Source organism: Arachis hypogaea, chromosome 8 (assembly GCF_003086295.3).
Source record: "Arachis hypogaea cultivar Tifrunner chromosome 8, arahy.Tifrunner.gnm2.J5K5, whole genome shotgun sequence".
In the NCBI taxonomy this organism is placed as follows: domain Eukaryota; kingdom Viridiplantae; phylum Streptophyta; class Magnoliopsida; order Fabales; family Fabaceae; genus Arachis; species Arachis hypogaea.
In genome coordinates, this window is record NC_092043.1 from 34815916 (window position 1) to 34886210 (window position 70295).

The window sequence follows — 70295 nt, forward strand, 5'->3', positions numbered from 1 at the left end:
TTTTAACTATGAAAATATGTTAATAAAAATTTTGTCAAAAATAGTATTTTTAACATATAAGCGATTGTGAAAAAAATTTAAATCTTATTTTGATAAATATTGGCTGTCAAAAATAATTTGTTATAAAATTTTGAGAACATATTTTCTGTGATACTTATTAATTGTCAAAAATACTATTTATTTTGACATTTATTGACTATAAAATATTCTCAACAAAAAATTTTAACAAAGAATGAGATGTGATCTTGAAACTAAAGAATAAATTGAGATTTTGAAGATAAAGAATGAGTAGTATAATCCTAAATTGAGAGCAATGTGATGTCAAAATTAACAGAGCCCAAAGAAGAAAAAAATAATAGAGTAAATTGAAAACAAATGAGTGTCAAAATTGAGGAGTAATTTTCTACGGTCAAATTTTTCGTCAAAAAAATATAGAAAATTTGACATTTGTGATATTTGTCAAAAATATATATTAATTTTGACATTTAATTATGGTGTTAAAAAATAAAATGTCAAAATAACTCTATTTTCTTGTAGTGATCATGGGTATAAAATATATTAAGTTAATAGCTACCATTAATGATTATAATAAATATATAATTATATTAATTATCAGTCATTTTAAATGTTAATTTAGTATTAATTAATTTTTTTATATTTTAAAACAGATCAAACCTATCATTATTACTATTAAATAAATTTATAATTATAATTGTTAATATTTTACGCAATCATAATACGCACCATAATTATTATTCTTACTATATTATTAGTATAAATGCATTAATATTTAAAAGAAATTAAAATTATTATTATATATTAATTAAATTATTCACAAATCATGCATAATCAAAATTATTCATTTTATTATACATTTCTAAAGTGACAATTAATTTAATTTGTCTTATTTTTTTATTAAACACAATCAATTAACGTACAAGTCCATACGTTTAATAATAATTTATAAAGATTATTGGGATTCAATCATAACTTTTTTTACAGAGTGAAAGATTTTTTAATATTAATAAAAAAAAATGTATAATAATACAAATATATAGATGTTGTGTTTAATCAATTGGTATTTTTTTATTGTTAATAATAGTATTTTTTTATTTTTTTTATAATTGAATAAAAATTTTAATATAAATAATATTTAAATTATATTTGATATAAAATTAAAGATACAATTTATGAATATACAATGATCAATATTGCAGATATAAATTAAAATTTTGAATATTTACAAAAAAAAATATGTACACGCATTTCTCATAAAAATTAAGATATTAATTTATTGTATACTATGCCTTTTTCTTTAATTAATTCAATTATTTTGTGAATTTATTTGTTTTATATTTTTATTTAGTGTTTGCATAAATTAAAAAAATATAAGCTTAAATATATCAAATAATAATAATTTTTTATTAAATAAACTTTAGATATAATTAAAAAATCAATATTTTTCATGCATTGTACACGGATACATACATTAGTTAATAATTAATCATTAAAGTAATTTTAAGAAGATAAATACTAGAAGACCAGCAATAGTTATTATTTTTGGTTATTAATTAGCCATTAACGTTTAAAAAAGTGGCCTAAAAATATGTTGTTGAATTAATAACCTAAAAAAATTAGATTGATAATTAAAAATAATAATAAAAAAATATTAAATTTAACTAAGTTGGGTTAGTCTAATAGTTAACTTACTAATCTATTTTAGCAAGTGTCGAGAATTTGAATTCCATTTTTTAACTAATTGGCAAGCAAACAAACCCTTAAATAGAGTTTCGATCTGCGACGAATTGATTCTTTTCTTATTTTAAGAATTTGGTTCTTGGACACGTTCCAAACATTAAATTAAAAATCGATTTATAATTACATTTTATACCGTATAACTAGATATCCTTTAAATATTATCTTTTATTTAGTCGTCAAAAAAAGAGAGAATAAAAATAAATAACTTTCCTGATTTTTTGAACTGATATATAAAAATAGATTTTTAAATTAATTAAATAATAATAAATCTTTAAAAAAGCTGAATAAATGTTAAAAATTAAAGGAGAAGTAGCATTTCTCCATTTTATAAACTAGATTGAACTAATTTAAATGTTCTTTTTTTTTTTTAGTGGTGAGGGCACCGTATAATAAAATAACAAAAAAGGTACGGACCTGAAACGAAAGAAAAAGAAAAGAACACATTGGGCTTTGATTGCAGATCATTTAGTGGCCCAAAAGAAACCGTCCAATAGGAGTGATAGTAGTTGGTTATGACAGTTTGAGAGGAATGGAAGTTGGTTAATGTGATGAATGATGCGTCTGAGAATCCTCCAAGGGATGCAGGTCTCAGCCCCACACTATTGTCACTGTTTCCTTCTCTCTCATTTCCAACGCACTTCCTTTTCTTCGTGCAAGGTTACACCTTGGACTGGTCTCCAAGCATGGAGGGAAAGCCCTCTCAATCACCACCGTGCCTGGGGCCCACGCGGCCCGATACCCGACCCCGACCCCGACCCCGACCCTCTCTTCCACACCGCATTTCGGGAAGCGACTACCTTGGCTGAGCTTGGTTCCATTGTTCTCTCAACCACCGATCCTGTGGCCAAGTCTCAACTCTCTCACTTGGCTTACTCCACGTGGCGCCTCCACAACCTCCCCCTTGGCCGTTCCCAACCACCACCTAAACCCGCCAGACCCCGAAATCCTAAATTGGTTCGCTTCCCATCTTTCTCTCTATATTGCATGCTACCTGTTTGTTTTAATTCCCCTGTTAGCTTTCTCGGTGCAAATTTACTTTCATTATTAGGCCATGTTAAGTGTTAGCTGCTTTCATTATTGTTCAACAGTATAGCGAATTACTACAAGCATTTGTGCTCCTTTGTGACGATGTGTGGATTATGAAGTTCTTCTTCCTTTGATTTAAGGTTTCCCCTAAGGAAATTCCTGCTCCCAAGGATTCAGGCTTGCCTCTGAATGCTTACATGCTTCATAATCTTGCCCATGTGGAGCTCAATGCTATTGATTTGGCTTGGGATACTGTAGTTCGGTTTTCTCCCTATAGTGATATTCTAGGGGAGGGGTTCTTTGCTGACTTTGCTCATGTTGCTGATGATGAGAGTCGTCATTTCGCATGGTGTTCACAGAGGCTTGCCGAGCTGGGTTTTAAGTAAGGGCTTGTGGTTGTTTGTTGTTACTTCATTTTGTTGTCTAGGACTCTATTCTCATTGATTATGCTGATTTTCTGCTCTCATTTTTTACATTTAAACTAGATATGGAGATATGCCAGCTCACAATTTGCTTTGGAGAGAATGTGAGAAATCATCTGACAATGTCGCTGCACGTTTGGCAGTGATCCCACTAGTCCAGGTACCTTTTTTGCCACCTCAATCTTCCTCTAACGTGAAATATTTCTGGCTTTTTGTTGGTACTATTTGATGAAAAACTACTTAATAAATTTCATAATGCAGCCTTTTTCACAAATCTATCCTCTTTGTTAATGTGTATCATGCCTCTATTATAAAATATGTGACGAGAAGTCTGCCACGAGCCGGTTTAAAATTAAATTCCATGGTACACTGCATTTTTTTTACTGGCCACTACTTTCATGTGCAAGTTGCTTAAACATCATTAATACAAACATTTGTTTTTGGCTCATATATTGATTCAAATTGTAGAAGCGCAAATGACTTATGAAGTTATGAGCTTCATAAATATTTGTCTTAGTCTAGAGGATTTGTGCTATTCAAACTATGATAGTAACCACAGATTACATAGACAAGATAAATCAAGATATACGTGTATTGATAGCACTCAGAAGACTGATATCAATGCAATATCAGTTTAAGAAGGAGAAAGCAGTATGAGTATGATGATTGACATGAGTTGACCATCATTCTTTTGCACTAGTGGTTTGCATTTTGCTTATTGAATTTTATAAGTAACTTTTCACTAGCGTTTCTTAGAAAGGCTTCAGGTTTCATAAGTTGCCTTGAAGTGATTTCTCTGTGTCACATAATACAGGGATAGAAGAAAAGCTATGCATTATGATTCTGATTTTATAAATCATAAATCTATGTTTATTGAATCGTAGGAGGCCAGAGGACTTGATGCCGGGCCACGCCTAGTGCAAAAACTGGTTGGCTTTGGAGATAACAGGACTTCTAAAATTGTAGCAAGAATTGCTGATGAGGAAGTTGCACATGTAGCAGTTGGTGTTTACTGGTTTGTTTCTGTCTGTGAAAAATTGGGCTGTGCCCCAGACTCCACATTTAAAGGTTGGGAAGCCTGTCTAATTTCACCGTGTGTGCTTACTTGGATAGATATTAACAACACACAAGCTTCAACATCATCTTTTTCTGTAACCATGCAGACTTGCTAAAGGAATACAATGTGGAACTAAAGGGTCCCTTCAACTATAAAGCTCGTGCGGAAGCTGGCATTCCCCGTGATTGGTAAGAACCTGCAGATTTTTGCAGTTATTTTTTTACCATTAACATGGTTGGCTTTCTGTTTTTTTTTTTTTTTGGTCAGCTGATTGGCTTTCTGTTTGAATCTTGAAACCCATGGTTTGGGCCAAAGCTGTAAAGCTGAAACCATGGTTTAGAAATATCCAATCAAAAAACCAAACATACTATTTGAGTTATGTTAGTCTAACTAGACTCTAAAAACTAGCTTTAAGAGGTGTGAATTTCCTAGTACTTATAAATACTATATCTATTGTGAATTACGATTTATGACCTATCCTTAAACAATATAACACCTCTAATACACACTGTATGCTTTCAATGTTCATGGCTTAAGAGGGCATAGAATATAGCTTAAATTCTCCTGTCTAGGTATGATGCATCTACAACTACAAGCGATCAGGACAAAAACGATGATGGCAAGAAAAAGCAGCTGTCAGCTGTAAGTAACATCCATCTTTGGCTATTCCTATCCTCTTGGCTTAATGTTGATGCAGCAGGACTTATTGTCACAGGTTTATGAGAGGCTGGCTTCCATCATTGCTATGGAAAGTGAGAATTCAAGTTTGAATAGGCCACCTCAATAGTAATCTTGGCACAATATAAAATGAACTATTTCTTTCTTCAGCCGCCAGGATGTGTTGGAACTAGCTACTAAGCCGCCAACAGTGTCATATAATTTATGCACTTTAACTGATGAACTTCCATGATGCAATTCTTTCATCAGCAAACATTGTTTGACTGATATTCCACGTGTCCATCCATGATCGTTGAGAATTGAGAAAGCATACGCAAATGGGGGAACAGGATTATGATTTCACTTTGTTTATGTTCCGTTACACCAGTTAGATTATGATGTAAATAACAATTTTATAAAGGTCTTGGTTGTTGGAGCAACATCTTAGTGGAGAATGAAGTCAATGACTAACACTAAGTCCGTATTATTTGTTTTCTGAGTGCCGTGTGCATCCAAAGGTCCTTATTCTTTTGTTACAGCTTTGGTTAATTTTAGATGTGAGGAGGCAAAGACTATATAAACTCCCATAATCTTAAAAAAACACAATTTAATAATGGACTTTAGGAAAAGGGTTTATACTTATATGCTTGTATAATTGGCAGGTAATAGAACAAGCCCTGGGTGGCTATTCTAATTGCAAAAAGATTTGTACACACAAATTATTGAGAAAAGGACCAAAAGAGAATCTCTTAAAAGCCAATATGAGCTGCACAAGATTCTTGTAGCTATCAAGTGAAACGTGTCAAATACGCGACAAAAAGAAAAAACAATTATGAATGAATTGTTAACAATTTATCAAAAAATAAATATAAAATGTACGCTATAAAATTCAGGGACCCGAATAGGTTTCCAGAGACAGGGAAATATTGTACTCGAGGGTAACAGATTTCCGGAAAATTTATCACTTTCCTTTCCTGGCAAATTTGCTGTACTAGCCACATCATTTGACTCCAATTTGCTTTTACTTGAAGCCAGAAATAAACGTGTCTCTCTTTTCTTCCCAAGCAAAACATAAATTGTCTAGCTACACCTACACCTACACCTACTTATTTTCTCAGACATAAGAGAAAAGAAAAGAACATCATAGTAGAGAACAAATAAAAAAAAATGTGCAACAGCGATGGCGAGTGCAGGCCCTTGGGGTTTCTATTGGGTCTCCCCTTTGCCTTTCTCTGCCTCCTCATCTCAATCGTTGGTCTTGTTATTTGGATCGTTGGGTAAGATATTCCTCTTTCTGTCTCTGTAAAATTCTTCACTTTCATCAATTTCAATTATCATACAATTTTTGTTTTTCTTAAAATAGAAAATTGATGACATGGGTTTGTGTGATTTCTTTACATGGGAAATGGGTTTGGATCTAATTGCATGATTATGCTATAAAAAACGAAACTTCAATTGATGCTGAATAGCTGATATGTATTTGTATATATGTACATGTGTGTGGTGCAGATTGTTGTTGACATGCATATGTCCGTGCTGCTTGTGTGTGACGATTATAGTGGAGCTTGCTTTGGAATTGATCAAGGCTCCACTGCATGTTATGGAGTGGTTCACCTCTCAGATTCCCTGTTAAGTGAACAAAGTTTTAGATTTGTTTTTTGATTCTGTGTTGGTTTCACTTTCCCCCTTTATCTTCTTTTCTGTATTTTGGGTATGAGAGTTTGAAACTCCATGTTACTACTGATTTATTGTTAATCTGCGTGGTATCTTGTTCCTGTAAATTGACCAGTTCGTTCTTGGTAGATTTTTTTTCTGCATATTTATATTAATGAATTGAGATTATTGTTTTGGAAGAACTTGATCACTATTGCCTAGATATTTACTGTACTATATTAGGAATTTGAATTAGATTTGTAATTTGGAACTGAAACCAAAGTTGTGAAAGTTGAAGAACCTCTAATGGATTTGATTGTGTCAACAATTATAAAAGATAAAGATGACTGGAAAGATTGCCATTTTTTCTACATCATGAGTCCATTGTCAACAACTCAACTATGTTGTGCCGAGTGGTGCCATCACAGAACTTTGTCTCATGACTAAGAACTTTACACAAAAGAGTCTCGTTGTTGTTTTGGCACTTTTATTTTAGTACATGGCACTTTGTCTTTTACCTTTTCTCTTTTAACAAATGATAAATAAACAAAAGGATAAGCTGGAACCATTGACCTTTCCATAATTTAAATGTAAATAGATCCTTCCTGCTTCCTTCCCTGCCAGTAAGGCAACTAGATTAGTTAAAATTGGCTTGGGAAAATTTGTATGAGGTTGGTTTATTTTTTTTTTTGGGTAAACTACCAAAAGTATCCGTAAAGTTTACGAAGACTAATAAAAGTACCCATGAACTAAGAAAATTAAGGTTTAATTACTCTGTTAGTCTCTGTAGTTTCACCAAATTTTTAATTAGGTCACTATACTTTTTTCCCTTTCAATTAGATTCCTACACTATTTTTAATTTTGTAATTATGTCCTTTTCATGTTAAAAATATTAAAATTAACATAATATTTTTACCAAAATATATGCGGTCAAAAATTTAATTAAGTTCTTAATTATAAATACATTCAATTTGCGAATAAATATTCAGTTAACTCTAATATTTTTTACACTAAGAAGGACTTAATTACAAAATTAAAGCAATGTAGGGATCTAATTGAAAGGAAAAAAAGTATAGGGATCTAATTAAAAATTTGGTAAAACTATAGGGACCAACAGAATAATTAAACCGAAAATTAATGTTGTACCTATGGAAGATGGGTTTCATATGACAAAAGTATCCAAATCCTAATTTTTTTTTATTTTTTAATAAAATTTTCAAACTATCTCCACCCTCAACCTCAACTCACTTTTCCAACCTTTCATAACCCAATCTGCATCTTTAAAACCCTTGTCATGGAGTCCAAAACTACTCCTACAATAGACCAGGCCGAAATCAATAGTGATGGTGGAGGACCTCGACTAGTTCCTAGCAGAGAAATCTAATATAATGAGTTCTTTCCCATTTCTTTTACCACCTTCACACAAAAAAAGCTTCCCAAATTAAGGAAAAAAAAAGGAGAAAATAACTCCCAAATTAAGGAAAAAAAGGAGAAAATAACTGAAACGATTCAAAAATGTTCCTTTATGGTTCTTTCTCTTATTCTTCGTTAATATTGGTTGATTCTGTTGTTAATCTTAGCACTGTAATTTTCTGTTGCGTTACTATTCAGAGTTCCCACCATAAAGATTCATTTCGTCTATCTCTGAAAGCGCAACATCACCATTCAATTTGGTGTCGGCGCCACAGCTGTCGCCGGAAAGAAGCTCCGTCTCCTGCCGCACGTCTTCAGCCGCGTCCTGGAACTCTTGTTCGGTCCGACGCTGATGTTGCCATCGAGGAGGTCTCCAATTGTTTTCGCTTTGTCACTGAAACCAAAGAGGTTTGAGGCGGCGGAGGCGGCGGCAGCGATGACACCAGCAACACCAAAGTGCAAGAGGGTGCCAACGAGGGAGGCTTGTGTGAGAGAGTGGGTGATGCTCTACGGCGAGCTAAAGGTCTTTGAGATGGCCGAGGAAGAGCATGGAGACAATGAAGAGGGAGTAAAAAATGAAGGCTGTGAATGTGATGGGGAAGGCCATGAGAAGGAGGAATTTGTAAGTATAATACCCACTTATATTGGCCCTAGGATCACTCACTCATATAAATGACGCTATCATGTTTTTCATCTCTCAAATTCACTAACGCTCATAATACTAAGGAGAGAATTTCTAATATTTCAAAACATATTAAATTTCATTTATGGAACACACATACAATACACAAGGCATATGTGCCTTTATATAGGCAATGCTTCCTACTAAAATAATAATTTATGAATCACAAATCAATTTTGTAATGACTACCATGCTATGAGTTGTCTTCATGAATCTTCCTTCAACTTATATTTATGTAGTTTCTATAATCTTCTAATTTAGGTTGTTTGGTCTTCAATTTCAATTTAATTTGATTTTGAATTTCTTCAATGTTGTAGAATGTTGTAATTGTACTATTCTCTTCAATGTTCTTCAAAAATCTTCAAACTTCCAATATGTTAGTTTCTAGCAATATCTAGCAAATTGATGATTATTGTATTCAACTAAAACTTTGCTTCTTCTTTGACCATTTTGACTTCAAAAACTCTTCATAAAAATTCTAGTGATGCAAGTTGATTTATAATGAATTAACATTGCCTCCCTTAAATCAAGCTTGCAGAATTATTCATTCCAAGCATCTTCTTCAATTTGTAAAATAACTCTGTCTTCAATGGCTTTGTAAAGATACTGCAACTTGTTCTTCAGTTGGACAGTACTCGATTACAACTTCTTTTTCATTCACCAACTCTCTGATTTTGTGAAATCGAATATCAATATGCTTTGATCTTCCATGGAATACTGGATTTTTGCAAAGTGTAATAGCTGACTTGTTATCGCAAAATATTGTTGTTGGAGTATTTTGTTTCTTCGTACAATTCCTCAAGAATTCTTCTTAGCCAAACTGCTTGTGTTGCACAATTTGCTGCTGCTATATATTCTGCTTCTGCTGTAGATAGTGCTACTACTGGTTGTTTCTTTGACGACCATGAAATTGCACCAGAACCAAGATGAAATACAAACCTTGAAGTACTTTTTTCTTGTTTCTATATCTCTGGCCCAATCACTATCAGTGTAGCCAACAAGGTTTGCTTCATTAGTATTTTCATAATAAATTCCATCATTTAAAGTACCTTTGATATATCGAAGAATTCTCTTTGCCGCATGCAAATAGTTGGTACAAGGCTCCTCCATAAATCTGCTAAGCAAACCAACTCCAAACACAATATCTGGTCTAGTTGCAGTCAAGTACCTTAGACTTCCAATCAAACTTTTGTAATATGTAGGATTTATTGCTCCTTCTTTATCTTCTCTCAACAATTTGAACTTCTCTTCGACTAGAGTAGAAACTGGCTTTGAATGTTCCATTTAAAATTTCTTCAAAATATCATTTGCATATTTCTTCTGAGAAATGAAAATTCTATCATCTCTTTGAACCACTTCAATGCTAAGAAAGTAAGACATCAAACTCATATCTGTCATTTCAAAGTGCTTTATCATAGCCTTTCTGAATTCTGCAATTATCTTCAAATTATTGCCAGTAAAGATTAAATCATCAACATAAAGACACACGATCAAGATATCTCCAGGTTCAACGAACTTGATATAAAGAGTATGTTCAAATGGACATCTTTTGAAACCATTCTGAGTAAAATAAGAATCAATCTTCTTGTACCACGCTCTTGGTGCTTGCTTTAACCCGTACAAAGTTTTATTCAATTTGTAAACTTTATTTTCTTTTCCAAAAACTTCATATCCTGCAGGTTGCTCAACATACACTTCTTCTTCTAAAGTGCCATTTAGAAATGCAGACTTAACATCCATTTGATGTATCTTCCACTTATTTTGAGCCGAGAGTGAAATAATCATACGAATAGTGTCTAATGTAGCAACAGGAGCAAATACTTCAGAGTAGTCGATACCTGGTTTTTTTTGTATCCTTTTGCAACTAATCTTGCTTTGAAACGATCAACTTCACCACTGGGTTTGTACTTAGTCTTGTAAACCCACTTTACTCCAATCGACTTCTTATCTGCTGGTAAATCTATCAGCTCCCATGTGTCATTCTTTTCAATGGCATGAATCTCCTCATCCATTGCTTTCTTCCAATTGTTATCTCTAGAGGCTTCTTCAAAGTTTAACGGCTCACAATATGAAAATAGAGAAAAATTTATGATTTTTTCATCGGACGAATCGTTGTCATTGCCAACTTCATAATCTGCTAATCTAGCAGGTAGTCACTTCTCTCTTTGAGGTCTTCTAGATGATTCTGGTTGCTTGGTTGCATCAGGTTGTCTTTCTTCTTCATCATCACATGTATTTGAAATTATAATCGGATGCTTTTCTGTCTTTGTGTTCTAGTCCCATATGTCTTTCTTGTCGAACGTCACGTCTCTGCTGATGATCACTTTCTTTGATACTGGATTGTACAACTTGTATGCTTTTGAGTCTGTGCTATAGCCAATAAAGATACACTTCTCGCCTTTGTCATCTAACTTCTTCTTTAATTGATCTGGTACGTGGGCATAAGCAATACACCCAAAGACTCTGAAATGATGAATGGAAGGTCGCTTTCCACTCCAAGCTTCCTCTGGTGTTTTATCACGAACACTCTCCGTTGGACATCTGTTTAAAATATGAACTGCTGTTGCAACTGCTTCTGCCCAAAACTCTTTAGGATTTGTTTTGACTTGAGCATACATCTAACCATATCCATGATGGTTCTGTTCTTTCTTTCAGCAACTCCATTTTGTTGAGGAGTGTATCTAGTTGTTAGTTGGTGTTGAATTCCGTGTTGCTTAAAGTATTCTGAACACGCAAGATATTCTGTTCCTTTGTCTGTTCTGAGAATTTTGATTTTATAGCCACTTTGTTTTTCGACAAATGCCTTGAATGTCTTAAAGGCATCACATGCTTCTGATTTCTGCTTTAGAAAGTATACCCATGTATATCTACTAAAATCATCAATAAAAGTGATAAAGTATCTGCTACCACCATTACTTGGAACTTCTACAGAACAGAGATCTGAATGCACAATTTCAAGTAATCTTCTAGCTCTCCATGACTTTCATGTAGTAAATGGATATCTGTGCTTCTTTCCCAGTTGACAAATCTCACAAACACAATTGGGAATATGAATCCGTGGTAGACCAGAAACAAGTCCTTTTCTTGATAGGTAGTTTAGGCCAGAAAAATAAAAGTGCCCAAACTGCATATGCCACAACCAGTTATCATCAAGTATCACATAACTCATGCAAGAGGGATTAACATGTTGAATTTTTAACGAAAACATTCTGTTTGAAGTCATCTTTGCTTTATCAATGAACCTTCCATTGTTGTCAAATACAGTGCAATATCCATGATAAGTTATCATCTTATATCCCTTCTCAGATAATTGCCCCATACTCAGTAAATTGTAATCAAGTTCAGGAGCATAAAAAACATCAGAAATATAACTCAGAGAACCATCTTTCAATCTAATTGGTATGTTCCCTTTTTCTTCAATAGGGATCTTTGTACTATTACCAAACTTCAATAATAGTTTAACTGAATCATCTAATGAAGAAAATAACTCATTTCTACCAGATATATGATTACTGCAAGCATTATCCAAGTACCATATATTTTCATCTTCAGCACACGAATTACTTGTAAAAAATAAAGTCTGAGTACCCGGATTGTCATTAGTATTTTGATGCTGATTTTCTGCAACGTGTGCTTGATTGTTATTCACCATTTTGAATTTGCAATCTGCTGCTTTGTGTCCATACTTTCCACAATGAAAGCAATTGAAATTGGTTCTTTCTTGATAAAAATTACCTCGTCCTCTTCCTCGGTTGACAGACCTGAAATTCGTTCCACCTCTTCCTTGATTAGGTGGTGTAAAATTATTGTAACTTCCTTGGTTGTAATTGCCACGACCTCTACCTCTGAAACTTCCTCTGCCTCTACTTTGAAAATTAAAACCACGACCTCGTCCTTCTTGTGTACGGCTTGATTCTGCAACGTTGTTAAAATTCACTCGGCTTTTCAAGGCTTCCTCGGTTGATTTTTCCGATTTCTCCAGTATTCTACTGATGTGGCTTTCCATGGTTCCTTGCAACTCTGCAATCGTCATGGTATCCATATCATGGGACTCCAGTATCGTAGTCACCACATGGTCATACTTCATCGGCATGGTGCGAAGAATTTTCTCCACTACTTTGCTATCGGGCGTATCTTCTCCATAGACTCTCATCTTATTGACAAGGTCTATAACACGAGTAAAATATTGCTCAACAGTTTCTGAGCTAGACATCTCGTACCTTTCATATTCTCTTCTCAAAGGCTGTAGCTTTGCTTTTTGAGCTTTATCTACACCTTTGTATGACAGCTTCAACGTGTTCCATGCTTCTTTTGCACTTTTGGCATTTACTATTTTGCCAAACACCGTATAATCTACTCCTTGATGAATTTGAGATAGCGCCAATTGATCTCTCCTTTGTTGGGCAGCATCTGCTCCTTCTTGCAAACCCGGTTCAATGAAGTTCCATAAGTTCTGGGCCTTCAAATGGGTAGACATCAAAGTCTTCCAATAACTATAATCAAGTTTCCCATCTAACTTGGGACCGGACCACACAATGTTAAAAGTGTTTGCCATACCAACTCTATGAATAAACAACTATGTGAGAACTCTCTCACACCTCACAAAGTCTCAAACACCAGACGCTGGATTAACCATCTCTGATACCAACTGTAAGTATAATACCCACTTATATTGGCCCTAGGATCACTCACTCATATAAATGACGCTATCATATTTTTCATCTCTCAAACTCACTAACGCTCATAATACTAAGGAGAGAATTTCTAATATTTCAAAACATATTCAATTTCATTTATGGAACACACATACAATACACAAGGCATATGTGCCTTTATATAGGCAATGCTTCCTACTAAAATAATAATTTATGAATCACAAATCAATTTTGTAATGACTACCATGCTATGAGTTGTCTTCATGAATCTTCCTTCAACTTATATTTATGTAGTTTCTGTAATCTTCTAATTTAGGTTGCTTGGTCTTCAATTTCAATTCAATTTGATTTTGAATTTCTTCAATGTTGTAGAATGTTGTAATTGTACCATTCTCTTCAATGTTCTTCAAAAATCTTCAAACTTCCAATATGTTAGTTTCTAGCAATATCTAGCAAATTGATGATTATTGTATTCAACTAAAACTTTGCTTTTTCTTTGACCATTTTGACTTCAAAAACTCTTCATGAAAATTCTAGTGATGCAAGTTGATTTATAATGAATTAACAGAATTCGAGTGGAGTGGAGAAGGAGTGATTTGAGTGCGATGAAAAAGGTCAGGGAAAGGCCAATGGAGCTATGAGGAGAAAATAAGGGATTTGTAGCGGTGGAGTTGAGGTTGAAGATGAGAGTAGTTTGAGAATTTTATAAAAAAAAATCAACAAAAAATTAGGGTTTGAATATTTTTGTCGTATAAAATCCATCTTTCATTGATACAACGTTAATTTCTTTAGTTTATGAGTATTTTTGTCGGTGTTCGTAAATTTCATAAGTACTTTTGGTATTTTTTTTGGGACCGATTAAATACTTCTTATAACTCTTGGAACATCGAAACTCCACAAACAGAATAGTAAAAAAGTTATATTTTATTTATTTTTATCATTATTATTTTCATTTATTTTTGTGTTGGGCTAGTATACTAAAAACAAATGTTTTTGTGCGGCAAAAAAATTCTGAACCATTGTCAAATCAGATTACGTTACTTTATTTTGAATTGATATTAGATTAGGATTTTTTATTTTAATAAATAAAATAATTATAATAATTACTGAAATAGATAAATTAAAAGATTATTATCAAAATAAATAATCTTCTCTTATCTTGTTTATATTGTAAATGGAATAATTTTGCATGTATCTCATTTACACTGTAAACGAGATAAGGCTGGGAGACGTTTGTACCACCGAAGTTGCTCAATATTAAACTCTTCAACTCCGACAACGTATTTACACGCCGAGTCCGTAACAGTATCGAATTCTCACACTCAAATATCACCATGTTGTCGTCATTTCTCATACGACAATTGGGGTAAACACACAACTATGTACACGCTGTTGATTACTGGCCATTGTTACCTTGTTTTTGTGAGAAAAACGGAAAAGAAAGAGATATAAAATGTGTGTGGAGAATGCCAAGAATTACACATCTTATAGCGGCCGAAAATTTGTCCCATCTTATTTTATTTACATTGTAAACGAGAGAGTTATTTATTTCAGTAATAAATTTTCAATTTATTTATTTTAGTAATTATTATAATTATTTTATTTATTAAAATAAAAAAATCCTATTAGATTATCATAAAATTATAAAAAAATAAAAAACTAAAAAATAAAAAAATAAAAATATTTTTTTAGAATTAATATTAAAAAATTAAAATATTTTTTAAAAGTAACTGAAAATTTAATTTAATTTCAAAAAGAGTAAAATAAATTTGTAATAAAATTTAAAAAGACAAAAATACTCTTTTAAAATTAGAGTTATTGAATTATTTTAAAGATTAAAGATTTATATTAAATTTAAAAAGATAAAAAGTACTCTTTTTAAAGAGTAACGTTAAAACTTAAAAGTTTACAATATCTATTTAGTATTTATAGTCTTTAAATGTTTTAAAAATTAAAAATTTGTCCTAAATATTAAAAAATAAAAATATACTATTTAAGATTAATTTTGAAATGACCAAAATATCTTTTTAAGATTATTATTGTTTAATTAAATTATAATGTTAAAATTAAAATTTGATTTTTAAAAGATGACAATACACTTTTAGATAATTTTAAAATGACAAAAATATTAGTTATTCAATTAAAGCTATTTTATTAATTTAAAAGAAGAAATTTGTATTTGGCTTTAATAGATCTAAATACATTATTTAGTATTCATTGTAAGGTTAAATTATTTTGTCAGTTTTTATAATTTCACTAAATTTATAATTAACTATAAAAGTTTTCAATTAAATTCTTACACTATTTTAAATCTATCTTGTAATTAGGTCTTTTCTGTGCCAAACTCAATAAAGTTAAATCCAATCGATCTGATTTAATTATATTAAATTTTATACCCGACAAGTATTGAGTCAAATGGGATTTTACTGATTATACTAACCTCAATTCGTTTGGTTATCAAATTTAAGGTTCCGCAAACTCGAACTGATCTGATTACCTTAATTCGTTTGGTTATCAAATTTAAGGTTCCGCGAACTCGAACTGATCTGATTACCTTTTATATATATATATATATATATATATATATATATATATATATATATATATATATATAATTTTTTTCTAATCCTAATCTTATTTCAACCATCATTTACTTTTTTTTTAGTCTTTTTTTTTGTTGTAGAATTCTTTTCTAATTCACTAATTAAGAGTGTTTACAGGTATGGATAATCCAATTACTCGTCCAAAATTAATCCAATCCGATTATACTGATTTTTGACCCAAAAGATAATCGAATCATACCACCCTAAACTTCACCTTAATTGGTTCGGATATTAGTTATGGGATAATAAAATTTGAACCAACCCAATTATCCAATTAGTTTAATATTAATTAAAATAAATAAATAAAATATTTTTAAATAATATATACACAATTTTATCTCTCAATCTTAGGGTATTTCAAATAATAATAGTTATTTAAATTTGAATTATTACTTTCTTTCATTATTATATTACATATTTATAGTATTTAGACATTTTTTAAATTTTTTTAATTTCAGTTTTAGTCGGATACTACCCAATTACCAAAAACCAATCTAATCTGAGTTTAATGGATTTGGATTGATTTAAGTCCACTTAAAAAACAGTTTAAATATAAACCAATTAAATTTAATTGGTATGATTTTTTTTTTTTGAAATCCGAACCAATATGATTTGTGAATACTCTTGTCGCTAATGATAAATGTAGAGGTTGATTGAGCAATCTACATAAAAACTTGGGTAAAATTCTTGAGATATTAATTTAAAATATTATTCTATAACTACAAGAATATGATAATTTTGTTTGTGATATATCTCCATTAAAAAGTATGTTATTTAATGTAGCTAATTTCTAAATTCTAAATATATAATCCCATAGTGATTTATGGGACTTGATTTGGAATTAGATTCAAGTTAACTTATAACACTTAAATTTATGATGAGTATGATGTAATAATGTGTAGTATTTATGAGGTAATTAAAAATTCTGTTTTTTTCTTTAATTATTTGACCCTAATTCTAGAAATTTTTATTCTATTTTTTTGAATTTCTACTTAATTCTCTATTTATTGATACAAATTCATATCAAATACTTAAATAATATTTATATTTTTTAAGGACCAAAATATCTTTTGTCAAAGTTAATGACTGATTTATATAGATGAACAACTAGTCAAACAAATAATATCATAATTAGTAATAAAATTTAATATCTAGATAATTTTACTGAATTAAACCCTAAACTTAATAGTTCTTTGGATTAATGTCAAATTAACAAACTTCATCTCAAATTTCTTGTTAATTGAAAAAAAATCAAAATTGTTAATTCCTACTAACTATTTGATATCTCATAATATGCTAAATTAGTAAAGAGCACCTTAAATCAAAATTAATATAATGAATAGACAAAATAAAAATGTTAGCAATAATATATTGACAAAAAATATAATTATTTATGTAATTAAATTTATTTATTATAATTTATCAAGTTAATCAAAATATAATTTTAGTTATTATCACTAACGTTATTATAGACATTTTGTTGGATAACTTTCTATTTTACATTTTAGATATTCATATATTAAAATTAAATTATAAAGTAAAGTTGGGAAAATCAAAATAAAGCGTGATCCATAAATTATATGTGTACAATTATACAAATATAAATTTTATGTTGATTAGGAGTGGCAAAAGGTCAGGTAATTTGCCAAAAGTCTGTAGCCTGACTTATGTTTGGCCTGACCAGACTTGACCTATTATAAAATAGGCATAAACTCAGATTCTTATAAAAGTCTTATTATGTTAATAGGTCAGGTCTAGGCTCACTAAGTAGTCTTATTGGCATGTCAGGTCTGTCTGGACTTATTAATACATAATTATATATATAAATAATTTTTTTATTATTAACAAAATTATGAGATATTTTAAATTTATTATATTTAATTATAAATAGTTTTGTATATTTTAAATATTTTAAAATTTAATTTTTTTTATAAATATTAAATATGACATATTACATATAAATATGTTTATTAATTTTTTTTAAAATAATATTTTTAGTTTTATATAAAAAAATTATCAGGTCTTTTAACAAGTTTTAAGTCGGGCAAGACTAAATAACAGGCCAGACTTAGTACTTTAAAAAAAGTTTATAACAAATTGCAGGTCAGACTCAAGTTAATTAACTACATAACAGGTCAGACCTGTTAAGAGCAAAGTTAGCCTGACCTGACTTATTTCTACCTCTAATGTTGATGCATAAATTATTAAAAGTAAATGCACCATATATATAGAGCTTAATTTGTATGTGCTGCAGAGAAGATAAAATATGGAAATAAATTAATTTTCTTAGTATGTATTAATTGGTTAACTTATATTTTATCTAATAATAGAACATATTAAATTTTTAATAGTAATCATAATTGTCATTTATTAAAAATATAGAGTATAAATTATAATTAATATGTTTGTAATTTTTCAAAAAGAATTCATTTTTTTAATATATATTAATTGTTTAATGATCCTACCAATACTTATATGTTTAACCAAATTAATATAGGATTAAAATAAATTTTTAATAAAATTTTAAAACTCCAGTATTGTAACAACTACCGTTTTTTTATATTGAGCCACTCATAAGAATTTCTTATTTTTCAACCCCTTAGAAGTGGCTTTACTTACAAGAATTCAGGTGGTATGCATAAGTTCTTAAGTTTAAATTTTATTATTAAAAATTTACTAAACACAAAAGAGATGCATAGTTATTAATACGAGAAAATTATGCTAGCTAGTCGGTAATTTCAATACAAGTTTACATCAATAATTTTATTAAGTTCACGTCATTAGACTATGTTGATGCATTTAGATTTAAGTATTCTAACTTTCTAAGTCACCAAATAATCATTCCTTTTAAGTGAATTTGACATAACCAGTTTATTTCAAAGGATCAAAATTTATGCACCATCCTTTACAAAATAAGCTTAGAAATATTTGGTGTGTAGAAAAAAATGACATACATGGAAAAGCTGGACTCTTTAATTTACTTTTTTATATCTCTTTTCTTGCTGCTCATTCTGTGGGTATCTCATTTTCAAAAACTTTGTGTTTTAGTTTGTTTTTCTTTTGAGTTTTAAGTCTTATTGTTAATAATAAAAAAAAGCTGGACTCTTTTGTTATGTTGTTCCATGATCATGAATCATGACTGAGACTGTGGCCTATATGAAGAATGGAACCAAACTTTACTTTTTCAGGTCATTCTCACCTTATGAACAGTGCAGAACCACAATGTTTATGTGATATAGAATTCAACAACATTGCATATCACATGGCAAGAAATTAATTACATATAAAAAGGGTATAAATGTGTGTGTGTGGTGTCTAAATACCATGCACAATGATTGAATTTCTTGTTCAAACTTGGTTACATTACATTACATGTGCAGATAGTTGTATCAATTAACAACATTATCTGTGTTGGAGATTACAAACTTGAATTTATTAATCCAAATCTGTATTTCTGTCCTAAAGTTTATTAAACTCCGGCATATTCTTCAATGTGTCTTCCACAAATTCATACCCTTTAAGTTATTATAAACTATTTAACACAATTTTCAACCAAGATGTTTTTGGCAAGAAATCCCTCTCTTTGTTAAACAGGAGCATCAGATAAAAGAAAATTGTAGTTAAACCAAATCAAATACTTACCCAATTTAAGATGATTCAGTTATATTTGTTAAAATTTTAAGTATAAATAATTTAGTAATGAATAATGTTAGGTAACCAAAATATTATACATAATAAATAAAATATATGATCAATAATATTTGTATCGATAAGAGAGTATAAATCACTCTCTTAATATAATTAGCACAATTAATTTTTTTATAATTATTTTCTCTCATTAATTACACCAAAAATCAATTCCAAATTTAATATTAACCAAATCTCAAAAAAAAAAAAAGCGACAGTAAAACTATTTAATTGAGCCTTTATAAAATTTGAAAACCACTAAAGAAACTTTTTTGTATCAAGATAAGGGGCTATTTTCCAAATTTCTCGGAAGAACTCCACAACAGCCTCTTCCACTTCATCTAAATCATTCAGGCCATATTTCTCTACAGGAGAGGCCTCTAATCAGTAAAGGGAAAAACGGGGAGAAGAATTTTGATTCAAGAAAAAGGGGTGGTGACCTTCAACGGCCTAAACTTTGAAGAAAAAGTTTTTAAAATCATGAAAAGATTTATCAAAAAGGTTGAAAACTTTCCGACCTTGGATGGCCCGGAAAGAGATCTACTGTTGTTTGTTATTTTGCCCACTAAAGGGCTTTGTCATGTGGAAAAGATAAAAGAAAATCCTCAAAGAGGTCGGAAAATCCAGTTCTCGATTGACAAACTGGTAGATTTTTATAAAATCCCAAGAATTGGGGTGAAGTAGAGTTGGAGCAACTCGGCAATGGTTCAGAACTTCTATTTCAAAGTCAGAGAAAGGAAGAGAAACTCCCAGGCGGGTTAAAAGACTCTCATACATGAAAAAGAAAGGAGAGTCAGCATCAGTAGCTTTCCTAAAGTAAACCCAGTCTTCAGGACCTGGGGCGACCAACTCATACTTAGGTTCATCCTTCTCTAAAAAGTAAATACTATGATGAATGCGAAGTTCGGAGAGATAGTTGGAATCCACTAAAAGTTTTTCTCCGAGGATTGTAACATCCACCCATTGTGAAAGAAACTCGAGAGAAGACATCTTGGCAGTAAAAAGTAGGTAAAAAGACACAGTGAGACCTACAAAGAAAAATGGAAAAAGATAAAAAATAGGGTCTCTAAAAAGTCCAAAGTAAAATCACTAGACCTATCAGCAAACTCACTACGGATACGCAAAAAACTCCTCTAAATACGCAAAGATAAAGTATTTAGATAAAAAGGAGAAAGGAAAGGCTAACATTTGTTAATAAGCGCGGAAGAAAGCAGAAACAACGACAGCAAGGCACTCCAAGAAGGAAGAAGCTTTCTTTCAGAACAGTGTGTAGGCGAAAAGTTTTTAAGAAAGTAAACAAAGAAAGAGAGGGAAAAGCATTTATAAACGCACTAGGGACATAGTGGTAAAACGATGCAATCATTAAAGAAACGCACATTTACCAATGAAACTGCCACTCCCACGTGTAAATGCGAAAAATCCTAATGGACGCGACGTTTGATTAGACGCGACTGTTAAAAATTTTAAAACACGTCGGCTCTAAAAATCACGTCGGTTTTCATTTCACGTCGGCTACAAACCCGAGTTAAAATGCTTGAATCCAACTCTTAAGGAAAAGAGATTGTACTCGAGTAGGGGCACTATTCATACTCTGATCCAACACTAAGGCCCAGGTTTAAATAAAAGGCCCAATCCAAAGATTGACCCTCACTCAACACCGACATTCTCTCAAGAAGTCGGATATATTGACGACTTGCTCTAAAGAAGTCGGGATCGAATGATAGCAGGCAGATAATACTTATTCAAAAGTAACTGCCCTCTAAAATCTCTTAACACACTTCCAAGAACTATATCTCAACTTCCCTAAGATAAATGGACGGTTATCCTTCTAAAAAGGTGGAACTATTTCAACGGTGGTTATTGGTTCACTACTATAAATACACTGACACCCTCAGGTATCTCTAAGTTCCAATACTCTTAAAACTTGCTTAAACCCTTGCTGATTTAGACATCGGAGTGTCTTTGCAGGTACCATCCCCCATTCTTTCACACACACAAGTCAGACGGAGACTTCCAGACGTAAACCTGGACAGAGGCTTCCTCCATCACACGATTGGGCCAACCCAACGACTCCATTTCATTAATCTCCGGTTACCCACAGTAACAAGAGAGTAAAATAACTTATTTAAAAAAAAAATCAATTTAAGAAAGTTTTGATCAGTTATAGTTGAAATATTTTGGTTCGAAACTTTTCTCAATAATTTAGTAATTTCATTTACTTTACCCCCACTATATCATCCATGTTCCACAAAGTTGTGTTGAAACTAAGATACTAAATTGATGTAATTAAAATAAGAGAAACCAGATAAAAGAAGAGAACAGAATCAGAGTAAGTAGCTTCTGTGATGATAAAATGCATTAACTCTGATAATTCATTCACGAAAAATGTAAAAGAGTGAATGAAAGACATTTCAGCAAGCATAAAGGTACGGTTTATCCCAAATAAGTACAACATCCACATCCACATCATCAAAACATGGATTACCATCTCTTTCTCCCTACCTCACACCAACAAAGTTGGTTTACATTTCAAACCAACTTAAAATCACTATTCAATATAACTAACAAAGTCAAACATAAATATTTTAGAGTAACCACATTTTGGAATCTTACATATTAGAGGCCTCCTTAAATGGTTAACTTCTTAAATGCTTGTTCTGATGACAACGGACTAAAATGGAATTTTCTTATTAAAGAGGCCTAACTATGTAGAATGTGACACTCTTTATTGCAGTGTGAATAGTTGACAATTTGACATTCCCTCCTAATTAAATGGTTTTGCTTTGTAAACTTCTACTTATTATAGCATAACTAATTGATGTTTGATATTGAGACTAAAAAGTGCAAAATCTCCTTCTGTCTCTGTATTTATATCCTATCTCAATAACCAAATGCCACTAAAGAATTTGGAACTAAAAACATAATTTCGATACACTGAAAATATTTTACACACTCATTCAATTATATCCTATTATGTTGAAGACTATTCACGCAGTAAATATACAAAGTAGTTATTTTTGCTGATGTAAAGTTAAATAAGTAAATGCATATGTAAAACAACTTTATGGAGCTCAACTACTCTATCTAACTGTTCTATGAGATTGCAGCTATAAAAGAAAGGCTGTGTTGTGAGATCAATTTAACTATAACTGTCTCATATTCAAGCAAAAAGATTTATCAGTTCACACCATGGGTGGCACAGAGATGAAGATAGCCAGGTTCTCAAGCTGTAGAGGGGTGCCATTTGAGATCAATGCTAATAGAAGCAACCCTTTTGCAATAGAGCCACCACCAACACCAATTCCAAAGCCAGAACCAACAACACATGGATCATGGCGTTGGCTTCCATGGACAAGAACCAGTTCTTTCAAGCTTCTTCCTCGGATGTATGCCGTTAGTCCAGGTCGAAGCCGTTCCAGCAGTCACTTCTGTGACATCGACATTGATGCTGACAAAGATGACCATGATGATGATGATGATGATGATGTTGAGGTAGAGTTCATAGCAGAAGGTACTCAAGATGCAGAGAAACAACAACAGAAGAAAGCTAATAGTTCAAGGATTTCAATTATTCTTCTAGATCAAGGTTTCACAGTGTATAAATGGATATTCCTTGTTTGTTTGGCCTTGAATATGGTTGCATTATCTCTTGCAGCTTCAGGGCATTTTCCATATGCAAAGGAAAAGGCTTCACTTTTCTCCATTGCTAACATTCTAGCTCTTACACTCTGCAGAAGTGAAGCAACACTCAGAATTCTTTTCTATTTGGTTGTGAAGACTATTGGGAAGCCTTTTGTTCCTCTCAGGATCAAAACTTCCACAACCTCATTCCTTCAAAGCCTTGGAGGAATCCACAGTAGTTGTGGTGTTTCTTCCATATCATGGCTTCTCTTTTCTTTAGTCCTTACTATTAAAAACAAAAACAAAACTTCCACTGAGATCATTGTTGTTGCATTTGTCATCCTCTTACTCCTTTTTCTCTCTTCCCTTGCCGCCTTCCCTCTTGTCCGCCACCTCCACCACAATGTCTTCGAGCGCACGCACCGGTTCGCCGGCTGGACAGCTCTCATCCTTCTCTGGCTGTTCATTCTTCTGTCTATAAGCTATGATCCTAATTCACAATCCTATCACTTCACCATCTCTAAGATGATCAAGAACCAAGAATCATGGTTCACTCTAGCCATCACAATCCTTATAGTCCTTCCTTGGTTAACCGTTAGAAAGGTAGCGGTTCGTGTTTCTACGGCATCAAGCCATGCCACAATCATAAAATTTGAAGGTGGTGTTGAAGCAGGGTTGTTTGGTAGAATTAGTCCATCACCTTTATCTGAATGGCATGCATTTGGGATCATATCTGATGGAAAGAAAGAACACATGATGCTAGCTGGTGCGGTTGGTGACTTCACACGATCATTAGTTTCAACAAAACCAAACCATCTTTGGGTAAGGAAATTGCACTTTGCAGGGCTAACTTACCTAGTGAAACTGTACAAAAGGGTGTTGTTGGTGGCAACAGGATCAGGAATCTGTGTTTTCTTGTCATTCCTATTGCAGAAAAGGCAACATCATGTTGATGTGTACCTGATTTGGGTGGCTAAGGATATTGAAACAAACTTTGGAAAGGAGATAGTTGAGTTGGTAAGAAATTATCCAAAGGAGAAAGTGATTGTTCATGACACTGGAGTTTGTGGTAGGCCTAATGTGGGTGAGATGAGTGTGGAAGGTGCTACTACGTGGAATTGTGAAGTAGTTATTGTTACTAGCAACCCTCAAGGTAGCAAAGATGTTGTTAGAGCATGCAAGAAGGCCAAGATTCCTGCTTTTGGTCCAATTTGGGACTCCTGAAACACTAACTTTTCAAGGGGAATGGTGTTCATTTCTTTTACTCTTGTTTTTTTTGGATCAAGCAGATAGCATTTGGATCAAGCAGATAGCATTAGAGTGAAAATAGTTTTTGTTCATTGAACATAAAACTTGTAAAATACAGCAAGACTATGTTTCTCAATTCCCACTTTTCATCAACATAAATTGGAAAGCTAGTTTGTTCAGAATATTAGTTGCATGTCAAAGTGATCGGGCACAAATTTTTTCTTTCTTGTGTTCTTGAAAATACTCACGAGACTAGTTCGAAACAAAAAAAATCAACAATAGAAGGCTAGTACCGAGTACTATAATAAGACTTGTTACATTTATTTATACTTTGCATATTATAACAGTAGGTAACAGAGGTACAAAGTTGACTGTTTTACAAGAAAGAGACATTTTGACACTTGTATCTTCACAACCTCAATCACACAATGAGATTCTTATTTTCCACAAACTCCACAGAACAAAACAGAACCCCAAAAACACTCGAGTCCACATCTGAACACATGGAACAGAGACATCAACAAAACATGTACCAAAAGCAAGAAAACAGGATCAGTTTTCAGTGATCACACAAATCAAGGGTTCTTCCTCCTCCCTTCAACATTCTTGTGCATCGTCTCACTTTCTTCCTCACCACCAACCATGAGCTTAGTTGTGTGTGCAATCTCGGAAATGGTTTCACCAACGGCACCAAGCACACCACCACCTTGTTGTCCCTCTTTACCTTGATGCTGTTCTTGAGCTGTCTCAGCAGGTTTGATCATTGATTCACCAATCTCGCCCACAGTTTCACCAACAGCTCCCAAAACCTCACCACCTCCCTCAGTGATGTTACCAGTGATGGTGTCCAATGGCTTCTTCACCCTTTGTGCCACATCACCAACTCTTGTCATTGCTTCACCACCCTCGTGCTGAATCTGTTGCTGCCCTTGTTGAATTCTGTTGCTCTCTTCAGTTTGTCCACTTCCAGTGATGTTTTGAAATGGTTTCTTTATCTGCTGACCAACATTTCCCACAGTTTCTCCAATGGACGATAACACGCTGCTTCCTGTTCCCTCTAGACTCACAGTTTCGCCGACCCCTTGTGTTGTCCTCCCTTCCTAAATGCCACTTTGTGTCAATTCTCATTTCAATGTAAAGTTATAATGCTAAGTTGTTCAACAAGCTTCATAATGGCAAGGACTTTACTCAAATTTCGAGTTAAATCCCAAACTGATACTTCTAGATTGATCAAAAGTACAAAATAGTCTCTGAAATTTCAATACACTACTCTGAATATAAAATGGCTTATTTTTGAAGATGGTAATTTGGTTTAAGAAGATACCAAACCTGAAATTGAGAGGCTTTCTTGAGGTCCAAGTCCCTCTGAGCTTCGTCCTTCTTCCTCGCAGTGTACTCCTTAGCAGTCTCACCAGCAGAAGCAGCCAATCCTTTCACAGCACCCACCGACTTCACTGCCAGCTCAGCCGCCTTCTGACCAGCATACCCGGCAGCCCCCTCCACCACATGTACTGCAGTCTTAGTCCCCTCCACGGTCACCTCCGTGCCGAAATTCGCCGCCTTCCACGCTGCCACGGCCGCCTTGTCCTTCAAGTCCACTGCAGTCTTGCCAGCGTACTCTGCGGCAGTCTTGCCGCTCTCCACCGTGACATCCTTGGCCTTCTCAGCAGCTTGCAGGGTGTAGTCTTTGGCTTTCTCCGCAACCGGCGCAGTGTATTCTGCTGCAGCTTTTGCTCCACCTGAGAGTGTTTCTTTGGTTGCATCAACATAGCCTTGTTGCGGTGCAGTTTGTTCTTTGCTTCTAAGTGTCTCACTTTCATTCTTCGTTTGAGCTTCTTCTGGTTCTTGATTCCTCTCTGCTTTTGCACCTTCGGTTTCAGCAGCACCACCGCCAACTCTTCCTCCCTGAAAAATCTCTTGCTCTTGGTTCCTCTTTGCTTTGGCAGCTTCTGTTTCAGCACCACCACCTATAGCCTCTTGCAACCTCTGTCCTTCACTAACACCCTCCTCTCTTCCTCTGTCTCCCCCTCTTGCTTCCTCAGCAGTAACTTGTCCCACACTCTCCTTGTTTTCACCACTCCTCTCTGGCACACTGCCAGTGACCTCTCTTGTTCTTCCTTCAAATTCTTCTCCGCTCTCGAACTTCCCCACATTATGATGTTGAGCTTGAGCATCACTCGCCGCTACATTCTCGCTTTTTCTACCTCCATGTTCACCGCCACCTTTCACTTTGTCAGCAAGGGACTCAAACTGTGTACCTTGAGGAGTGTCCTTGCTGCTATCATCAGATTCCTTAACTTCCTCAGCAAGATGCTCAAAATGCGTTGTCATCTTCGTCACCCTGTCCTTCTCAATGTGCACCTCTCTCTCAACACTCGCGTTCTCTCTCCTTTGCAACTGGTCAGACGCCATGCTTTCTGTTCTCGTCAAAACAACAAAAGCACTTTATTGTGTTTGTGTTTGCAAACTTGGAAGGTGATGTTTGGGGAGAGTGAGATTAAAAAGGAGGGAGTGGCGGTTGAAGGAGGTTGAAAAGTGGATATGTTTGCATGGGGGATGGACAAGTGGAAGCGCATGTAATTGGTTGTGGCAACGTGTGAGGGTCCTAGCACTATTTAACCTCATGACTCAGCAACAATTCAAACAGGATTCAAAGATTAGGATCATGTATATCTTTGGGCTTCTCCTCTTCTCTGCTTTCTCACACGTGGCACCTTCCAAGCTTCTATTTCTGTGACTCTCGTTCTGTGACTGATACGTGGTCTCAGGATTTATATTTCCTGATAAATTGATTAGCTCAGAACAAGTGTTGGACCTCTTGCAGTAGTCGGCATATCACTCTGCTTGCTTCGACTGCAAGAAACTTCTAATTCTTATTATGGGAATATGGGTCTAATCAGTGCTGAGGTATAGATTTAAATATACTAACTAATTGTAGTTAGATATAGTTAAACTGATAATTAAATTAGTTTCTGCAATAATTAGATTGAATTGAGTTTACTAATTTGTTTAAATAAATATTGAGAGTTAAAAATTTTAAATTTTGCTTTGTACATGCAGTAATAAATACAAAACTTTAAATGAAATTCAAATATGAACGAATTAATCTTTGATCGGGCTTGATCTTGAGAGAAACCCAAAAAACAAATGTTTGCATTTCTGTTTTCAACCAACTCTTTCTGGTTCTGGTCATATTTAAACTTGTTTAGTTCTTTGGGTTCCAGAAATGGAATAAAGAAAATACTCGGTTTAATCCAATTGCAGCCCTCTTTTTTTTTTTGGTCATCAATTGCAGCCCTCTTGAATCTTGACTCACTGAAAAAATTTTGGGCTTTTTTAATTCTCTCTTTGGGAAATGGTGTGATCTGTTTAATTCTATCACATATAGAAATTCTATTGGGTTTACTGTTTCTGTTTTCTTAGACTTAATTATTCAATTAAGTTATCATATTATGTGTGTATAGGCATTAGAATTATTGAAGTCTTTCTACTTCTCAGTATAATTTGCAAGATCTACACATACATAATTACATAGCATAATTCTCACTATTAAAGTCTTTCTACCTCATAGTTATTGGCAAATGCTTTTCAATAACACAATAAAAGGGAGGTATATATACTTAGCACAAATCAAGGCAAGATTCTTGCCAAAATAATAATCCCAAACATTTACAATTTGAAGCATATAATATCAAACCAACCAACCAACCCTCTTATTATTTTTCAAATTACAAGAACCACAATAATGCAAAATAAAACTAAATTATCTCCTAAAGTAGAAACTAGAAACCAATTTGGTTATCCTTTTGGCCCCTAACACTAACAAAACAAACTTGTAAAGTGACTATATTTGTGATGAGTGATTGAATGAATGAAATTGTGGTCAAGCAAAAAGAGCAGCATGAAGAAGCACATTCCAAGTATCAGGAAGCCCTGGGAGGCACCAATGGCTGCAATCAGTGGCCATAACACCACTGTAACCCTCAGGGTGTGCATCTTTTCTGTACTGTGAGAGAGTAGTTACATCAAGAAAGAACACTGGCTTCTTGATCCTACTTAGAACTTTGTTGACCACAACCCAAGCCATTGGTGTTCCTGCTGGGTACTTTAACCCAAAGAATGGTTCTGTTTGGCTCATGCATGATTTTGCAGGCTGGTTCCAATCTCTCCCCCTGTATATATCTTGTGTTCTTAGTTACAAATAACACACTATATCACATCATTCTTTTTACTCTCATGCATATTTAGAATGCAGAGATATAAAGATAAAATAAATATCATATTTTATGAGGGTTTTTTTTATTATTCTGTATGCTATGTACGTTTTCAATATTTAAATGTAAATCTATTTTTTACATGTAAATTATTAAAATAATATACAAAATTTTATACTTTTTGACAAAAATAATCTTTAAAAGATATGAATGAATAATAAGATATTAAATGTTTTTTCAAATAATTTAAAAATTAGATTTTGATGTAACTTTTTATAAGTATTAATAGAATTTTAGTAATTTTATGTTATGTAATTTTTTAAATTTTCTTAATAAATGACCGATTTTTTTTAAATCAAAAAGAAAATATAGAGATTGAATTTTACTCAACATTTTTTTATACAGCTTCTAAATAATTATTCAAATTTCTATAAAAATTTAGATAATATTTATAAATTATTTGCTAAACACAAAAATTATTTATCATTTATAAAAATATTATATTTTTTATTTTTTTTGTCACAATATTTATAAATTTATTTGTCATTTGTATTTTTTAAAATTATTTTTTTCAGTAATATGAATTTTGAAATACCATTTTTGGTAGTTTACTAAATATTGTTGATAAAAAAAAATGATTTTCCAATAAATGAATAAAATAACTTACTCGTAATGGACAGGGGAAATTCCCAAGAAGAAGACCTTGGTCTGGGCTGGGTTGACATTAAGGTTAACCCATCTGGCCCAAGTTGTTAGGCCCTTGTAATATGCAATAAATCGGTTCATGTCTTTGTACAACTTGCCACGGTCTTGAATATAATCCCACCTGAAATCAAAATAACACAAATTTAGTAGCTGTTGTGGCCAATAGAGTACTAACTACTAACAACAACAAAGTTTAAGGGTTGATTAATCGTACGGCTGTGCATTGCCAGTGTGGGTCCACCAGTGCCACGTGTTGAAAACAAGGACGTCCATTCCTCTCCAAGCATCACCGCTCTTTATCGAGTCAAGCTTCAAAACCCTCCCAACCCTCTCACGGTCAAGGTCTACCAAGTATGGTGTACGGTACAGAAACAATTGCAGCCCATAATCCTATAATAAAATAATAATAAACCATTTCTGAGTATAAAATATGTAATCATCCTATTTTTAAATATTTTTTATTTTTAAGATATGAGATATCTAAATTCATCTCATGAACCGATTTATCTTTATATATTTTAGACAAAAAAATTTAAATATTTTACGCTTTAAAAAATTAAAAATATTTTTATATTTTTAATTAATAAAAAATTTATATATCTTTAAATTAAAAAATTAAAAATTTATTTACCTTTTTTCCTGAATTGATTGACCTATTAACTACTATGAAACAACTTATGTTTTATTATATAAAAGACATTTAAAATTTGAAGCCATATCTTTTATGTATACAATATATTATTCAAACTACTATTTACTAACTCTTAATCACTTATAATAGATGAAATTTTGATTTCTTAAGAACATAAATATTTTAAGAAATACTTTCAAATTCATTCTTTTTCTAACATATTTTATTTTTTTTAGTATCTTTCTTGTAAAGTCTTCATTTATTTGCAAAGTGTCCTATCAAAGCAAGTTTACACCTTAAATTGAGTTTCCCTTGTGGTGATGTCTTTTCTTGTCTATAGGGCCCTTAAAAAGGAAAAACTAGCATAGAATAAAAATAAGAAAAAGAAAAAGAAGATACCGTCGAAAAAGTAAAAATAAAAAACCCTTTCCTTATCTTAAACAAGTGGCCCAATTTTTGACACTTTAGTAGTTTACCAAATTTGTCTTAAAAAAAAATTAAAAAATTAAAAAAAAGACGTACAAGCAGAGAACTGCGTCTAAATGAAGCCCCCAGTTTCAAGTGGTCCATTTTAGAAAATGATTAAAGACTTAACTCACTAATTAATGTTGGTTAATCTTCTGAAGTTAAATCCACAAAGTTAAAGAGGATTGAATGCAGCTATAGCTTACAAGTTCACAATTTATAGTAATATATTGCTTTGAAAAATTTTCAAGTGTACCGTTATACGGTGTTTCAGTTATTTTTAATCGTTAATTTTAATTATAAAAAATATATATAATATATATAATTAAGATCAACGGTTAAAAATAACTAATACACCAATACCACGATATACTTCAAAATCTTCCTATTGCTTTATACAACTGTATATACTCCATAAAGTATAAAATAAATGACCGACTTTAACTTTTGATGATCCCATGTGCAATCATGTGTAATTATAGTAGTAATCTTATCTTATGTAAATAACTTGATTGAAGGTTATATGATGCTCAAGCATAGTATAAAAGCATGTAATCAATAATAATTTTCTGGAACTATGGAAATAGCATATACTATTATCAAATTATCAATCATTATAATTGTAGAAATGAAGGAAATAGCATATACTACTATGATGATTTTAATTTTTCCATTGATGTCTAATACTAAGGTGATTCATGTTCTTAGCAATTGGAGGAAAATCTATTATCATTGCTAAGTGGGGACATTTGCTTTTGACAAATGGCCCAATTTACCCCAAAATTTATGTACTCCTACATGCAAGAATTTAAATAACAACAAAAAGAAGAAACAGAGAAATAATTTTTTAAAAAAATATATTGACAGTAATGTTTTTTTTATTTTCTTTTCCACCGCAAGGAGTCAAGGACATGATCACATGAGCATATGACAAATCACACTTCACCTATGTACAAATAATTTGTGGTTGAAAAAAAGTGCTGGTAAAAAGTAAAAATCATTCACCATAAAAAATTACTTAAAAAAGAATCAAACAATATTTTTTTAATGTATTTAATATATGAGTTTAATTTTAATTTATTTTTTATATAAAAAATTTTATACAAATATCTGATTACGTAATTACTACTTTTATATTGATAGAGTGAATAATTATCTAAAAAAACTAATATAATTGGACGAATATATATAATGTTTTATAACTTTCATCAAAATTACATTTATAATATATTAAAAATTTAAAATTCGTCTAAAAGCTTCTTTTTTTTAATCATTACTTTCTTATATGTTGAAGACAAACAAATTATGGTGCTACTAGTGCTACTCTTTCTTTGGATCTGATGTACAGCTAAAGAAAATTATGTGCACGTTCGAATTTGGTAAAAGAATAAGAGTTCATTGAAAGAATTATTAATTATAACAATTAAGACAACTAAGATTATATAGAATATTGATTACTACTACAACAATGAAGACAAGAACATTAATTGTGCCTTGAATTAAACAATTAGAAAAAAGTGTCCCCTACAAAAGGAAAATCCCCCCACCAATCACGTAGCAAACTTTATTGCCCTTACTCCAGTGTTTCACGACACCACCAAAAGAAGATCCATTGAACAATAAAACAAAATAAATACAAATTTATGCAAAGAAAAACAAGTTAAAAGAAGATCATAAAAATTGGAGTTCAAATACGGCAAAACAAAGTTCAAGTGTTGAAAAGAGTTCAACATTGATGTGCAAATTAGTGAGAAAACGACAGCACTTGCATGAAAACAATCATGATATCCAGCACTACCCATTAAATGCTTATAAAAATAAAAGAAAATAGAGAGTGACCTGGAATGTGATTGTGGAGAGAGCACTGTTCTTTGTGAAAGATGTTCTTGTGTTTGGAACCCAAGAGTGAATCATACATGCCAGTGAATTGAACTGGTTCAAGCTCAATGAATCTCCCACAAACATTATCTTCTTCCCTCTGTATCTTGTTAGAAAATCCATTGCATTAAACCTGCAAAAACAAAAACACATCATCTATCATTCAACTTCAACTTTTTTTGAAGAAAGATGGTCCATAAACTAGTATTAAAATTTTATTTTATTTTTTTAAAGAAAGAGCTCAATACAGTAAGATGGAACATATATGTCTAAGTAACTAACTAAGAAAGTGGTTAAGATGAGAAACGAACCTGGGTAAGGAACAAGAGAAGGGTTGCCATCTATATCTCTGGTACTGTTTATCAGGTCGACCATACTTCTGGCAATTGAATTGAGGATCTATGAAGGGACACGTGGAAGGATTGTAGAGAGGATATGAAGCGTCGTAGACCCATTTCCCACGGAACCAGTTACACCTTCCACCAAGCTTCTTTGCAATAATGGTTGCATTGCCAGCATCCTCTGCTCTTGCTTTGTGGCGGTTGCAAAACAGAGCGATGAACAGAGAGAGTAGTAAGAGGAAGAAGCCCTGCTGTGACATGGGTTTCTGTGGAAGGGGGAAGAGTGATGAATATACTAATAGTGTGTCTCAAACAGGGGATTATATAATGTGTAAGGGAAAGGCACACACAGATGTGAAAAACAGGACATCTTTTTTTTATTCTTTAATTCTCAATAGGCTTCTAAATTTTTTATTCAAATTCTTTTTTGTTAATTTCTCCCACAAAATAAAATATTGGATATTAAAGAGAAGGTTAAAAATAGTGAATATACAAGATTGCAATCAATGGTCATCTCCGAGCTAGATAAAAATGTATTAACAAGAATTTCGACGATCAATTCAATCTGAAATCTAAAAAATACAAAAATTAAAGTTCTATTTCAATATTTATAATTTTGGTGTCTTAAAGTTTAAAAAGAATTTTTTTTTTTTATCTATCCTATTTTATAATATATGATCTTAATTTAGACAAATACAGTCTCTAAAATAGATCGGCTAAATATCTTTCAATATAGTTAATAATTAGACTATAATATTTTTTTAATCAATAATATAGAAATTTCTCATCTCTCTTTTTCTTTGATTGTACAACTATGTCTTCTTCTTTTTGTTTTCTTCATCGGTCTTGAATTTTTAACAAAATATTTTAAAATATGTGAATTACAATTTAATTAAATACACATACAATATATTATTATTTAGGAGTTTAATTTCTATTATATTTACATACTTCTGACTAAGTGTTATAGACAAAAGCCACTTTATTCAATATAAATATATTTTAAAGACAATGCTGAACAGCAACAAGGGTTTATATCTATTAGTTAACAATGTGTTAAATCCTTAAACAGCTAAAATCCATACTCATGTGAACTGTAATTCACAATTTTAAAACTATTAGAATTGAGATTGAATAAATAACTTAATTCAATTTCAGATTTTAGTTTGAGAGTTAAAAAATGCTTAACACATAAATTGTTAGACTATCTTCATAAGTATTTATTCTTCAAATGATTATTTATGGACATGAGAAAAGGTATATATAATTTTTAAATGCGTATCTAATTATGTAACATCACATAGTAAAAATAACTATCTTTATATTGACAGCGTGAATAATCATGCAAAAGAACCGATATAATTGTACGACTGTATAAAATATTTTATACTGTTAGTACATCAAAATTAAAGTCTTTATAAATATATATAAGATATTCTTTAATCCTCACTCTTTGAACTAATTTTTGAGATTGAAGTAGGGTATTGAATCTTAATTCTAATTGAAACTACCCAAATGTATTAATTCACTATGTAAAACAAGATGTCTCATTTTTAAACGTGTGTTGTTTGTTTATGTTTATTTATTTCCGGAGTCAGAAACAGTGGGAACTTTATATGGATTCTTTTTAAACAGTTGCATGTGGGGTTGGATCCAATCCTAATCTTTTCATTGCTCAGAAAATTCTTCGGAATCATCCATCGTCCTTCTATAAAATAAATAAATATTGTTTTCACAAAAATAATAATGGCAACGATCTCTGATCCATAAATAGCCAAGAAAGACAGAATAGAAATTGGCTTGTGAAAAATTAAACATATAATTTCATTTTGGGATATAAATGGTGAGAAAATTCCATAATTGTTCTGAGAAACATAAAAAAGATCAAAACAACATACCCTTGAGAAGTTATTTAGCATGCGTGTTGGTTGAATCTTTGTATGTAGTTTGAAAAATTGTTGCAGGCCTCAGAAGAATGCATCAAAAACTAATGCTCCTTGCTTGAAGCAACTCTTGTGCCACTATGATGTCAGAATTTGGATTTGTGTGACAACAAAAAGAGATGAGTATGGAAGTGTTGACCAATGAAAATCACTTTAATGCCCCATGCCTTTCTGATCTTCATTGCTACTAATTCGGAGAACATTGTTTGTTGTCATTATTGGTATAGGAATGTAACAAGAAAACAATTAATACATGTGGTTAGTTTAATGTTATTAGTGGTAGTTAGTTCTTTTTTTTTTTTACTCAAGTTTAATTAGTCGTGAGAAATGGCTATTGTTAATAGTAAATTGAGGATCGATCTTAGAAGATGCATGGCATGTAAAGATTTAGGTTAAATGGTGTTAGTTTTTGACTGGGAGTTTGGGACACTTGGCACAGCAACATAATTAAAACATATATCTTAGAATCACAAGCTATAATTATGCTTTGTGTGACTTAGCTACGTTTCTTTCCATCTATTTCATCATAATTGCCCATCTAACATTTCCATATTGCTAGAAAATTGGTTATATACTTGTTTTATGAAATATTAAAAGAATAAGTATAAGAAATTAAATTTTAATTAGTTAACATCAATTTTTTTATTGTAAAATTATTTTTTTAACTCATGTTTTTTTTTTAGGATTTACAATTTAGGATTAGAATTTAGAATTTAAATTTTAGAAATTAGAATTTATGATTTAAAATTTGAGATTTAAGATTTAAAATTAAAAAATAATTTAAAAAGTTAATAGATATTAACTTAAAAAAGTTAATTCTTTAATTAAAGTCATATTAAAACATTCATTTTAATTTTCACCTAATTAAACTATAAAAATCAAAAGTTATATATATATATATATATATATATAGGGTAAGGTGGAAGTGGATGGATGGGATCATTGGCTATAGTGTTAGGGAATCAATAAATTTATTTTTGAAGAATGTTGGAGAATTAATAGAATTAATTATTTTTTATTAGTAATTAATTATTAATATTTAAAAATAAAGACTAAAATTAAAGTATATTGTTAAATTATTAAACTAAATAAATTGAATTAATAATTAAAAATAATAATAAAAAATAATAAATTTTATTGATCCTCAAAAATTTCTCTTATTTATTTTATTCTTACTTATAATCTACTCCAATATTTTATATATGGTTGTGAAATTTATCAAGCTGAAGTATATTAAGATTTAAAGAAAGGATACCACAATAAAGAGTGCAATTTCAGTGTTATGAAAAATATATATTTTTTTAAGTTCAAATTAATAAAAAAAAGACACATGAATAATTATATTTTTAATACACTTTTTAAATTAGAGTTTTTTTTTAATTTACTTAACTTTTTATATATTTTTTTTCTTTGACGTATGCTAATTTTTTTTTGGTTTGGAGGATAATAATTAATAAGAACAAACTCTGATATCTTATTATAAAATTATTTTTTTAAAAGTTTAAACTAATAAGAAAAGATATATAAATTATTATATTTTTAATAAATAAAAAATATATTTTTAATAAAAAACATCAAAAAAATATTATGTATAATATACCTACTTTTTATAAATAATAAAATTTTTGTAGTTTTCACTCAATTATATTGTTCACCAAATAAAGAAAACGTATACCTAAATGTTTTGCCTAAGTTAGTTAAGCACAATATTTACATGTAACTTTAAAACTACAATAATAATAATCATAGCCAGGCATGATTCAATTTGAATATGCGTACAATAATTTAATTTATAATTATAGTTTCTTTTCTTGTGATAAGAGTTTCTATATTATATATGTATGTATGTATATGTATATATAATTAATTAATTATAATGTATGATCGCAATCAGAGAAGTCATAATCAAACAACACGAGAAGTAAGTGGGAAGAAAGAAACAGTACTTGTTGGCGGCTTTTAGGTTCCAACAAGGCCCTTCCCCTTATCCCTTGTTCCTTCACTCTTCCAATTAATTAATCTTCCTTCTATCATATCCAAATATCCAATAATTAAACCCCTTAATAATTTAATTTGTGAATGAGAGGTTATTCATATATTCATTCATGCATGTATAATATATAGATTAGGGATGGCAAATGCATCGAAATTTATCAGTTTTATCTGTATAATTTGTTAAAAAAGGTGGGTTAGGTTAAAAATTTAAAACTGTTAAATTTAAAAAATTTACCTAATTTGTACCGTTTAATTTGTGAGCTTTTGCGAATTTCGACGGAGTGGAGCAGGTTTTTCCGGTCAGTTAGACTATTTTTTTTTGTTAGAGCCGATTTTTTATAAATTTCTATGATATTATTGATCTACAAGAGGATGAAGATGGTCATTGAAGATATTCTAAGTTATATTTTGGATTATGTTTTATGTTTGATTGATTATAAATTCAAAAATATTTAATTATATATTTTAGACAATGTTTGTTTTGGTTTGACAATGTTGGTTTTATTATTTTGTTTTAAAAAATTTAGTTTATGATTATATTTATGACATATTTATAATTATAAAGATTTTAGTGTTTGTGAATTTAGAAATGATAATTTTTTTATATTTTTAAAAATTATAAACTTATTAAAATAGTTGTGAAATTATATATATTGTATAATATTTAATGGTTTATAAAAAAATAGAAATTTGGCGGGCTTAACCCACCGTAGATGGGACGAAGAAAGAATTTAAGACTGCCTCATTAGACGGGGCGGGATGGATCAGCCCACTAGATGGCGGACTTTTGATGAGACGGAATAAGACGAGACAGAATAAACTTTTCTATTTGATACTTCTAATATAGATGCAGTGTAACTAAATATATTTTAAATATTATTCTTTATCCAATTTTTAAAAAAGAAAAAAAACAAAAAATAAATAATTTTTTTAATTTTTTAAACAACTAATACATAAAAGTAGATACTTAAATTAATTAAATGATAATAAATTCTTAAAAAAGCTGACCAAAAGGTGACTTTTAAAAGACACTTAACATTTTTCATATAGATAATGTATTAGAGATGCAAACTCACTATACCACTAACATATTAATATTTTTTATAGTATATTTTAATTTGATAATTTAATAATTAATTTATTATAAATTTAAATTTTATTTAAGAGTCTGTTATTGATAATAGAATATTATATATATAATATAGAATTCAAATTTTTAACACTTATTTAAGTAAACTAGTAAACTAATTACTTGATAATTTAAATTAGTTAAATTTTAATATTTTATTAATACATATTCACATATACATATGCATGCATGTGTGTGCATGATACAATGTCTTGTGCTGAGTACTGTATATAAATTTGTTAGAAGAATGCCAAATTAATGCTCTCTAGAGTTGGTTCTGTGTATGCCTAATTATTTAAGTAATTAATACACGTCATACACGGAATGATTTGATTGAGAAGAAAGTCTTTGTCAGTTTTCAGACTAGCAATCATATATTAATCAAAATTTGTCTAACCTTACATTTATTTTTTTAATATTTAATAACAAAATAAAATTAATAAAAAATATGATTCTACGTATTGATTATCTTATTTATTAATATTAATTAATTATAATTAATATATATTTAATAAATAATTAATAAATTAAATAAAATAAATTTTAGTTTTTTTTTATAATATTACCATAATTTTTCCATATATATAGAATCCTTTGAAATGATGCCAAACTAAGATCAATTGATCCTATTATCCTAAATTGATTACAAGTTAAGTTAGACGGATAAGAACGTGCCACTTATTTTCAGCAATTGAATTAACCCTCATCCACTTTATGCACTAACAAGTGGTATTAATTGTTTGAATTATTTAAATATCATATATAAATCAGATTCTTACGAGCAATAATGTGTATGTATACAATAGAATTTGTGACTAATCCTTACCCGCTAAGAAATAGTCTAAGACAAAACTAAAAATTAGTGGTTAATTTTCAACCGAAAGATACTCAAGATTAACGCCTAGCTAATTATCTAAAAAAATGTAGTTACAGAAACTAATAGGCAAAGTAATTAACCAAGGCATTTTTATTTTTATTTATTTTTAAAACCAAAAGAAACATTTTTATTGCAGGTATATTATGCATATAATTGTATGTAATATAAAAGAAAAAAATTCAAAATCAATTCGCTACTCAAAAACAAAGTACATTATTGAATTCTTGAGGTTTTGTCCTCAAATACATATAATCAGTTAATCACCAATAGCTGTTGTAGCTTTTGATTCTTTTATCCATTTGCAATAATATATATCTCAAATGAATTAAACCAATAAAAGTAAACTACATAAGCTATACTCCATGATGAAAATCCTTCTTATAATATTTGTAGCTTTTGGAAGCCCACCATTATCTTGCACCACCTTCTTGTAGGTCCTTTTACTTTATGCATTGTCATATTCTTTTGAGCAAAGTAGCATTGCAAACCATTCCAAAACCAAAGTTGTTAATGTGGTCATAATAATCCAAAGAAATAGTTTAATTGATTGCACTCTTTATTTGTTCTCTCCTTCTCAAACTCTATTGGCTTAAGGTGGAATAAGAGAATGTGAGGATTTATATTTGAAAAATATAAAGAATTAATTTTTAGTTTATTAATGTTAGTCAATTTTTGAGTTTAGATTTATAATTTTAAATTTTGTGTTAAGAAATTTATAATTTAAAATTTAACATAAATAAAATAATTCTTTTAAAAATAGTTGATATTAGCTTAAATAAATTATTTTTTTAACATTTTTTTAGTTGTTCACGATATCTCTCCACTTGACAGGTTAACGATTAATATATCGTAAATCGGAACTTCATTTAAGGGTCTGTTACTGGTCAATAAATTGATACATGCATAAGACGAAATTCAAATCCCGACACTTATTTAAGCAGATGAGTGAGTTGATTACTCGTCTAACTAAGCAGGTTATTTCTTTAACATTATTCTTTGTATTTTGCTCAAGAAAAATGTTATTTCAACTATAGGGCTATGTGGGCCATGTCCAGCAACTATAGATGCCTGGCCCATTTTGGTACAATATATATTTCATATGCAAGTTGCTTGCTAAGGGAGAAAGTTTAAAAAAAAAAAAGAAATTAATATACTTGCCTTAGTGCCTTAAACTTTTCAATTTCATATAGGTCAATAATGGCAGGCATTACCCCATGGGATACAAATTAAAATATGCATTCATGAACCTTAACTTTATTTGTACTTGAGAAAAACGTAATGTGCTTTGTGGCGGCTACCAATTAAGTACTATATATGTGGTGAATTATTAGTTAGTTAAGTAATTAATTCTCACGTTACAATTATTGTTATTATACAAACACAAACACTAGAATTGGATGATTATATATAATGGCCCTTCTTTCTTTGATCTAACCACTACCTCTATATATTCTTCTCTCACTCACTACTAAAAATGGCACGAGATATTCTTCAAATAACAAAAAGAAAGTAGCAATATAAAATTTATATAATTTTATTAAATTTTTAGTACATTCGGAAGAGTCATAAAGGTTACAAATTTTTTTTTTAAAGAAATTATAATTTATTGGATTTGGCTGTTGCAACTTGATAAAATATTAATATGCCTATCTGTCAGTTTGTCATAAATTTTTTTTTGGTGACTTATACAACATTAAAAAAAAAAGAAAATAAAATTTATTAATGATTTTCTTTCAGTTATTATTAATATTTTGGGTCATTTTTTTGTTTGAGCATCGTGTGTTTTATGCAACTTTTTTGTAAGAGCTCCCAACTTAGTAAAGGATCTTGCGCACTATGCAAATAACCTTATCATAATATCATTGAGGAAATATTGCCTTCTCTTAACGGTTATTAGCTCCAAACTCACCTGTAAACATCTATCTTTTTAAACCAAACTACACTTAGACTCCGTTTTAATTGGCTTTTAAATTTTTTTTCCTTTTTAAAGATTGGTTTGAAGTTTTGAGGTTATTAAATCGATAAAAAATATATTTTTAATAAAAAAATATTTTTTATTTTTTAATATATTTTACAAATTTTTAATAGTAAAAATAAAAATACTAAAAAAATAAAAAAATTTAAAAGCTACAATTTATATTTTTTTCTTAAAAAAATATTTTTTACATAATAAATAAATAAATATTTTTATCTTATTTTACTCAAACATAATTTATAAATAAATTTTTTTACATGAGATATTCAAATATAAAATTATTTTTATTTTTATAAAAAAATTTTTAAAAAAGTATCATTTAAAATATTTTTTTTTGAGAATGACATCCAAACAAGTCCTAAAAAAATATTTTTTTTACATATAAAATTATTTTATATTTAGATAGACTTTTTAAAAAGAATTTTTAAGTATTATAAACGTCTTTTGTTTCTGTTTTTTCTTTAAGTAATGTATTGTTAGATTTAAAAAAAAAACAAATAATTTACTTTTTTTAATAAAAATACTTTTTTTAAAAGACGTATCCAAATAAGTTTTAAATTAAATAAAAGTACTTTATTTTTAAAAAAAAAAAAAACACTTTTTTCACTCAAAAAAGCCAATCCAAACTAACACTTACTCTACTTGCAGGTATCAGATTTTTTTACAAATACGTTCCACCACCATATGATCATCGTTTGGAAGCTTTTTTTTTAGGGACTTGGATATGGGTGGGTAAAAACCCAACCCACGCCCAAAGAACCAATAAGAGAAGAGGGACCTAATTCAATTGAATGGGTTTCCCACCCATCAACTAATACACTAAATCCTTCTTCCATTAACACCATATGTAACATAGGATGGAGAAAGCACATATGCTCTACCCTTCTTCTCAAATGAGCACTCTTCTATGTCACATCTCGTCACCTTCCTATATTGGTATTCTCTCTCTCGATTGATGAAGCTTTTCTGTTCTGAACGATCAATATCCTTACTTCTCTCAAAATTTCCATCGCTTTTAGGCAACGCGCTGTTGAGTCTCTTTTTCTCTTAGGTTACCGCCTTTTCTTCTTCGCACCTCCGGTTCATGGATGCTGAAATTTCGTGCAACTTCCACAGTTTGTAAGATGCTTTGATTCACTTTACGTGATTTGCGTTTCTGCCGGAGTCAGAGATTCCTCCTCAATGACAATTCTTCTAACTGCATCTCGAGGACACACACACCCCACATGGGATTGAGGCTGCTCAAGCTTGTCAAATTCGCTATCGTGTGAGCCAGTTGATTGCCTTCTCTTGGTACCCAGATAAATCCGTAATTAACGTTCTCTTGTTGAAGCTCCCATATATCTTTAAGTACTGGTAAAAAAATTTCAATTTATGTTTTTGACTTTATTGCTTGAATAATTAATTGGCTGTCTGACTCAATCAAAACTTTCTCCAATTACACATTTTTTATTAAAACCATTGCATTTCTTATTGCCAGAGCTTCTGCTGCCAAACTTGATGCTACTTTTAGTTTATTTGTGGCTCCTATGAGTACCTTACCATGATGATCTCTGATCATTGCTGTGGTAGCTCCACTTCTTTAATTTCCAGAAAAAGCTGCATCAATATTTACCTTTAAGCAACCATACGGAGGAGGTCTCCAAATAATGTTGTGAACTCTGCTTCTTTTGGCTGTTTGATTATTGTGATGATTTTTTTCTGTATTTTCATAGAACTCTTTCTCTAAGATCTTAGCTCTAGCTATTGTAATTCTTAGATTTGGTTTAATATTCTGGTGGACCTTTTTAGATTCCTATTTTTTTCAAATCTCCCAAATTAAGAAAGCTACCTTACTAATGATCCTGTTATGGTGCTCTACTCCTGTATCTTTAATTCTCTTTATAATGTTTAGTAGTCAGTTTTTAAAAGTTGTAACTGTCTATTTAGTTGGACAGTATTGGATTTGTGAACTAAACCATGCTACTCTTATCTATTGGCATAGAAGTAATGCATGTTCTGTAATCTCCATCTCTTGCACATAAATTAGACAGTAAAAATTGTTAGTAACTCATTTTTTCTCAAATTATCATAAACTGGAATAATATTGTGCGATGCTTTTCAAAGAAATATTTTAATTTTATGTGGAACTCAAAATCTCTAAATTTTTTTATAGCTCTTTTCCGTTCTTGCTTATTGATGGTTGATCTGAATCTTATTGTTGACTACCCATTTTAGCTACATGATATCCGGACTTCACTTAGTACTTGCCATTTCTACAATATGGCCAAATTAAGGTGTCTTCTCTTCTTAATATGCTTACAGGAGTTTTTACTATTCTCTCAAAGCTCTCTTGATCAAACGTGGCTCTTATTTTTCGAAAATTCCGGCCTTTTCCTCTTTTAACAACTGTTTAATTTTGTTAATCTCTAAATTTTGCTGTCCGTGCAGGCTGATATTATCTATAGCTCAATTATTCTCTCAAATTCTTACTTTTTTCTATTTTCAATGCTCCACTTTCCTTTCTTTAGAATTAAATTTCTTTCTTGCAATATATTCTTCTATGTGCAAGATTCTCCTTTTTTTTTATCTTTGGCCTCTCAAAATTCACAATTCGAAAAGTATAAAGTCTTTAGCATTCTAACCCAAATAGTCTCAGGATTCTCTAATAATCTCCATGCTTGTTTAGTTAGGTGTGCTATATTTTGAATATGAAAATCTTTGAACCTAATACCTCTATTTTTTTTTTACTTCCACTGATGTTTTTCTAACTCTTCCAATGAATTCTTTTTTGTTTTCCACTCGAAGCCTACCAAAATCTTGCCACTTTACCACTTAGCCTATGACAAAAATCTTTTAGAAACTTCTCTATGTTTATAGCATACATTAGTATGGCTTAAACTACTGCTTTGATGATTACATCTTTCCTTGTTTGATTGAGCAACTTCTCCTTTCATCCCTCAAATTTTTTCATAATTCTCTCTTCCATCTATGTAATAGCTATATTTTTTTATCTCCTCCAATGTGCAAGGCGGCCAAGATATTTTTTTGGATTGTTCCATGATGCCATATTTAAAATTTCTTCAATATTAACTCTTTTTTAATAAGGATCTGATTATCGAAGTTCTGCCTGACTTTTTTAAATTGATCATTTGTCCTGAGATCTCTATATACATGCTTAAAATAGATATAATCTGATACACCTCTTTCTCATTTGCTTCTGAAAAGATAATACACTCATCTGCAAAAAGAATGTGAGATATGACCGGGACTGTTGGGGCAATTCTTAACCTAGAGATTCTCTTTTCTCTTGACGTCTTTTCCATTAATATAGTAAAGACCTTAGCTGCTATGATAAATAAGTATGGGGAGAGAAAATTTTTTTACCTAAGACTTCTTTGTAGCTTGATTTTTCTGAATAAATTGTCATTTATCTTAATTCTATAATTTGCACTCTTAACACATTCCATGATCAACTTGACCCAGCTTTCTTAAAAATCAAATGCTTTAAGAGTAGCTTCCAACAAATTTTACTCTAATATATCGTAGGCTTTATTCATGTCAATCTTTATTATTAAGTTCTGAGAACCCCCTTCCTTTCTTGTTTAGCTCATGAAAGACTTCTTATACAATCACAATATTATTCTAAATATGTCTACCTCTAACAAAAGTACTATGAATCAAAGATATGATTTTGTCAATCAATTTTCTTAATCTAAGTACCATAATCCTAAGAATGATCTTGTACAAAAAATTACATAAACTTATAGGTCTAAGGTGGTTAAGACTCTCAGGTTGCTTCACTTTCGGGATGAGAACCAAAGTTGTCTCACTAATCTCCTCTGAAATGGTTTTTTACTGGAAGAAATTCTTCACAACATACCTCTTTATTAATAATATCCCAAATCTTTTGATAAAACAACCTATTAAAGCAATTCGGTTCTAGTGCTTTCAAACTTTCCATGCTAAAGACGACATATTTAATCTTTTTATCTGTTACTCTTTCATTCAGCATGTCATTCGTGTCCTGAGTAACCCTTTTCAGTATATACCTGATACAATCCTCCATGTTTAATCTTCTCTTAGTTGTGAACAACTTTTTATAATGATTAAGAGTGAAATTCATCATCTCTTTTTCACCACTAAATCATTCATCCCTTGATTCTCTCATATTTTTAATACAATTTCTATCTCTCCTTTGGATAGTAGAAGCATGAAAAAAGGTGGTTTTCATATCTATAAATCTCAATCACTTCACTCTAGCTCTTTGTCCCCAAAATATCTCCTCTTGTTTCCAAAGTTGAGTTAGTCTTTCTTTAGTTAAGAGTATTTTCTTTTGTTGTTCTTCTGTAAATACTAAATTCTGTAACTTAATCTTCAGCTTTTTAATTTTTTTTGTCTGCTCCAGAGGGTCCGACGTCCCCGTCGTTGCTTCACGGGATTCCATCTATTCAGATGACCTGTCTGTTATTATGACTCTTATTTATCCTCAGTGTTGTATCTTGTGATGCTGTACTTATTTATGTTATGTATGTTTATCCCCTATTGTAATTTGTGTTACTTCGGTTATGTAACATATAACTATATTTTGTATCACCTCTGTTGAAACTCGCTATGTGTTATTTGTTTCACGTATATTAAATTATGGTTTCTTGAGTAGATTATATCAAGATACGTTTTAACATAATATAAGCTTATACATGAGAAATGAAACACATCGAGCTAATAAGAACGCACGTTAAATACATCACAATACACTACTGAAACATTGATAATCAACAACTTCAAGTACCAAATTAAAACAAGGGAGTCTGAATATTAAAATACAAATAAGATATTAATACACCTAACATGACATCTACTCATCTCCCCCAGTGCGCCTTGCTCCTCCGCCCTGTGGACAACTTCGACGTGTGTGTCCTGATTGCCTACAAAGACCGCATCTCTTCAGCCTGTTCGGGTCAGTCTCGTCCATGGTAGTCTGTATATCCGGGTGGACCTAGGACATTCCTCATTCGCATGCCTCTTGGTGGGGTTCGATATCACTGTCGGACCATCGTACGGTGGCCAAAAGCCCTCATGAATTGTTGTCCGGTTCTTAGCTGGGCATCTGCCTCTCTCCCCTTACGAATGAATAGCTCTACCAACCTCCCATAAGTCGCCTTCACGAGCGAGCACACCGGAAGATTCCTGACCCCCTTCAGGAATTATTTGTCATCATGTGCCCGAATCTCCTACCCTCATCCCGATGCTGAGTCCACAATGAATACTCAATCCTGTTCACCCACTCACACATGGCAGGGTCTTCAGACCGCAGTATATCAAACCAGTAATCAAATTCCACCTCCGTCTTTGCATAAGCTGCATTCATAAGAAGCCTCCTTGCATCCTTTCCCTTGAATGTGAGGGCAAAATTTGCTGTCACATGTCGAATACAGAATGCACGGTATGCAGCAGGTGGTACCATCCTCCGTCGGGAGCCTCAAGTGCAGCCTTGATCTCATTGTGCCTATTTGATAAAACCAGGAGACCCGATTGCAGGGTCACGTGCTGACGAAGATGGAAAAGAAAGAACGCCCAGGACTCCGCATTCTCACCCTCCACGAGTGCAAATGCAACAGGCAGGATGTTGGAATTCCCGTCCTGTGCAATCGCGACGAGCAACGTTCTCCCATACTTACCATACAAGTTGGTGCCGTTAATACTCACCAACGGTTTACAATGCCGGAATGCCTTAATACATGGTGGAAACGTCCAGAAAAGTTGGTGAAAATATGCTTGCGAGCCATCGACCTGGCCCCCAACTCGAACAGGACTCGTCCTAAGGACTGCAACACTACCAGGCATTGTCAACTGAACTCCTAACACCCACCGCGGCAGCCCGTTGTATGACTCATCCCAATCACCATAGATGTGGGCGATAGCCTTCTGCTTCGCCAACCAGACCCTCATATAAGTCGGCCTGAACCCAAAGTGTGCCGCCGTCGCATTCAGAAGCACCTTGATGCTGATAGATGCATCAGCTCTAACCATTGGCATGATGAATGCCGAGATCACATGATTATCCAGACTCCTGTGGTCGCTAGAGATGGACGTCGCAAGACACGTATGAGGTCCGTTGTACCGTTTTACCTCTCAAATACTCTTGCGCTGCCAGAGACTTAGCCTAATCAACCATGTGCACCCATTCCCAAACTCATAACACTTTTCTACATACTGGCGATAGTCAGACTCCACCACTTTGTACTATATCCCGCATCGGATGCTATATGTCTTCACACTTAACACGACCTCATCTTTATCCTGAAACTGCTAACCAACCTGAAACTCTGTGAGACCACCAGACCCCTGGGAATCTCTAGCACCAAATCCAGTAGGCTCCCCAAGAACCCCCTCCTGTCTCATGGCATCCAAGTCCAAGATGAAAAGTGCGGAGGGTACTACTGTGTCCCAAAGCTAGAACCACCTCCAGCCCCAGCTAGATTACTCGCTGCAATCTCATCGCCACTGTCATCACCAATGATATATGGCTCCACATCATCATCGTCAACATCATCCAGCAATGCATCGTCCAGACCAGCCAGTGCCGCACACTGTAAAAAAGTCGACACCCTATCCACGATACCAAGCTCTCCGCCTCCACTACAGTTGAGATGAATAGCGAACGACGACGAGGCGACAGGTTCGTCCGGAGATTCATTCATTGGGACGGATGAAGATGCACCAACATGTCTGGAGCTAGAACCGGCTACCGTGCCTAAAGTGTGGGTATTTCGGTTCGAACCCCCCGAGCTAGATACCGCATCAACCAACTTCGCCAAAAACTCAGGTGTTCTAACCTCGGAAAGCTGCCGACGATAATGAAATAGGACCTGCAAGTCCTCATCACTCCCTATCGTGAAACAATCATACTTCACGATTTCTTACATCACTGAGATTGGGATGCGATAGAATAACTTCTGAACCCGTTTCACGCCTTGCACTCCAAGTTTCTGTAGTATAGAATTCACAAAGTCATCATAGCTCGTCATAGGCCTCATAAAAATACTGAGAGGATCCTTATCAGTGAACTTTACACCAGATCATGTTTTCCTCTAAATCGATCCTCTATGATGAACCAACACTACAAAACTCTCCTCACTAGCCATTTTCTGACTCTAATAAGATCAATTCACGTTCACACCATATTTATACGCGTCTGGCCCTGTATAATTCGAAACAGTATATTTCGAATTATACCTTGAGTAATTCGAATCACCCCAATTCATACATTGGATTACGTGTGTGTAATTCGAATCACCCTGATTCGAGTTAGTATGTGTGTGTAATTCGAATCAGTTTGATTCGAATTAGTGGATGTGTGCGTGTGTGTAATTCGAATCAGACTTATTCGAATTACATTGAGAAAGGAGTTCGAATTACCCTAATTCGAACTACATAAAAATATCACTCTAGTTGATTCATGAACTAATTTTACATTTAATTGATTGGTATACTTTTATTCACTCATTGACTTATCAGGGTGAATTACCCTATATATATATATATGAAATAACGGTCACATAACCGTATAACTAATAATTTATTATATTAAATAATTATATTTTTATTTAATTAATAATTTATATTAATTATTTAATAATTAATTATATTAAATTATAATTAATATACATAATTATATTAAATTATAATTAATATGCGTAATTATATTAAATTATATTAAATAATATTTATATTGTTATATTAAATTATAATTAATTAAATTTATTTGCATAAAAAATAAATTTAATTTTTTGCATATTACAAAATATTTTTTCGGGGAGTTGTTTATTTTTATTTATAAAATTTAAAATGTTAACTACATTATAAAACTAGTCGCTAAAAAATTATTGGTTAAAAATTAGCCGTTATTATGTTAATAAATTAATATTTTATTACTCTATATATATTACTTGCATACACTTTTATTCTCACACTTTCTTCTACTCTTTTTCATCTTCTTTCCAATTTACGAAATTAAAGTTCTTCTGAGATTATTTTTTGTTCGAAAAAATGGATCCAAATCAACTCAACTCTTTTTTCAATTACTTACAAAACTTTTCTCAAACTCCAAATACCCAACAATCTCAAACTTCAAACTCTCACATTCCAAATCAAAATTTCACACTACTAAATAAATTTTAAAATCCAAATCAACAAAATATTCCTAATTTCAATTTTCAAACTCCTTATAATAATCAATTTCCTATATTCCAACCACATAATCAAAATCCACAAACATCACATTTTTTATTTTCATCCATATTTAACTCCTTATAAAAAAATGTTGCTCCAACATCCTTGCCATTTCTAACTCAATTCAGTGCATCGAGACATGACTTATCTGGTATTGGTGGTTCTTCTAACCCATCCCTTCAGATTCCGATACAATCTAGTCTAAATTCACAGATGGTATTTATCGTGAATGAGTCACATTTGTCAAATCAATCTCAAAGCTACAAGGGGAGGAACGTCAGTTATTTACACAATACCAAGAAGGGCAAAGAAAATATGTGAAGCGAGCATTCGAAGTGTTGCAAGCACGCTTTGCAATTATACGTGGTCCAACGCGCTTTTGGAAAATGAAGAAGCTTGTAAACATAATGAGAGCTTGTATTATATTGCATAATATGATTGTTGAGGATGAAAGAGACATTTACGCAGGAAATTTTTCTCAAGACTTAGAGTATGACGATATCGAAAACGACTTATCACAACCTCAGCTGGAAAAGGAAGATTTTGCACCGTACCATCAATTTTTCTAAAGAAATGCCTAACTTCAAAATAGACAGTAACATAGACAGCTTAAAAAGGACTTAGTTAAATACATATGGCAATTTCACAATGTTTGTCGTCAATTATAGAACTTAACTATGTTTTTCTTTATATTAAGTAATTTTATAAATTAATGTAATCTCGAATTATATATTGTGTATTATTATTATATATAAATTATTTTTAATATTAATATTATTAAAAAATGGTAACTGCATTAATTTTAATTATTTTAATTAATTAATTAAGTAGAACTACAATAGGAATTAAAGTTAGTTCCTCCTAAAAAAGAAGAGAGATACTTTGAGTTTTTATTTACTATTTATGACGTAAAAGTTGATGTGGAGTTACCTTTTATGACACGTGGGTCATAAATAAAAATTGTGATGAGTTCTCTTCTCAATATGGTCTAATGGTGTTGCCTTATTAACCCATCCCTGTTGAATACCTAGGCTTTTCTGGGTGCCAACATGCCATAGACATAGGTCTTTTACATTCTTTCTTCCCATGTTCGATTATACCACAGTTCAAGCAATAAGTGTCCTGGATTCTCTCATATTTGAAGTTGATCCGGAATCCAGTTGGAATAGGTCTAGTTATGTCAATGGCCACCTTAACTGGTAAGAAGGGACGTTCCAGCACAAAGTTTCTCCTTGGGTTCTTTGTCTCAGCCACAATGCCTATATTGGTTGCAGTGTTGATATTCAAATAGTTGTGTGGGAGCCCATGTATCTGAACCCAGAGTTTCATCACCTCCACCACAGACTCTCTCTTCGTCCATTTGTCCTTGAAACTGATCAAGACCTTATTCCTGCCTACCTCAGATATTGCAACCCCAAATCCCCAGAATAGCATTTTTGCTTGCTCTAGTATCTTACCAACTATATTGCTTGCAGGTTTTGATTAATGGTGATAGTCCTTCCTTCAATGCCATGATTGCCCTCTCTGTGCTTGAAAGGTTGTTTCTCTGATCCTGGTGTAAGCTCACGTAACTGAAGACTGCAGAATATGTCTTGAATGTTATGCGAGTGTGGTTGTTTAGGCTTTTTGGGTTATAACTCTTGTTTTGAGATGGAAACGAACCTATTGTTTGAATACACTCTCCTACCAGACAGAGGTTACTCTCCGACGTGAGAGATAGCTTAGTTTAGCTACAAACACTTCCACCGTTTGGAAGCTTTTTTTCATCTGTCCAAGGTAAACACCATGGAACACCCTGTGATCATTTTTATTGGTTATGACAGAGTATTTCGTAAAAGGTTTATTGAAGCCCAATATTACGTTTTTGTTTAGACAAGCATTTTACTTTTAAATGGGCTATAAGCCTATAAGGCCTTCATGGTTCTCCCCGTTGTTGTGACATGAATTGATCTAAATGTTGCCCAAAGAAAACTCGGAAACTCGATCTTACTCACCACGAAATTATTTCATTTATGTGACTACAATATACGTCAAACGTCAGGTATTATATTCACAGCATTTTACTATCTAACCGAATGAGTCAAATGGTATCTTCAATAAAAACAGACAAGCATCTTCAAATAACATTTTTGATGCAGTGATTTAAACATACTACAACCCCAGAATACCCTATCCTACTCTTAGAATGAAACAGTTAGAAGGGCAAATAAATATCCAAGCAAGAGATGTCTCATTTATGCTAAACATTTCAAATCCTCCAAAAGTATATAATATGAATACTCAATATAAACATAAGTCAATAAAAAAAAAAGAGGACATTCACATTCTATATATAACTTAAACTACCCTATTTAGATGTTCTCATTTGAATGGCCTAATTAATTAAGAACAGGGGAAAAAGAAGGAATAAAAGTGTTGCTGCTAGGAACTAGGAAAAGGTCTAGTAACATAAGTTCTTATTGTATGAAAATTGAATCTTCGCTGCAATACTGCATGCTCAACAATATATATATATAAGGGATAAAAATGTGGTATATTCAGAGAAGCTCCCATTCAGGTTCAGAGACATCAGGAAGCTGTGAATTTTTGTGATCCTTAACTGAGCTTGGACATGAATTCTTCACAACGTCCTCCTCTTCATCATTGTTTCCATGCCATATCACAAGCTCCTTATACTCTTGCTTCCTTGCAGACTTCTTGGATAACGAGAAGGGTTGCCGCCTCTTTTTCTTCAGACATTAAAGAAACAAGGATACTCCTGTTAGAGATGAACATCCACCAACAAAATAAAAAGAAAGGTTTGAGGTGTGTGAGCGTGCGTCTGCATGCATGTACCTTATTATTCTCTAGATTACCACCAGTCTTGGGAGCTAATTGAAGTTCATCTCTGGTCACCATAATACAAGTTTCATCAAGATTCTGCTCATCATCTTGTTGCACGGTATCAATCATTGTTGCATCTGAACTCCATGCTTCTGGAATTTCTTAAATAATGTTAAAGGAATCGGTTACCAACATACCAAATTTTGTTATCATGGTTTCAAGAAAGAGACCGAAGAAAAAGGTTTGTGTGATAAACTGCGTTAAGTATTTTCAAACAACAGGTAATAATAAACAAACCAAGGAAGTATTTCGTAATGATTTGAATTTGAAAAACCTAAACTCGTACTATTGAACGAAACAAATTCATACCTGGATGAGATACAACAACAGTGTCATGAGAATACTCATCTGACTCTATTGCTCTGATCATAGAGAACCCTGCCAGGTAAGTAAAATATAGCCATCATCAGAAGTTTTATGTTACCGATAAAAAGGATACAAATATATTCAACAAACACTTAGGTCCTGTTTGGTAACTATTTCAAGCAGTCTCAAATACTTACCATCTGAGTCTCCGAATAGGACACTGGAGGAAGAACAACCCATGTTCATCTCTTTCTTTTCAGCTGGCTTAACTAATGCCGGAGCATTGTAGATCTGTTCAGTACTTGAACTTTCAATTTCATCGCAGCACAGTGCATCAGAAGCAGGACTTTTTACTTCAGAAGAAGCCAGATTTGAAAAATTAACTTCATGATTTTGTTTTTCATTTGAGAGCTCACATGCTTGAGATGTGCTGCATCTGCCTCTATCTGATGCTAAGGAAGTGATTTCACTGGCTGCATTGGTCGAAGGCATCTTACTTTGTTGATTTTCATCACCACCAAGGTTTGATTTTATATATGAATTACCAACTTGAACAAAATCACCAGCATCCGACTCGAACAAAGCATTGGCATCACAAGATTCATCACATATTGCAGCAATATCAACATCAAAATTGATCCTTGAATCCTCTGCTGTCTCCTTGGCATCTACCTTTACGGTTATTTTCTCGGAACCTTGAGATGTCATCTCCAAGGAACTGTCATCAGTATGATGATCTATCAGCAATTCAGACACAGCCTTTTCATCCAAATCACACAAAGATAGAGGAAGTAAATCTTTCATGACACCAGCATAAATTTTTTTAACATTTTCCCCAACAGTCTGCATCTGATCCTCCATGTATTTAACAGTATCCTGTCATCAACAAACAAGGGGGGGGGGGGGGGGGAAGATTTATAGTGCAAATCAATTCATACCACATAACTATCATTATCAAGAATTGTTCAACCAGAATAATCTTACTGAATAGATATCATAAATAAGAAGTAATTCAGAAAAGGTTTTATCATAGATTGCCATAAAAGGATACATTCATGATCCAACTCTCAATGCATGTGATAATGATACTTAATAAAAGGATTGTGACAAACGCATACCTGAAGCATCATCTCTTCCATCTCGAGGCACATATTCTCAAACTTTTGGTACACGTTTCCAACCCATGCTATGCCTTTTACATCCATAGCCATCACAGTATGTAACTATGTTTCTACTTGATTATCTGCAAGAGAATTTATGAGGCTGTAGTTTCATAGGCCTAATGTACATTGATTCATGAATGCTATTATTAACAAGAAATTAAATGGATTGGAGATGAAGTTATAGGCTAAGAAACCTTAATAAGCAACAATCAGCATTAAACAAGTTGTTACCTAATAATGCCAAACTCAACCCCACTTCTCAGAGTCCCATTCCCATTCCCCAACTACAACAAACAGAACCATAATTTCATCTTCTAAACCACAAAACATCCTTCAGGACACTGTTTACTTACTTCTCATAATGCTCCAATTTTAACCATATTATCCTAAAAGGAAAAGAGTAATTTTTTTAAAAACCCTCAACATGCAACCTCCAGGTTAACCTTGATCAGAGCACAACTTGACCTAAACTCAAATTAAATTAAAGCAATAGAGGAAACAAAACAATCCAATATGTAAACAATTAAAAGAAAAAAACAACCTTGCAATCATAAAGCACAACGCAATCGGAATACTACTCCAATAAAATTAAAGAGAAAGAGGGAAAAGAATTTACTTGATTGTTCGAGTTCCAAGACAGAAAGCGGAGAAGAGAATTTAAGAGGAAGAGAAGAAGAGAGAGTGAGGTCAGCACAACACAAGAGAACAAAGAAAGTGAGAACCCTTATGTGAGTGTTTGTGTGGGACCCTCAATTCAATTAAATTCAATTCAATTGAACCCTCATGCCATTATATTTTGACCTGCAATCACTGCATTCTTTTTGTACTGTTCTTTTGTTTTCATTCACTCTTTTTCTGTTACTACTTTCTTTTTTGTTTCTTTCTCTATCTTATTTCGCAAGAGATAGCGTATATATGGATGATTTTAATGATATCTTTTTTTTTAAGAAAGAATATTTACATTTTTTGCTTCTAATAATTCATATATATAATTATTGTAGTTTGGATTAAATCAATTTCAAAAATAAAATTAATATAATTTGTTACGATTTAGATGATATCGAATTGATTTTTGTTTTTTAATATAATCTAAATTTATTCAAAAAATTATGATTTATATTGTATCTATTTAAATTTATTTTTTAATTCAATCCGATTGAAACTATTGTAATTTAGAATTTAGATTAAACTAGTTTCTCATTCAAATTTTAAATTTTATAATTTATAATATAAAATTTTAAATTATTATATGTTTTTAATTGGAATAAACAATTCAAGTCGAATTATATTTAAGGAATTCCATCAAGATTGGGTAGTTTGGATAAAACTTTTAACATACGACCACCACAAAGCATATTGTTGTCCATTAGTCACTACTATTATGCTTTCATTATCAGCAGTTCAGCACCATAGTGTTGTTACAAGTTTGAAGTGGTTTTTTTAGTGAAAAAAATATTTTTATTCAATCTAAAATTTATTTGGATATGTCTTTTAAAAGAAGTAATTTTGTTAAAAAAAATAAATTATCTGTTTTTTCTAAAAACTAACAATATCTTATTTTAAAAAAAATAAAAACAAAAGACATTTTTAATATTTAAATTTTTTTTAAAAAAATCTATTTAAATATAAAATAATTTTTGTCTGTTAAAAAAATACTTGTTTGGACGTCATTAAATCGATAAAAAATATCTTTTTTAATAAAAAAGATTTTTTATTTTTTAGTGTGTTTGGCAAATTTTTAATAGTAAAAGTAAAAGTACTAAAAAAATAAAAAAAATTTAGATGTTACAATTTACATCTTTTTTTTAAAAGATATATTTTCTTAAAAAAATATTTTTTATATAATAAATGAACAAAAAATTACTTTTATCTTATTTTATCCAAACATAATTGATAGATAAAAAGATATTTTTACATGAGATATCCAAACATAAAATCACTTTTACTTTTATAAAAAATCTTTTAAAAAAATATCATTAAAAAAAATCTTTTTTGAACCCAAAGATCTTTTTTAAAAAGATAAAAATAAATACTTTTTTCAAAAGCCAATCCAAACTGTCTCATAGTGTGTGTTTTTTTTTTTTTTTTCAAAGTGAAAAAACTTAATATAGTTCTCTAAAATATAGTGCTTGTCACAATAAACCTCCAAACTTTTTGCAAAGGAGGAGGCTGCCTATATATTTGAATAGACAAAAAAATTTGTTTCCCAATAAAAAAGGTGCCAACAATCAATAATTAATTAATTATGGCTAATAAAGATAAAAAAAATTATAATTGTTGAAATTCATATTTTCTCTTTATAATTGTTGGTTGTTACTAACTCTCTTTAAGTTTCAAATTAACATCACTTTTTTAAATAGATGCTAATAAAGTATGTTGACACTGAATGAAATTTTGTACAACCACTGAAACTAATTTAGTCACCAAAATCTATGAAGACTAAAATGTGAAAACCACAAAAACTTTGAAGAGTCAAAATAGAAGTTTACTGTTTTTCCCCTCAAGGCTTAGTTCTTCTTGTATAATTCATATTATTGATCTTCAATTTGTCCAAGGGAACAAATCAGTAAAGCCATTTACACTCAATCTGATTCATTGATCATAACAGCATTGATGCTATAATAAGAAGCTTAGGATGTACCAAATGCAAATATAGGCATACCAACATTGATAAAAACATAAACTAAGTATGCAACTGAAATAAAGTGACCAAGAAGAAGGAAAATTCTCATAATAGCAGCTCAGTGCACAACTAAAACAACCACCAATTACACATCACGAGTTGACTCACAAAGATAGTTATTGTTGGCTATGAAGAGAGTTTAATCTATCCAAGTTTGGAAGGGCATAATTGAGTCTCCAAGCTGAATCAGCATTCCATGTGTGTCCGAGATGAACATCGAGTGCACCATTTCGTACCGTTTCCTAGTCATCATCACAAACTCAAACTGTGCATTAGGTAGGTTAACCAGCTGCTTGAAAATCGCCAAAATCATCATCCGGTATATCCTGTGTGCTTTGGTCTTCAGCAGAATTCTGATGTGTGTCTTCTGTTTTAAAGGCCTCAACTTCAGAAGTTTTCTCAAGGTTGAGTTTTGGAGGTAAGTTTATCGGTGACTTTTGTATGGTTGCCGCAGGCGAAAGTGGACCCGGAGGAGGCGGTGGTGGTAACTTAATGCTAAGAATAGATTCTGGTTTTCCACCCTTTTCTTCTGAGAAGTTGCTCTGACTCTGCTCGAAAAACTTGGACTTCACACTGCGCCCACTTTTCTGCACATAATAGACGAGAAAATATAGAATCTTAATATCGAGAAGAAGAAAAAAATAATAATAATCATGAAAAAAAGGAACATGTGGATTTCCATACACTATTCTTTAATTGGAGTACAATAGTCTCGCCTTCTTTCAAACTATAATCAACTGAGGAACTTTGCTGATAATGCTGTTCCATCTCTTCTGCAGTTTGCTTTTTGTTCAGATATCTTCAATACAATAGGAAAAGACTTTCTATTTTTCCAACTGTCGATGAAACAGAATGAAGACTTAAATCCTCTATGTTAACATGAATTAAAAATGTGTGTGGAGATTAAACTATGCAAATAGTGATATAGAAGATAAAAATGTTAACTCCAACTTAATCAACATGAAGGATACTTCATATGATCATGCAAGGCAGCTTGGAAATCATAAGCTTCTGTTCTTTCTCGGAATCCTATGCCAATAAAAGCATGCCGGAGTCGTCCATCTGCAAGATTTTCAAGTTGGTAAAATCCAGAATTCGCAGGTTACAAGAAATAGAGAGCAGAAAATGTCCAACTAAAAAGAAAAAAAAAAATGTTACTCAAAAATGTATTTGGTCATACTAAAGAGAAGCAATGCATTAGCAGAAGTGGGGACTGAATTTGATTAAAATTAGATATCATATTGTTAAACAGATAAAGCAGAACAATTGAAGATGATAAAAGTCATTTTATACAGAACTAACTATCAATAGGGAGCTTTAGTTCGGAATTCTGAGGAATTAAACTTTAGAAATGCACTCAAATTAAATTTGACAGGGGAAAAAAATATTTTGCTTCAGGTAAAGGTACTTAATTTGTTCATCAACCATGAAAGTTAGTGACAACTTTCTGCATTTAACTACAGATGCAAAATACACATAAATAAATTACAGTTTAACTATGATTGAATGACCTACTCAAAACACAATATTCTTGAGAATTATTGGTTGAAAAGGAAAACACAGACATACTGACACAATAAAACGATAATAATAAGAGTGTTTAGCCATGTAGGCTATGGTCATCTTATTTTCCAATGCTACAGGGTAAAAAGACAAGACACAGAATGATAGAAATTCTTCTTTTCAGTGACATAGTAATTGATAAAGGCTAGTGCTTCACTGCTTCCCGAAACCTTCATTTTCTAGTGGAAGCAGATCAAACAATTTAACAAACAAGCCAAATTCTTGACAATGACAGCATAAATTTTATGCACAAAACTCAAAAGGTTGATAGAATACAATTGACAGCAAGATAAACTTTCATCTGATTCTGTTCTGAGAGGAAAACAAACACAATTTAAGAAACAGGTCATGACTAACATATGGATGAACTTAATTTTCGGAACTAAACCAAACAACTTCTCAATTTTTTTTGTCCTATTTCCTTCCTTCACAAGTCTCTGGCTAACCCTCACCTCATACCAGTGATACAAGATGAAAGGAAGAAAAGAAGTAAAAAAGCACAATGCAGATGCACCGGCTCACCTATATTCTCTTCTATGCGAAGAACAAAATATCTGCAGAATATAAGTAAAAATATTAAGCATTTGGATATACAAACTGTATAATAACAAATTAACAAGCAAAAGCTATCAACAGTCTAAAAAATGACCTGCTGCTGTCAATAACTGGTTCCACAGGATGCGGCTCTCCTTTTCTTAAAAATGCTCGAGCATATAATTCACCTAGTTAAATATATTTCATTGTAGTAATAAAAAAATACAAAAGTAATTTAATTGTATGATGAAATTAAAGCATATTTAATATGATCTTACCTGTTTTCTTATCTTCAAGTCTAATGATGCATTCTTCTCCTTTGCTTACAACCTTCAATATCCCTTCCCAAGCCCATTTATTGACATCCCATTCATCAGCCCTGAAATGAACTTCCCAATCTAAATTTTCAAACTTGGAAGCAGCAAAATAAAAAACATCACAAATCCACGACCACCAAGTGGAAATGTTGAAGATCAATCACTTCCCATAAAACAAAGTTCACAAAAGGGGTTGAAAGATACAAACAAAATTACAAGGCAAATACTCTAATTAATCAAAGACCTTAAAAAGGTTGGCATCCTAACAATGCTAGAATAAATGTACATTTGATAATTTTAAACATCATGAAAAATATAGTAAACTAGTCAGATCAGTAGCCATAATTTGAAATTGATCAAAAACCTGTAAGAAGATGCTGTCTTTCTTGGAGGTATCTGCACAAATAGTACAAAGAAAGCATTAGCTTCATGCCACAAAGTTTTCAAATTCCAAACCATTATCTGATAATTAACACAGCAAATTCAAGTAACAAAAATCTAAAGAAACTCAACCAATGCCACCAAATTTCTCAGGAAGAACACAGGTATCAAACTTGATAATCGGCACCCTCACTCAATGGCAAAATTGAATATCACAGCCAAATCATCAAAACCAAACTTTTCCAAAACTCCACCAAAATAAATTACAAGAATTGATCAAATTTCACTGATTCACTTCAAACGCAGATCAAAGACTCACTATGTAGACGTAGCACTCAGAGACTTGAAACAGAACGAGCTCAACGGGCTCTGTATCTTCGCCTTCTCCACCACTATTCTGAATGTGGGGTTCCTTCCCTTCACTCTCCATGATTCAGAAACGCATAAAAGATTGTAACTTTGATGGAACAGGATTCAGGAGCTGAAGAAACTCGATCTGGGTCTGAATGGGAGCACGATTGCGAAAAGTTTTTATTTTTGTTTTATTTGCTTCCCTCTGAAATTTGGGTAAGAGAGAGAAAGGACTGAGAAGAAGGTTTTTGTTTCTGGTTCGTTCTCTTTGGGGGAGACGACGAAGCACCGCAGCAGTTCTGCATCAGAGCGATTATCACCGTCTGATTCGAATACTTTTGTTTATCGGACGGTGGTTAGTATAGTGTTAGGTGGGTCCATCGATTTGGAGTTTTTGGACTGTCATTGCTTTGGTTTCAAGTCAAAAAGAAATTAAAAAAAGAAAGTCAGAAATATAAATGGCAATATTAACTTATTGGTATTAAGTAATTAGGTAGTACCATAAATAATAAGGATAATAATATAGGAAAATGTGAGTCATAATTTATTATTTTTTATTATTTAATTATTAATTTAGTTTATTTAATCTAATTTTTTTAATTTATTAATTTAATAATATATTTTATTTTTATTTTTAAATATTAATAACTAATTAATAATAAAAATAATAAATTACAATAATTTTCTAATATTTTTTAATAATTAATATAGATGAAATAAAAGAAGAATATACCATAATAAATTGAAATTCTTACAATCTTACTTCTTATATTATGACAGGCATAACAATATTTGAGGTAGTGCAATACTCATTTTAAATATACAAATCTAAAATAAAGTTAGAAATTGTATAAGGATGACCTTGGAGGCTTGGAGGATTTGATAAGATGGATTGGAAACTCGTTGGTCTTGGCAGATAATCTGATCGAACTTTAAGAATAACAGAGAGTGATATCTACAAAAACACTCCAATGCTTAAGTAAAAATATTAATGAAATAGAGTTTGAGTGTTAGGTAGAATTAGATCGTACTTGAAAAAGTAAAAGACTCCCCTTCTATAGTATTGTGAGTTATCTTATCTTGTAGGGAGGGCCCACCTCTTAGCATTTAAAAGGTGGTTAGGTGTAAAAAAATTTTCGGATGGTTAAGATAATGGGGGGTGCTTGCACTAAGTCACATTTAGGCCTGTTAGGATTCCGGATTCTAGGCCCGGAACAGTTGCCCTCGGAGTGAGAGAACATGCTTGCTTGGTTTCGTCGCTGGCGTTGGTGAGGTTGAGTCCCCACCGACTCGATGGGTCGTGATTCCGTGGTTAGAGTGCAGGGTTGCATATGTCCATTACGCTTCTCAATGATGAGACTTGTCCGTTTGTGTTTTCCGAGGCGTCATAATGACGCGTAATGGGAGAGAGAAGGGTTTTTAATGTTTTTCCATTTTAGCCCATCGTCCTTCCGTATTCTCTTTGGAACGTTGGGGTTTTATTTTTCCTTTTTTATAACTGCCTTCTCCATTTTCTTCTTTGTTTTCCTTTCATCTGTCACTCTTCTCGAAAGTCCTCATTGTTCCCTAGTGCTATACTTCTGGTTGACCACTGTTGCTGTCAGGGATTACAGTGCTACATTCCCATGCACCTGTGTTGTTTGCTGCTCTTCCTTCTTTCTTCTTTTTAGAATAAATTGATGTTTTTTTCCCGCTTCTACGCTTAGTGTTTTGTTATTTTGTTTTGCTTTTGTATTCCCTTTGGGGCTTCCTCTGTGCTGTAGTAATAACTAGATGGGGGTGCCATTATTTTAGCGTGGTTTAGAATTTGGTAGATTTTTCATGGGATTGTCTTAGGATTTTATGCTTTATGTGTTTCTAGGTAGTGAGTTGACGGTAGTGTCCCCTTTGGATATAGGTTTGGTTCGACGGAGAGCGGTTTAGAAAAATTCGGGTCCCATCTTTCTGGTCGTGGGTGTACCGGACCGTTACCAAACTTCTAACATGTCGGGTATGCCCTCTAGGTTGGGTGAGGATGACCTCCAGAAGCTTCGGGAGGATGGGGTCATATGTGGAGGCGGCGAGGCGAAACGGCAATATGAGCTTTCGCTTGCCGACGAAAATGAGAGGGTGTGTTACCTCAATCTAAATTCTCCTCGAATTTTCGATTACATGTGGATGCACGAGCCATTGTTCACGAAGGTAAAGGTTCGGTTGCCCTTTTCGGAGTTTACCATGGCTCTACTGAATCGGGTTTCCGTGGCACCAAGCCAATTACATCCGAACACCTGGACCGCTATTCGGACTTTCAAGCTAGTGTGTACCTTCTTGGAGATCTCCGTTCGGTTTGAGGTCTTTCTGTTCTTCTTTTTCTGCACTATTCCTCTTAAGGAGGGGAAGCACCAGAAATGATATATCTCTTTCCGAGCTTAACTGAATCGTCGAATCTTTAGTTTGTTTAAGAATTCGTTTCACGAGTTCAAGGTGGAGTATTTTAAGATCCGCCTATCCGAGGTTATCACACAGTTTGGTTGACCCTAGAGTGGGAGCGCCAAATATCCACTTATTGGAATTTCGGGTCCAAAGCTTCCTATCTGACGAGGATAACCTACGAAGATCTGTTCCCCGAGAACAAGGATATCACCGATGTTTTATTGGTGATATTTGAAGATAGGCCATTGAATCCTCAAAATGTCATGGGGAATCCCAAGGCGGGCAGGTCTTATATTGGTAGGCTCTCTTTTTGAGTTTTTGAGTTTCTGATTTTGATTTCTGACTTCATAACTTATAAATTTTTATGTTTCTCTTGTTTTGTAGTCGAGATGGCTGGCGGGCAGACGACCTTGGCCAGGTTGAAAGCCATCTTCCTTTGTGACTCAAAAAGCGGTGGTGACGGGACTTCACCTTTGACTCTTCACGTTGCCTCTCTTCCCAGCTCCCAGACCATGTCTCAGGAGCTTTTTGCTAAGCAGACTCATGGGAATGACGATCTCCAAGAGAACTTGATTCCTGAGCCTGGTAAGAAGCATAAAAGACCGGTCGAGGGAAGTAACGGGGAGGGGGTGGTAAGGGGGTTACTATGTCCTACGTGATGGATCGCTCCTTTGATGCATCTAGGTTTATTGATCAGCATCTGTTGCTCGTGGACCGAGGACATTTTTAAGGACTGCGATGTTACCAGGCAGGCAAAGTTGGTGTATCGTGTCCTCCTTCATTCTGCTGCCATTGTCCGTAAGGTAGAGTCGATGCTCTCTCAATCCCTTCTTTTGGATAGCAAGCTTCTCCAAGAACAGGTGGATATCAGTTCTCTGAAAGATCAGCTAGAGGCATCTGAAGCCACTAAGTTGAAGGCGGTAAAAGGAAGCAGAAAATACTGGCTTGAAGATTTAGCAATTGGTAGACTGGGAGCTCGAGCTCATGACCTAGTTGGTTAAGGCGCAATGGCAGATTTCCTGGTAGAGGTCACATAAGAAGCACCCGACACACCGAACACACGGTGGAAACTCCACGTTGATGGAGCGTCCAACCAAACGTTCGGAGGGGTTGGGATCATTCTCGAGAACTCGGCATGAGTAGCTTATGAACAGTCAATCAAGTTCGAATTCTCAGTCTCCAACAACCAAGCTAAATACGAAGCATTGATAGGAGGGTTAATCCTAGCCAAAGAGGTCGGAGCATCAAGGATAGAAGTTAGTAGCGACTCTCAGATCGTCACATCTCAAATAAACGGCACTTACCAAACCAGGGACACACTGCTACAAAAATACCTAGAGAAGGTAAAAGAACTATGCAAAAGTTTCGAGGAAGTCATAATCCAGCATGTTCCTAGAGAAAGAAACTCCCGAGCAGACCTCCTCTCTAAGCTAGCGAGCACCAAGCCTGGAACGGGGAACAGGTCTCTAATCCTAGGACTGGCAACCGAACCAGCGATCATCTTATGCTCAACCCGAACGCTGAGCCCCCCTCATGGATAGACCCTATCCTCCGATACTTGAAGCATGGCGAAGCTCCTGAGAATAAGAAAGAAGCATAAGCCATCAGAAGGGAAGCCTCCAAGTATGTGATCATACAAGGACAATTGTACAAGCGAGGGCTCCACCAACCCCTACTCAAATGCCTATGCCCCGACCAGACGGACTACGTCCTAGGCGAAGTCCATGAAGGGTGTTGCGGTCACCATGTTGGAGGAAGGTCACTAGCGAGAAAGATCATCTGGGAAGGGTATTACTGGCCCACAATGATGTCGGATGCCCAGGAATTCGTCAGAAAATGCAAAAAGTGCCAAGAAAACGCCAACTTCCATAAAGTCCCACCTGAAGAACTCAGCCTGATGATGGCGCCCCGACCTTTCGCCCAATGGGGAGTCAACCTCTTAGGGCCATTCCCACCAGGGCCATTTCCACCAGGGCCAGGACAAGTAAAATACTTGATAGTAGCCATAGACTACTACACCAAATGGGTGGAAGCCGAACCACTAGCTAGCATATCTTTAACAAGCTGCCAAAAATTCATGTGGAAGCAAGTGGTCACCAGATTTGGAATCCCAGAATCCGTCATATCAGACAATGGGACACAGTTCACTGACAAGAAGTTCAAAGAATTTCTCTCAGGATCGGGAATCAAGCAAAAGTTCTCCTCAATTGAGCACCCTCAAAGCAATAGCCAGGTAGAGGCAGCCAACTGATAAACCCCATTTGTAAGGTTTATCTTGTGCTTGATTTAGGGGATTTTATAACCTTTTACCCACATTTATTCAATGAAATAGCATGGTTTTGTATATTCTCCTTTAATTGTGCTTAAGAGTGAAAACATACTTTTTAGGACTTAAAATAGCTAAATCTAATTCTCCTTGATTCCATTAGATGCCTTGATATGTTTGTTAAGTGATTTAAGGTTTAGGAGGCAAAGATTGGATCAAGGGAATGAAGAAAGAAGCATGAAAAGTTGGAGAACTCATGAAGAAATGAAAGAACCGGAAAGCTGTCAAGCCGACCTCTTCGCACTTAAACGACCATAACTTGAGCTACAGAGGTCCAAATGATACGGCTTCAGTTGGGTTAGAAAGCTAACATCTGGGGCTTCGAAACGATATAAGATTTGCCATAGTTGCTACACGTATGGTGGCGCGCACGCGCATAGTACGTGCACACGCTGTTGTTGCCACCTGGTTCACTTAAAGCAAAACGTGGCTAGCGAATTCTAAAGCCTTGTGGGCCCAATCCAACTCATTTCTGATGCTATTTAAGCCAAGAATTGAAGAGGAATCAACATACTTTTGACCATTAGTGATAGTTTAGTTTTAGAAGTAGTTTCTAGAGAGAGAAGCTCTCACTTCTCTCTAGGATTAGGATTAGGATTAGGTTTAGTTCTTAGATCTAGAGTTTAATACATCTTCTTCTACTTCTATCTTCTCAATTCCTTGTTGTTACATTCATTCTCCTTCCATTCTTTTGTTGTAATTTCCTTTATGTTGTTCTTGTGTTTTGTTGTAGATCTACTTTTGTTTCTTCTACTCTCTTTCAATTCAATCAAGGTAATTCATAATAAATGTGTTTCTTTTGATTGTTATTGTTAATTCATTTCAATAATTGTTGTTAGATTCTATTCTTGTTATCAATTCACTATGCTTTCCTTTTGTGCCTTCCAAGTGTTTGATGAAATGCTTGGTTGGATTTTAGAGTAGAGTTTTATGTTTTTGGCTTGGAAAGGTAACTTAGGAACTCTTGAGTTACTAATGTCCAAGTAATTGATGATTGGGATCCATTGACTCTAGTTCTCACTAATTGAATTAGTGGAGAGTTAGGACTTATGGACTAGGATTGATATAGCTCATTTGAATTTTCTTTACTACTAGTTAGAGGATGATTTAATGAGATTAATCCTTGCCAATTCTCATATTGTGGTTAGTGATTAGATTAGAGATCCTTGACCACCAACCCTTGCCAAGACCTTTTTAGGCCTTAGTTTACTTTCTTGCCATTTATCTTTCATACTTCTTATCAAAACCCCAAAATAATTCACAACCAATAACAAGACACTTTATTGTAATTCCTAGGGAGAACGACCCGAGGTTTGAATACTTCGGTTTATAAAATTAGGGGTTTGTTACTTGTGACAAACAATCTTTTGTATGAAAGGATTATTGTTTGGTTTAGAAACTATACTTTACAACGAGATTTCATTAGTGAAATTCTGAACCGTCAAAAAATTCAATCATCACCAACAAAGTCATCTTAAAAGGGCTAAAAAAGCAACTTGAAGGAAAGAAGGGCTCATGGTCAGACGAGCTATCCTCAGTCTTATGGTCTTACAGAACTTTTCCCCAATCATCTACTAGTGAAACCCCCTTCTGACTCACATACGGGGTCGACGTAGTCATCCCAGTCGAAGTCGGGGAGCTGAGTCCAAGGATACTCCTCGGAGGGGGAAACGAGGCAGTCGAAAAATACCTGATTGACGAAACAAGACAAATGGCACATCTAACAGAGACAGCAATCAAGCAAAGGATAGCCATAAGGTACAACGGCAAAGTGCTGAAGAGAAGTCTCGAAGAAGGCAACTTGATCTTACGACGCAACGACATAGGGCCACCAACCCCAGGAGAAGGCAAGTTGGCCGGGAACTGGGAAGGTCCTTACAAGGTAAGAGAAGTCCTCGGCAAGGGTGCCTACAAGCTGGAGAGGTTGGTTGGAAGCGAAGTACCGAGGACGTGGAACATGACAAACCTAAAAAGGTTTTACTCATAAGAGAAAGCGACCCGACGACCTGACGACCTCGCCACCTCCACTTTAATTTTCTTTCCATTTTCCTTCATTTCTATTTCTTCTAATTATGTATTACATCACTTATTTATTTTAAATTCTACATATGCATATACAATAACTTTGTCTTTTGCAAGATGTACACCAAATACGACAAAAACGACGAGCGGTCAACCTAATGGAAATCCAGGACTGATCACCCCGGGAACCAAAGGGACCCAAAGCTAAAATGTGCAACTCAAAAAGCAAACGACAAAAACGGCAGATACCATAAAATCGGTAAACCAAACATCAAAGAAGGCCACGAAGGCCCGGATAAGCGAAACGATAAAGTAAGCAAAAGCCACGACGGCCCGAGCAAGCAAACAATAATAACCATAAAACAGCTTAATCAAAATAAAGTACCAAAAGTATTCATTACAATCACAAGGTGCCTTAAGAAGGCCCAAAAGTAAACAAGAAATTACAAGAAGCAAGGAAAGGAATACAAAAGCTGAAGAGAGGTATCCAGCTCAAGGCTTGAGGATATCAACGATCTTCCTGTTTTGAACCGTCTTGAAAGCCCCAATCTGAGAAAGATTGAGGTCAGGAGCCAGCACAGCCACCTGAAGCTTAATCCCCCTCCTCGGTCAGCTTCACGGCCTCCCGGGCCCCCTTTGCAATCTCCTTGTTTTTCTTCTTTAAAGCAGCTACCTCCTGACGAGCAGCCGATGCCGAGCTCTCCGCCAACTTCAGTTTCTCCTCCAAATCATTGACCTTCTTCTCAGCAGCAGCAGTCTTACCACGAGAAGCATTCAAATCTTTCATCAGAGCAAGGTCCCACTCCACCAACCTGTTAATCTCTTTAACGTCTTCCTCCACCTTCTCCTCCTGCTCGGCCAACTTTGTCTTCAGAGACTCCTCTCGAGATCTCGAATCCGTCAGATCCTTCTGGGAGTTCCGAATTTTTCCTTCCATGACATGAATATTTCCCAAGATAGGTTCCACCTTCTTGGCAATAGCGACAGCACCGAGAAGACTATGGTAGATCCACATCGCCTGACCTCCAAGCTTCAAGCTCCATGCAAAAGTTTTATTTTCATAGTTTAATCTTTTTAATTTTATTTTTTCCTCCTCTCAAATTATGCTTATTATATGCAAAAGTTTAAGTTCCACTCATATTTTATATGAAAACATAAAAAAACGAATATGATTGAATAATTGTGTAATATATTTTCTATTATTACCATATCAAAATTAAAGTCTAGACTATTTGAATATTAGTGATAAAAAGAATAGTATAAATGAAGAATTACATTATTGAATGAAAAAAAGAGAGAATAATAAAATTTGATAAATTTTGGTTTATTATTAATTTTCGCTATTTCTGTATTTCACTTAAACTAAAAAGAATTGAATATTCCTAATTTTTAACTCCTTCTTTTTCATTATACCCAAACATATTCAATATTTTTCTCAACTTCAATACAATCACAATCATACATTCAATGATCTACATCTTCCTCCTTAATTCTTACGTCTTCTAATTCCAGTTCTAACAGGAGACGCGATTACATACTCCTTAAAGCTTTGGAGTACTAAAATTTCTGTTAAAAAGTTAAAAAAAAAGTTAACATTTACGATTGTTTTATATTTTTATTTAAAATTTGTTTGGACTAAGATTAAAATTTTACATTGGATCTGTTAGACTTAAAAGGCCAATTTGGGCTTATTACACTTTTTGATTAATATTACCCATATTAGATTATTATAACATTTAAAAAAATTATTATAACATTATAATTAAAAAAATAAAAAGTTTAAAAAATTAAGAAATCAAAACATATTCTTAGTATTAATTTTAAAAGACTAAAAAATACCCTTTAATATTAAAATTATTCAATTTTAATTTTAATTTTATTTAATTAAAAAGATAAAAATATTCTTTTAGTATTAATATTATTTAAATGTATTAAAATAAAAAGACCAAAATATCATTTATTTTGTGGAAACATATTAAAAGGGAAAAAAATTCTATGCCATTAATTATTTATAAATATTTATGAATTTAACTTTAATTTTAAAAATTTAAATTTATATGTATATTATATAACATAAAATAAATACTTCGTATAAAGATAATGAATTTAATTATTGTTCTTCTTTCTAATTTTAAAAAATTAATTATATTAAGCATTTTGTATCTTAATTTTACTGATTTATACTTAATTCATTCTATTATACTCAAAATTTATTTTTATTATACTATACATACTAAAACATATTTATATTGTGATTTTTTTTTTATGTTCTGTATCTTCTTATTTAAACACCAATTCATAAAAATAAACATAAATATATAATAAAAAATTATTTATTTAAGTATTATAAAGAAAATATTATTCACAAAAATAAAAACTATTCTTAAAATTATTATTGAAATTTAAAGAAAAAATAAATATAATTTAAATAATTTATATACATAATTTAATTAAATAGATTTAATTCTCTAATATTTTTTAAAGAGGAGAAGATACAAGTTTGAGACAAAAATATTTTTAAAAAAAAAATCTAGAAATCACCACTAATTTTATTGAAAAAATAAAAAATTTTAAATTTCACAAAATATTTTTTTTAGAGTTTGGGACTGGATTTGAGCTAATTATCTTATATATTAAAAAAATAAAAATATACAATTTATATATCTTTTACCTAACCTTAATCAAACTTTAACCATCATTTTCATTTTTTTTATTCTTATTTTTCTTCGTTGCAAATTCTTTTTCCTTTTCTTATTTTTTTAGAAATTTAATTCTAATTCGATATTCAAATCAATGCAAAATAATATGATCGGTCTGGATTTAGTCACAAAAACATATTTACACCCTAATTTCATGAATTAAACATCAGAAGGAACAATTCTAGTTACAAATCTGATGATAATGTAACACTATTCTACTTTTTAATTTGTGATTACTTTTTTAAAATTATTTTTAAATTTAGTTTTAACTATAAAAATCTAAAATTAAATTTAACTAAGCCAGTGAGACGAAATGGCTCCGAGACGGTGACGCGACAATATAAATGATGAAGGAGATATAACGTTGAACGAGACACCGGCAACGATAGTGAACGACCGTGATGGATTTGGTTAGAAGTGAGATTTGGAAAAGAGAGCTATCAGGTAAAATAAATATAAAGAATTTTTTAATTTAAAGCAGAAGAGGTAAAACAAATATAAAGAAAATAATAGAAATTTCAGAGAACTAATTTAAAAATAAAAATATATGGAGTATTGGTTCATTAAATAATTAAAAATTTTGTACATTGTTGATTAACCAAACTATAAAAGAGTATTGTAAACATAATCGTATTAAAAATAATATGAGTATATTAATTTTTTAATTTATAATTAACGATTTTAAATAGTTATTTTTTTAAATCGAATAAATATAATTAATCATATAAATATAATAATACGAATACGTTTATTTTTATTAAATTAAATTAAGTTATTAATTAATTATATTTATTTAAACTTTAATTTAAAAATTTTATAATTTTAAATTTTAAATTATGTGAATAAAACTAAATTAAATAAAAATAAAAATATACCAGTACAATTTAGATCATATTGTAATGAGTTTATAAAATTCTAAAACAAAATAAATCTTAAAAGATAAAAATAAAGAAATTGTTATGAGAAATAATAATTTTTTATTTTATTTCAGTAAAAAAATTAACACTAATAAAACATTAATTAAAAAAATGTTGCTTAATAAATAAAGATGGAAGATTAATATTTTATGATTATTTTATAATTTTTATTTAAAAGTATAATTTTAAGTTAGCGTTAATTTTTTAAATATTAACCTTTTTAAAAAATATAATTTGTTGATATTAATTATTTAACGATGTTATCAATATATAATAAAAGCTCTACTAATTGAATACCTGTTAAAATACTGTGTCAACACACATTACAATATTGATATTGTAAAGGAGTTTCAAAACTCCAAACATTAGAGGAGTATTGTAACATCCACCTTCATTCCATCATTCTCTATTAAATACATGATGGATAATATGTGAGACATCAGCACAATGTTTCACACATTATGTAAGATATTCATTCCATATACTACACTGTCAAGAGATTTTAATGTGAAAATTGAAGGAACTAGCACTACAGCAGAATCATTGCTTGATTAAGACCCTTGAATCTCAATTATCATATTATTCTTTTTTCTCCATCAGCTTACTCTATCAAACAATTAGTTCCACTATGCCTTTAATATACAGTATAAGAAAATTACAGGAGTTTAAGTACAAAGCATATTATAATTAACAGGTAAACTTATTAACACTTTTCCAAACAAGTCCCCAAACAAGATTCAACAATATCATACAAAACATCATATTCTCTAATTGGTTAAAACATCAAATGCTGTGATCACTGATCAGCTACCAACCTAGCTAGCTCAATCTGAAACATTTGCATGATTCATTCATGTAACATGAAACATGAAACATTGCTATCTCCTGA

General features: G+C 32.3%; 9 protein-coding genes and 2 long non-coding RNA genes across 15 annotated transcripts in view; 5 read left to right on the forward strand and 6 right to left on the reverse strand.

Annotated features, from left to right (window-relative positions):
- Nucleotides 1-2275: 2275 nt before the first annotated feature.
- On the forward strand, nt 2276-5416 carry LOC112707179 (uncharacterized). 2 transcript variants are annotated; one of them, XR_011864799.1, is made up of 7 exons: nt 2276-2712; nt 2925-3166; nt 3270-3366; nt 4091-4274; nt 4370-4451; nt 4801-4905; nt 4979-5416. XR_011864799.1 is itself a non-coding variant. In XM_025758808.2 (7 exons), exons 1-7 carry the CDS (start codon nt 2311-2313, stop codon nt 5048-5050), a joined length of 1149 nt encoding a protein of 382 aa, XP_025614593.1. In that variant the 5' UTR covers nt 2276-2310; the 3' UTR covers nt 5051-5416. The 2 variants fall into 2 exon arrangements, 1 of the variants encoding a protein (XP_025614593.1); XM_025758808.2 differs by having other exon boundaries at nt 4836-4905.
- Nucleotides 5417-5934: 518 nt separating this feature from the next.
- LOC112707180 (signaling peptide TAXIMIN 1) lies at nt 5935-6776 on the forward strand. Its single transcript, XM_025758810.3, has 2 exons — nt 5935-6197; nt 6430-6776. The coding sequence occupies exons 1-2, from the start codon at nt 6088-6090 to the stop codon at nt 6551-6553; spliced, it is 234 nt and encodes a 77-aa protein (XP_025614595.1). The 5' UTR covers nt 5935-6087; the 3' UTR covers nt 6554-6776.
- Nucleotides 6777-8184: 1408 nt separating this feature from the next.
- LOC140174844 (uncharacterized) lies at nt 8185-14254 on the forward strand. Its single transcript, XR_011864800.1, has 2 exons — nt 8185-8608; nt 13892-14254. It is a non-coding gene; the product is annotated as an uncharacterized lncRNA (long non-coding RNA).
- An 8506-nt stretch (nt 14255-22760) lies between these two features.
- Nucleotides 22761-24664, forward strand: LOC112707181 (adenylate-forming reductase 06235). Its single transcript, XM_025758811.3, has one exon. The coding sequence runs from the start codon at nt 22803-22805 to the stop codon at nt 24456-24458; it is 1656 nt and encodes a 551-aa protein (XP_025614596.1). The 5' UTR covers nt 22761-22802; the 3' UTR covers nt 24459-24664.
- A 115-nt stretch (nt 24665-24779) lies between these two features.
- On the reverse strand, nt 24780-27265 carry LOC112707182 (uncharacterized). The gene is made up of 2 exons (XM_025758813.3): nt 25812-27265; nt 24780-25582 (listed from the first exon to the last, which is right to left on the reverse strand). Exons 1-2 carry the CDS (start codon nt 26892-26894, stop codon nt 25058-25060), a joined length of 1608 nt encoding a protein of 535 aa, XP_025614598.1. The 5' UTR covers nt 26895-27265; the 3' UTR covers nt 24780-25057.
- Nucleotides 27266-28067: 802 nt separating this feature from the next.
- Nucleotides 28068-33593, reverse strand: LOC112707183 (protein trichome birefringence-like 39). The gene is made up of 5 exons (XM_025758814.2): nt 32687-33593; nt 32337-32508; nt 29616-29791; nt 29364-29522; nt 28068-28654 (listed from the first exon to the last, which is right to left on the reverse strand). Exons 1-5 carry the CDS (start codon nt 32974-32976, stop codon nt 28366-28368), a joined length of 1086 nt encoding a protein of 361 aa, XP_025614599.1. The 5' UTR covers nt 32977-33593; the 3' UTR covers nt 28068-28365.
- A 7725-nt stretch (nt 33594-41318) lies between these two features.
- LOC112707184 (uncharacterized) lies at nt 41319-42639 on the forward strand. The gene is made up of 3 exons (XR_011864798.1): nt 41319-41571; nt 41655-41991; nt 42116-42639. It is a non-coding gene; the product is annotated as an uncharacterized lncRNA (long non-coding RNA).
- A 3175-nt stretch (nt 42640-45814) lies between these two features.
- On the reverse strand, nt 45815-46647 carry LOC112705296 (uncharacterized). Its single transcript, XM_025756131.1, has 2 exons — nt 46051-46647; nt 45815-46009 (listed from the first exon to the last, which is right to left on the reverse strand). Exons 1-2 carry the CDS (start codon nt 46645-46647, stop codon nt 45815-45817), a joined length of 792 nt encoding a protein of 263 aa, XP_025611916.1.
- A 4415-nt stretch (nt 46648-51062) lies between these two features.
- Nucleotides 51063-54088, reverse strand: LOC112707185 (uncharacterized). Of its 4 annotated transcripts, none has more exons than XM_025758818.3 (6): nt 53818-54088; nt 53157-53281; nt 52236-52914; nt 52042-52110; nt 51685-51824; nt 51063-51578 (listed from the first exon to the last, which is right to left on the reverse strand). In XM_025758818.3, the coding sequence occupies exons 2-6, from the start codon at nt 53247-53249 to the stop codon at nt 51387-51389; spliced, it is 1173 nt and encodes a 390-aa protein (XP_025614603.1). In that variant the 5' UTR covers nt 53250-53281; nt 53818-54088; the 3' UTR covers nt 51063-51386. The 4 variants fall into 4 exon arrangements, with proteins under 4 accessions (XP_025614603.1, XP_025614600.1, XP_072057310.1 ...); XM_025758815.3 differs by having other exon boundaries at nt 51685-51833; XM_072201209.1 differs by having other exon boundaries at nt 53743-53834.
- A 1688-nt stretch (nt 54089-55776) lies between these two features.
- On the reverse strand, nt 55777-59525 carry LOC112707186 (uncharacterized protein At1g03900). The gene is made up of 8 exons (XM_025758819.3): nt 58999-59525; nt 58663-58694; nt 58260-58360; nt 58097-58169; nt 57970-58001; nt 56856-56946; nt 56569-56683; nt 55777-56471 (listed from the first exon to the last, which is right to left on the reverse strand). The coding sequence occupies exons 1-8, from the start codon at nt 59107-59109 to the stop codon at nt 56166-56168; spliced, it is 861 nt and encodes a 286-aa protein (XP_025614604.1). The 5' UTR covers nt 59110-59525; the 3' UTR covers nt 55777-56165.
- A 10545-nt stretch (nt 59526-70070) lies between these two features.
- Nucleotides 70071-70295, reverse strand: part of LOC112707188 (transcription factor bHLH30) — a 2680-nt gene continuing 2455 nt past the window's right edge. The window contains exon 2 of the mRNA XM_072201210.1: nt 70071-70295. This exon is cut by the window's right edge and continues 550 nt beyond it. The gene's annotated coding sequence lies outside the window, so the exon portion shown is untranslated.

What these genes read in the sequence shown, in the direction of transcription:
- LOC112707179 (XM_025758808.2), top strand. Translation starts at nt 2,311, where the DNA reads ATGATGCGTCTGAGAATCCTCCAAGGGATGCAGGTCTCAGCCCCACAC. An exon ending in GCTGGCATTCCCCGTGATTG is followed by an intron (nt 4,452 to 4,835) that starts GTAAGAACCTGC and finishes TCTCCTGTCTAG; the next exon opens with GTATGATGCATCTACAACTA. An exon ending in AGAAAAAGCAGCTGTCAGCT is followed by an intron (nt 4,906 to 4,978) that starts GTAAGTAACATC and finishes TTATTGTCACAG; the next exon opens with GTTTATGAGAGGCTGGCTTC.
- LOC112707180 (XM_025758810.3), top strand. Translation starts at nt 6,088, where the DNA reads ATGTGCAACAGCGATGGCGAGTGCAGGCCCTTGGGGTTTCTATTGGGT. An exon ending in CTTGTTATTTGGATCGTTGG is followed by an intron (nt 6,198 to 6,429) that starts GTAAGATATTCC and finishes TGTGTGGTGCAG; the next exon opens with ATTGTTGTTGACATGCATAT.
- LOC112707181 (XM_025758811.3), top strand. Translation starts at nt 22,803, where the DNA reads ATGGGTGGCACAGAGATGAAGATAGCCAGGTTCTCAAGCTGTAGAGGG.
- LOC112707182 (XM_025758813.3), bottom strand. Translation starts at nt 26,894, where the DNA reads ATGGCGTCTGACCAGTTGCAAAGGAGAGAGAACGCGAGTGTTGAGAGA. An exon ending in AGAAAGCCTCTCAATTTCAG is followed by an intron (nt 25,583 to 25,811) that starts GTTTGGTATCTT and finishes AGTGGCATTTAG; the next exon opens with GAAGGGAGGACAACACAAGG.
- LOC112707183 (XM_025758814.2), bottom strand. Translation starts at nt 32,976, where the DNA reads ATGTCACAGCAGGGCTTCTTCCTCTTACTACTCTCTCTGTTCATCGCT. An exon ending in TCTCCACAATCACATTCCAG is followed by an intron (nt 29,792 to 32,336) that starts GTCACTCTCTAT and finishes ATTTTATTATAG; the next exon opens with GATTATGGGCTGCAATTGTT. An exon ending in CACACTGGCAATGCACAGCC is followed by an intron (nt 29,523 to 29,615) that starts GTACGATTAATC and finishes TTTTGATTTCAG; the next exon opens with GTGGGATTATATTCAAGACC.
- LOC112705296 (XM_025756131.1), bottom strand. Translation starts at nt 46,647, where the DNA reads ATGGTTAGAGCTGATGCATCTATCAGCATCAAGGTGCTTCTGAATGCG. An exon ending in TGCTGCATACCGTGCATTCT is followed by an intron (nt 46,010 to 46,050) that starts GTATTCGACATG and finishes CTCACATTCAAG; the next exon opens with GGAAAGGATGCAAGGAGGCT.
- LOC112707185 (XM_025758815.3), bottom strand. Translation starts at nt 53,249, where the DNA reads ATGGCTATGGATGTAAAAGGCATAGCATGGGTTGGAAACGTGTACCAA. An exon ending in TGTTGTTGTATCTCATCCAG is followed by an intron (nt 51,834 to 52,041) that starts GTATGAATTTGT and finishes ACATTATTTAAG; the next exon opens with AAATTCCAGAAGCATGGAGT. An exon ending in GTAATCTAGAGAATAATAAG is followed by an intron (nt 51,579 to 51,684) that starts GTACATGCATGC and finishes TAATGTCTGAAG; the next exon opens with AAAAAGAGGCGGCAACCCTT.
- LOC112707186 (XM_025758819.3), bottom strand. Translation starts at nt 59,109, where the DNA reads ATGGAGAGTGAAGGGAAGGAACCCCACATTCAGAATAGTGGTGGAGAA. An exon ending in CCAGTTATTGACAGCAGCAG is followed by an intron (nt 58,002 to 58,096) that starts GTCATTTTTTAG and finishes TATATTCTGCAG; the next exon opens with ATATTTTGTTCTTCGCATAG. An exon ending in GCCTTGCATGATCATATGAA is followed by an intron (nt 56,684 to 56,855) that starts GTATCCTTCATG and finishes ATTGTATTGAAG; the next exon opens with ATATCTGAACAAAAAGCAAA.